Source organism: Pinus tabuliformis, chromosome 8, assembly GCF_031772625.1.
Source record: "Pinus tabuliformis cultivar Carrire ecotype Pingquan chromosome 8, CPIR1, whole genome shotgun sequence".
Taxonomy (NCBI): domain Eukaryota; kingdom Viridiplantae; phylum Streptophyta; class Pinopsida; order Pinales; family Pinaceae; genus Pinus; species Pinus tabuliformis.
The window spans coordinates 1,324,052,332-1,324,124,420 of record NC_142294.1 but is presented as its reverse complement, the minus strand read 5'-3'; the positions used below and the strand labels follow the sequence as shown (position 1 = coordinate 1,324,124,420).

The 72,089-nt window shown below is 35.7% G+C and overlaps 1 protein-coding gene and 1 pseudogene across 1 annotated transcript; both read left to right on the top strand.

Moving 5' to 3' along the window:
- Nucleotides 1-34,694: 34,694 nt before the first annotated feature.
- LOC149240356 (protein IQ-DOMAIN 6-like) lies at nucleotides 34,695-37,918 on the top strand (annotated as a pseudogene).
- Nucleotides 37,919-38,522: 604 nt separating this feature from the next.
- On the top strand, nucleotides 38,523-40,610 carry LOC149240355 (putative E3 ubiquitin-protein ligase RHY1A). Its single transcript, XM_089367283.1, has 3 exons — nucleotides 38,523-38,749; nucleotides 40,231-40,346; nucleotides 40,479-40,610. The coding sequence occupies exons 1-3, from the start codon at nucleotides 38,738-38,740 to the stop codon at nucleotides 40,570-40,572; spliced, it is 222 nt and encodes a 73-aa protein (XP_089223409.1). The 5' UTR covers nucleotides 38,523-38,737; the 3' UTR covers nucleotides 40,573-40,610.
- The last annotated feature ends 31,479 nt before the right edge of the window (nucleotides 40,611-72,089 follow it).

The window sequence follows — 72,089 nt, the reverse complement described above, 5'->3', positions numbered from 1 at the left end:
GCTCTTTGTCCTTCTGCTCGCCCAGCTACAATGAGATCCTGCAAAAACAACAAAGAAGGAAACTACAAGAGGCATGCAATCATAACTGGTTCATGGATTAGTGTAAACCAAATATGCAATCATCACAATATACAATTGAAACAAGAGCACATAGAAGAACCTCAATAGCTTTTATTAATGAAGAAATAAAGGTTCTGAGAGGATTACAACCATTGCATGCTCCAACCCAGCAACACCTCCCAGCAGAAAGAATTGCTCTTCTTCACCTTTCTCAAACAATCACCCAATAACTCAAGAATGAAACCAACAACATATCATTACTTTGCACAAAATTCCAGCCTCCCTGAGCTCATAGGAGAGAGCTCAATATATAGATGAATTGAGAAAGGATGAGTCAGCTTGCAACTGATGTGTAGCTGCCTTGTGTCCTCTCTCTCTTCAGTTAATCTTTAGTTGATCTTCAGTTCTTGAGTCCACTTGGTGAACCTTTCTTCCACTTGGAGAAACAAAGCCTCTGACTCATCACAAGGCGAAATACCTGATCCAAGTGTCATTTTTGGAAGATTCCAAAGCTATGACTCACTCTGCCACATGTCCAAACTCGCCCAACGCAGGTGGGCTTTGTTCTGCCTGCTTTGCAACGCAGGTACACCATGGAGCAGTTGTGTTTCAGCGCAGAAACCCAGTGGAGCACCTGCTTTGATTTCAGAATTGCTTGTTTTTGAGTGTTTTCAGGTGGAGAACTGATCTGAGAGCTGTTGGTTTGCTGACCTTGTTCCTCTAGGGGTAGGAACATCATGTTTAGGGAACTTTGGATCCCTTGGATTATTGACAATTCATGCTTGTTGCTGTAAGGCACAAAATTGTCTATAACAGTAAGGGGTTTGGCTATATATGCGGGACTAAGGTTTAAAGAAGGTTTATAATATCCCGATTGGAAGGATTTAAGAGACGGGCTCTAATAAGGTCAAATATGAAGCATAAGTGGTGATTAAAAGTTTCAATAAGTAGATATTGCCTAGGAGTTAGGCGATGATGGGTTTTTAATAAACTATTCAGCATAGGGATTGATGAATGGGCCTTAAACCATAAGAAATGAAGATTTAACTCCTTAGAGACTTAAAATTCCCAGGGCAAACAAGATGTATGCATAATCCATGCAAACTGTGGGTAAAGCAGGGGTAACCCTGCATCATTTGGTATCAAAGCATAATTGTTATTGAAACAATTGATAGCAGAATAGAATAAGGGAATTCTGTAGAAAAGGACTTAGAACAAAGATGTGTTTTAACATGTATATGCAGGCAAAAGATATCAGATTCTAATTTGACAAATAGTAGGCACACAGAGATAAAGTGCAGCAGAACTTGCAGATGTAAGAAAAAGAGGACAATCCATTTAAAGTACAGGTAAATGGTGGAACAAGATCATGCAGAGATCTTGAAGGTGAGATCACATGTTTTGTTTGATTTGATTTGAATATCGGAGAATGTGTGGGTTGTATATTGATGCACAGGTGACAACATAAGAAGGTGAGAAGGTTGTAGCAATCTAGAGCGAGGAGTGCTCAATTGGTTCCAAAGGAAAGAACTAGAGATATGCTAAAACACTGAGCTCAAAGGGAGAGAAGCTTAGTGAAGCATATGTAGCAAGGAGGAGACTTGTTACTATAGAGGTATTGTTGCAGCTCACAAATGCAGTTCCATAAAGGATGTGGGTAAAATTGCTAAGAGGTAATGAAGGAAGCTGGTAAGACTTTCTAAGCGAAAGAAGAAGTGGTTAGAACCAAGTATTTCATGGTGATTTAAATACAAGAGGACTGTTGTGTTCTTGAGGAGGTGCAGATGAGTTGAAGCCTAAAGGTGCAGAGAAGAGTGCTCAAAGGAGGTTCTAGAGATAGAGAACCAAGGGCTTGCCAAAAGACCGAGTACAGAGGAAAGATTGGTGAGGTAAGTGGCAGCAGGGAGGACTTGCTATTGTAGAGGCTTTCATGCAGCTCATAGTAAATGAGTAAGGAGCTTGCAAAGATAGAGAAGAGGATGGATACTAATAGTCAAATCAGAGGTTCTGAAGAAGACCACAGCAGAAGAAATATGAAGGAAGAGGATGCCAAGGCAAATGGTATGAGGATGAGTCAAGAGGAGCTTGACAAAGAAATTGCAGAAATGAAAGAACAACTCAATGTATTGATCATGATACTTGAGGAAAACTAGAGACAAGGTTGGGTCTTGAGGAAAAAGCCAGTGAGGTGGCATAAATTACAGAGAAGGCTACAAAAGAAGAGAAGTCAACAGGTGAATATGCAATTAGCAGAAGAGCTAATGAAGCTTGAATAGGTACTGGGTGTTCAATTCGGATCTGAAGAACTCATAGGAGCTGAATTGGAAATGGAAGTATCCATTTGTGAACCAGAGCAGGGTGAAGTTCTAGGTGAAGAAGAAGGAATTATTGATGACTTTCTGAATTGTTGGACAAATGCAAACTAGCAGGAAAAGGTAAAACCTTGTATTGTTGAATCTAATAATTTTGATGTGACTACAGGTTTTGTAGAGGATGAGCAATCTCTTGAAGTTGTCAGAAGTATGGAAGAGTATCTTTTTGAAGATAAAAACTATGAAGTAGAGGATGAAGAATGTCTCTTAAATGAGAAAAGCAATGAAGTATTACAACAAAAAGAATTTGATGATGCATTGATATTTGAAACTGTGACAACACAAGAACAATTTCTTATGAAAGAAGGAGATGAAATTCAGTCTGAAGAGATGATATGTAAAGCAACAGTTGACACTGTTGAACCTTGTAAATTTCATATTGATAATTTGTGTATAAATTTAGGAAACATAAGTAATGATGAAGTACTTATGAAGTGTCGCAGAGAAATTGAATTGCTAGAGTATTTGCTGGGAAATTTAGAGTATGACAGTATGATTACAGAGGAAGGAATTCACTATAATGAACCAAGACAAAAAGACATCATAGAAGCAGACGATATGGAGGAGAGACTAGTTAATAGTCTCGTGAATTCTGTTGGGAATTCAAATCAGCATACTAATGTGCTGATAAAGGAGGAAAAATCAGAGCAGCATACTGATGTGTTGCCAAAGGGAGATAAGGTATAGAAGCCTTATGATTTTTATTTTAACAAGTGTTTTATGAATGCAGGTTTATTTGCAGATGCTAGAGGAAATTTGGCACAGATGGACAGCCAAATAAAAATGGAAGAAGAAGATTCTATGGAAGAATTTAATCCATGGAATGGAGAGGTTCAATTGCTGGAGAGGATGCTGGAGAGTCATGATTCAATGTAGACAGAGATAATATTGATAGAGGGTAAGGATGAAAGGGAGGCAGTCAGCATAGGAGTAAAAGTAAGTAAAAGTAACCTACAACAGTTTGAAGAGTTAGTGGATAGTAGCAACAACCTGAAGCAGAAAAAAATAAATAGAAGTAAGTGGAAGAATATGGACTAGACCAAGGATGTGCTGGACACAGAAATTGAAGAAATGTGGCAGCTGATGATAAAACAGTCCATATGGAGGAGATTATCAGTAGCAGGAAGAATGATCAATCAGAATTTGAAACTAATTGAAGAAAAGAAAATGAAGCAGAAGACAGCAGAAGTATAGAATCAACAAAGGAACAAAGCATTTGGGCAACTACAAACTAAATTTTGGGATCCTAGAGGTTTTTCAATCAACTTATGAAGACACATGATCAGGAGATCATGGAAATTTTCTACTTTGGGAGTCTGATGCAGGAGCATTCAGCCCAAGAAAACTCATTGTATTTTAGTAGACATAGGGGTATTGTGTTTTCAAGGAAGTTGGTTTCCTAAGAGTAAATTAAATGTAATTATTAATGCTTTGAGTGATTTTAATGAGAGAAGCTAGAATAGGGAATTAATTGAATATTGTGAGGCATATTTGTAAATGTTCTTGAATATAGGAGAACATGAGAGATTTAGCATAGTCGAAAGATTGAAGGATTTGAGAATTGATTGTAAATCTTAGATTAGGAGTCAGTTCATGAATTTAGGGATTAGAGAGGAGTTTTAGGAACAAGGAAGAGATTTAGGAATTTTGTTAAGGAATTTATGGATCTAAACCAAAATTGGTTTTAGAATCCCTTGGTATAAATGTAAGCCTAAAAGGCAAAGACAGGGTTAGATATTTTAGAGAGGATAGATAGATAGTTAGAGTGATTGTAAGCCTTTGGGCAAAATTAGAATAGAGGCCACTGATATTAGAAGATCAACTAGAGAGACAGAGTCTCAATATGTAATCATTTGTTATATGTTTATATATATACAAGGATTGATTCAACCTGTATAAATGTGTGATTGAGTGTTGAATGATAATTTGAGTTTATCAGAGCTTACATAATATAAATATATGTAGGCAAAGTCGAGGCGGATACGGAGAGGAGGTGAAGAGACAGAGGATCATGTGGATCTTTGAATCCATCTAATGATCAAATAAAGTCCAAGAGGATAGTGATCAAATAAATCATGAAGCTAAGTTAAACATAAGTGAATTGAGCAGCGAAAGGCCGAAACCATTGAAAACCCAAAAACCACAGAAAGCTGAAGAATTGGTGGAAAATCTAAGTGAAGCGGAAGAGCGGAGAATTGAAGTAGTGTTGCACAATAGCCATTGGATCTTTAAGATCAACGGCCAGGATTAAGTCACATTGGCGGAATCCTTTTGTAGATATTAGAATCGGGCCTTGGACAGTTGCGATGAGAGACTGCCGATTGATCTTGGACCGTTGGATCGGGACCAGATCGATGGTCGCGATCTAATCGAAAAATGGAAATCGGATAAGTCAAGGGCAGGCAGACGGTGGTTCTGCAACATGCGAATGCCATATTGTGATGGCCGATTAACCGTTGTGCCGATAGCGATAAAGCGCTGATCGAAAGTATCGACGATCGAGCTTCGGGGCTTCGTAGATCAAAATAATGCGACATGATAAGGGTGGACCCAATGGAGTTATAGGCGTAGTTGTATATGATTGAAATCCGATATTGTGTTAATCGCATATCGGGTGTGGAGGAGGTATGTGTTAATGAAACCATGGAGGAGCGATTGCGATTAGTGATAAAGGTGCATCGATAATTGTGTAGAGGCCGTATAAAAGGCGGAAAAGGTATGTTTGTGCGTAATTCCTTTGTAAATGGGTTTAAAGGGATTAAAGCGCTAATATGAAGGTTTTATGGTTAAGTCTGAATTAACCAAAGGAAAATGTGGGATTTGGCTATATATGCGGGACTAAGGTTTAAAGAAGGGTTATAATATCCTGATAGGAAGGATTTAAGATATGGGCTTTAATAAAGTCAAATATGAAGGATAAGGGGTGATTAAAAGTTCTGATAAGTAGATATTGCCTAGGAGTTAGGTGATGATGGGTTTTTAATAAACTATTCAACATAGGGATTGATGAATGGACCTTAAACTATAAGAAATGAAGATTTAACTCCTTGGAGACTTAAAATTCCTGGGGCAAACAAGATGTATGCATAATCCATGCAAATTGTGGGTAAATCAGGGGTAGCCCTGCTTCACAAGGTCTTATTTAATTTTGTAAAAGATGTGAATCAGCAAGTAAGGGACTCTAATATGAAACTATATGCCCAGAATGATGCATTGGCAAGGAAAAACAAGAACCTTCTGAGGTGGAAAGAAGCTCAAAACAAGCCTGCCAGACAGTTGAATGCCAATGGATTATCACTACAATTTCAAAAGTGTTCGCCACCTATCAGACAAGGGATCGAGGTTTTAATCAAGACTGTTGGTCTCTGACCATAGTCTTATTCAATTGAATGCAATATCCCTTTTGTTGGATGCATGAAGGCATGCATCAGGATCGGTGTGGGAGGATGTTGATCCTCTGTTTTGTTCCTATTAATACCATTTTCAATTCCCATTTTGACCTCTTTTTGACACTATGGAACCTATTTCCTTCCTATTTTGCTACCCTATCATGGTCCCAATCCCCATTTGAGGTAAATGTTTTTATGGTTACATTTGGCTATTTGTTGGTGAATTCAAGTAGATATAGGTAGTTGACTCCTAAAACTAACTAATTATTATGACCAAGTGTAGACTTCTTAGCAAGATGTGCAGGAGGATAATGGAAAGAAGCAGTTGGTGTACCATGGATCCCTACCTCTGTACTCAAAAGTTATATTCGGATTCGATACTCAAACAATGCAATGGATAAGAAGTCATGTGCTTCTAGATGATGAGATGTCACCAGCCTTGCAATGAACACATTTGATCCCAAGATCTTCATTCTCTTTTCTCTGGTTGCGGCATACACCAAGTTTGGGAATTGGTTACAAGTCATTGGACCGATTCGGGCCAGTCGTTCAAGCCTATTTGCTCTGGAGGAGTCGACTTATTAGACTATTATAAAGTACCATTTTTAGTTCAGTGTTTAACTGTAATCAAATTCCTATAAAAGACAGGGGATGTAATATTTCAAATTAGTGCTAAAACAGTGAAGTATTTTGCTGGGAATTCCATAACTCATCTTTAATCATATCAAAATGGTTCTGCTTTGAATTTGGGATTAAGCGTTGATGGATTGCTAAGGATAGTTAGTTGATTGCATTTGAGTTCTTTTCTTTATTGTAAGTTTATCTAGCTCCCAGGTGTGGCCGGGCCCACCCATCTAGGTTTGCTTTGTATATTGTAGGATAGAAACACTGTGTGACTAGTCATGGTTAGTTTTACCTTCATTATGAATTGGTTTGGTTTGGCTTGCTGCATGTGAACTGCATTAATTTGGTTGTTTAAAAGAGTGTAGATGCATTGATGTTCTTTAATTCCTTTGTTTCCATAATTCACAGTTGAACTTTTGTGTGATCCTTGCTTTGATTTCAGAACAGCGTTATGCTTGCTATCACATTGATTTATAATCAACCGAGAAGTGCTACATGATCATCTAATGAGTGAGACAAATTATCTATACATTGCGAGTGCTGAGATTACTTTGATATTTAACTCTTTTCAGTTAATTCGAACTAATTAGAACGAGATTTTCCTGACCATCAAATTGTTCTTCGTTCCCTCAAGAACTGGATCAAATTGACTCTTTATTTGAATTGTTTATAGGAAATACCACATAAAAGAATTCATGTTGTTCGTTTAAACATTGTAATACCTTTAGTCTCGTTTCAAGCTATTTATATTGAAGATTTCTTTCATGAATATTGGATGGTTTACTATCATTTAGCTCTGTTTCATTTGATAAATAGACTCTTGGATTGCGTAGTGGACCGCGTGGATTGAACATAGCATACCAATGAGTGCTTTCGATGATTAGTTTTTAACTGTGAATTCGTTAGTTTAGAATAGGTAAATGATTCCCATGTTTTGTGTGTTGATCGATTTCATTAAGTTTAGTAGATAAAGGATTTCCCCTGTTTCGTGTGAAGATCAATTCTATTAGTTGTCCAGATAAACGATTTCGCTTGCTTTGTGAGTTGATTGATTCCAATTTCCAGGAGTCAGATATCAATTAGATTTTAAATAGCAGTGCATTGGCTTCATGTAAGGTTATTTTCTAGTAAGGGTTGGTGTAATTACAGAATGATTTAGAGTACAGTTTCTTAGGAATTGTTTGGTTGAATTGCTAGGTGCTGAATTGGCTAAGTGCTTGAGTTCCTTTCATCAAATTAAGACTTGTAGATTACTTGATTGCGAGTATAACAATAAATGAGTGAGTGATAGAGTAGAATAGAGTGATTTCTCCATATCAGTACTTAACATCTAAATCTTTAGGGTAAAAACCATTAGGTACATCTCAATTGTTAGATTGAATTGTTGTCAGTGCAGATTGCTTGTTTGAATTGTTATAGACTGCTCGGTTGCTTCAGGAGTGAATTTTTCTTGTGTAGATTTCTTAAGGATTGAATGGTTACTAATACAGGTTTGTTTGTCTACTTAAGGATTGAATCACCATCATTATAGATTGCTTGATGAGTGATGATTAAACTGTTATTAGAAATAGAAGGTCTGGTACTAGCATTTGAGGGTTTGATTGAGTAAAGTTTTGTGTGAGTAGAATTGCATTTTTATCACTTGAGATTCATAGTTCAGTAGCTTATGGAGTTCAGATTTGAATGCTAGAGTTTGTAAATGTTTTGAAATCTCTAGATTAAATTTGATTTTTGGGTCTGCTTTTGACAGCTAAATGTTTGTAAGTGTTAATGTGTTTATTACTCCCTGAATCATTATAAGGAAATGTTAAAACTCTAATTTAACCCTGAACGAAGAAAGCGCAAGGCAACTCGTGTTTACGAACCCCGAGTTGAAAATTAATATTAAGGGATTTAATCTAACAATTTAATATCTCAAGAGGCACATATATTTTCAATATTACATCTGCACCCATCTTATACAAATGTCTCGCAATAACTGAAAAATTGGTTGCGCGCACTACTAATTCCTTCTTTTGCTGGCTTGTATATCCTTTTAGTGCCATCCCCATTTTCAAGAAGTGAATAATATCTGCAAAATGGTCATCCACTACATGCACCGCAGAGAGCTACGCATCTTGCAACCCTTCCTCCGGATTATTAGGCTCCTCTCATGTTTCGATTTGTGACAGATGGTCAGGTCCCACATTTAACCTCCCTGGATTCACAATGACTTCAAATTTATACTCCTGAAGAAATAGTAAATAGATGCATATCTTCTCCAACAACATAGGCTTATTGACCAGGTATTTCAAGGCAGAATGATTTGTGTACATTTTGAAATGCCCTCCTAATAGATAATGCCTGAATTTTTGTAGTGCGTACACCATGGCTAATCCTTTTCGCTTTTTCATTGAATAATTTTTCTTGGCCTTCGATAACTTCCTACTTACGAAGACTATAGGATGGTCCATTTCTGCTTCGTCGGCCTACGTTACCACTGCACCCAATGGAATGCAAGAGGCATCCACATGTACGTGAACCTCCTTTTTCCAATCAGGGAATACCAAGATCAGCACTGTAACAATTTTTTCTTTTAACACATCTAATTTGCGTTGACATTCTTCATCCCAATAGAATTTCGCATCCTTCTTTAACAGTTTTTCCATGGGCACAACAATTTGAGCATAATCTTTGATAAATTTTCTACAGTATCCCGTATGTCCCAAGGTCATGCACAGCTGCTTGACATTCCTCGAGGCCTCCAAATTCACAATTACTCTAATCTTTGCAGGGTCCACCATCAATCCTTTCTTGCACACCATGTGACCCAACAAGATCCCAAAGGGAACACAGAATATGCATTTCTTTAAATTCAGTGCAATTTGGTATCTACGACACATATCCAACATCAGTCGCAGACCACCACATGCCACTTTACTAATCCGAACACCGTCTAGTCATCAAAGTAGAATTCCAAAAACTTATGAATGAAATCCTTGAATGCGACTATGACTACGCAAGAAAATATCGCAGGTGCATTCTTAAGCCCAAATGGCATCACAGTGTATTGAAAAAAAAACCACTCCATCATGAAGATCATTTTTCTCCTATCCTCTGGCGCAATCTTGATCTGATGATACCCGGAAAACCCGTTAGTAAAGGAATAGGTCTCGTGCCCTCCAACATTGTATAATACCTCATCTTTAAATGATGTTGGGAATGGGTCGTGGACACACGCATCATTAATCTTCCACAGATCTATGCAAATCCTTATTTCACCTTTTTGTTTCTTCTCCCGAACCACCATCGGGCTCACCCAATCAGATTATTCAATAAGCTCTATGATGCCTGCCCCCAACATCTTATCCAGCTCTTAGCAAACCTTTTCCTTGTATTTAGGATTAAGGAAATATGACCTCTGTTTAATAGGCTTCACGTCTGGTTTCAGGATGATCTTCATAATGCCCAAATCGCTAACTATTCCCTTCACGTCCGAAAACTTAGTAGGGAAGATATCCTGGTATTCGCGGAGTAACTCAACAAGTTTATTGACAGTAGTGTCATACCAATAATCTCCAATCTTCGTGAACTTCGATTCTGCTTCAGTGCCAATGTTTACTTTCATTGTCTTCAAAGGCATGGAGAAGTCTAGGTTTTCTATTTGTGGGCCTTCGACTTTGTGATGTCCTTCTGCCTCTGGAATATTAATGTTTCTCGGATCTTCATATTCCTCTTTAATGGTCACATTATAGTAGTCCAATGCATGGCGCAGTTGGGTGCTCCAGTCTAGTTGGGTCCATTCCATAGGTTCTATCGGTGTTATGAAAATAACGGCCTTAATTTCCTGTAGTGCTTCATCGATGCTTGCAAAGCTGTCTTCAAAGATGAAGGTCAATAAGAACCATTCCTTCAATACATGCCACTCTAAGCTGCCATGACGAAGCTCTGTTTCCAGATACTTGTTCATGGGAATTGTATCCAAAGTATGAAAAAATACATGTACCCATTCTGGTTGCGGTTTTTCTCCCCATGCTTTAGTCCATTTCGGCAGATGATCACGTGGATCATCCTTTCCATTATATTTCTCAGTCATTCTAGTGTTAGCATGCCCAAATAGCAACCTCATCATTCTTTGGTAATCTCTCCATCTAGCAAAACTATCCTTATGCGTACCCCACCATCGTGTGGGCATAGCATGCAGTACCAACTCTAATGCTTGGCAGTGATCCTCATGGACTTCACACTCAAATTCATCCAAAAATAGATCTATGTCAGTTAAACCATCTTAAAAGGGTAATTCCTTAACTCCGACGAAACACAATGCAGAGACTTTGTCATCATATTGCATTGCAATGTAGACGCTTCATGTAAGCGATTCTGCCAATGCTCTAACTCCTCATCCATATCACAGGTGTAGGAACTCTCCCGGTCCCATGCAGTCCTCCCATCTACCATCGGATTGATCCAGTCCTAATCTCGCATTGTTATTTTGTAGTTTTGATCCAGTGCATCATCACTTTATTCATAATCATGGACTAGTTCAGTATATCGTGCCCCTTCCGTAGGGTCCAACGATACTATAACTCAAAGTGATTTCCTTTCAAATGACATTGTCCTCTTCTTCAAGTTAACGACCCCATTCATATCAATAGCCTAGTCAATTCCCAAGGGCACAAGGTAGGAATTACTCTCATCAACAATTTCTATAACTTCAAATTCTGCTACCATGCTCGCACCTTAAATATCAACTGTTACGCCATATAACCTCCCCATGGGGATGATTTTATGTTGGTTCGCTATTATGAGCTAAATCAATTACCATTGTAGCACAAGTCTCCTCATTCTTTCCCATGTTTATTTCGGTAATACGTCCGCATCGAACCACAGATCCAAAATGACCTGGTCCATCTCATAATCACCTATCTACGGGGTGAGCCTCATCTCACGCCCTATCTGTGGCTTATGTTTTCCAATATTTTGGACTACGTGGTGTCCATCAGGGACTTTTTCTTTACTGGTGCATTTATTTATTAATTCCTGCAGACCTTCCATAGCTTTGATATAGCGCAGCAGTTTTATGCAGGTCTCCAAAAACATAGTGAGTACAGAGGGATCAAGCTCTGCAGGCATGCTGGCTTCTTGCACCTTGTCCTAGCTTCTTGAGGTGTAGGCCTCAGGGAAACTCTTCTTGGCTTGCATAAATGTTTCCTTAGTGTGCTCCAGATCAAAGCTGACTTCTTTCTCTTGGTGCTTTGCAGACCCATCCTTCTTCTTTAGGTTGTTTACCCTTATCAGTGCCAGTCATCATTCCACTTCTTAACACAATGTTAATGCTCTAGTCTTCCTCGCGAGGCTCAGCCCTCATCATCTGTAGATTCTTCATAGGCCACTGAGGTTGTGTTTTCTTCCCTTGCATATTAGCTATTAGCACCAACCATTCTTCTATAGTATGTTCAAACTGTCTGCAGTATTGACATGACGGGTGTGTAGGATTCTGACACTCTCGCGTGTAGTGCCCCGACTGTCCGCAATTGTAAGAAATAATCTATCTGCCACCTCTACCAGGTCCTCCTCCTCAGTAGACCTATCCTCGACCCTGATATACTCTGCGCGCTCCTCCAGCACCTTGATCTGGAGGCTGAGTTTCTGCTTGCATACGGTATGTAGGCGTCCTTTCCATCATCAGCTCATAGCTTCGATAGTGGCGCTCATCGCGGCCCACAAATTTGGAAAACTTATAGAACAACTGTTGAGGTGTCTGCATGAACTTTTTAAGTAAATGGTAGTTATCTGTCACATGTAGTCTAGCAACTTGACAAATAACACACCATAACATGACCCCCACACTCAGTCCTGCTGGGTCTTTTGGCTTCAAGGGAATTGGCCCCCCTCCTATAATATAATTCGGATACACAGGGTAGTGATCCTTATCATGCCCATGTCCCTCGCACTTCAAACACCAAACTTCAATGCACACTTCTAGTTTAGTCTCCTTGTCTTTCTTCAAAATCTATAACTCCAAGTGTAAGCTTGCTAACTGTGAGTGGATTTGTTGTACCCTCGAGGTCGTATCTTGCATAGGTGATGCATGCAACCTCATCACGATTTCCAAGGCTTCTTCCTGCGTTCCTATCTTCTGTTGTGACAGAGAAATTCTCATGTGGGGCAGAAGCATAGCTATAAACCATTCGTGATGCTGACTATCTGTGAGCTGCATGTTAGCTTCTTGAATCTGACACTTCAAACTTTGATCTAATTCCCAAGGAGTCTCATCGACCCTCGTCATGATTTTGTTGAATCCAATTATTGACTGTGAGTCAGAATTAGGCTTGCTAAACTCCTTGTTTAAAGGTTCCTTAGTCTCTGCTAGCGTTTCAAGCGGATTATCGGAACAATACTTAATATACCAGGTTAGCACGCGATCCTGCAGAGCGCTAACTAATTGTGCCTTCTTTATATTGTCATCAATAATCTGTTGTGTTGTCCACACAATGTTCGTAACAAACCAGAATTTCTCTACATATTCACTTCCTATGCCCTTGAAAATTGGCATCCTCATCGCGTTCGCCACGTTGAATGGTGGTGATGGAGGTGGAGGTGTGGGCGAAGGTGTATACGGTGGAGGTGGGGGTGGAGGTTGAATGTACAAATTATTTACTGAGGAATCCCCTGAGTGATTAGCTGAAAAATGCTTCACGACGGAGTCTGTTCCGCCCCTTCGTCGTCACATAAAGGAGGTCCAATCAATGGGCTATATGCTAGTCCTAATCCTTCGCAATTTCTAAAGAATCGTCCACTTCGTGTAGCTCTGAACATCAAGGTAATGGCATCACCCATTTTTCACATAACATCATTTTAATCCAAGTATTCAATGATATTAAATACTTACCTCGTAGTCCTTTGAAAAATCTTCGCTCCGCTTCGTTATAACTGACTGAGGTATCAACTGCAAATTCTCTAACAAATCCTCCTATAATTCAATCGAGCCAGTGATAGATAGTCGGCATGATCTTTTCTCGGAGGCTTATAGCCATTGCACTAATTGTGGAGTCCACACTATAGTATTATCGAGCTTCCACCTTCCTTGATTGTCTGTCAATTTATCTTACCACTCATACAGTTCAATGGAAAAAGTGCAGAACAAGATCTCGTATCTACGTACACAGATACCTGTTCAACCACTCCTCCTTTGACAAGCGTGGGTTCCTGTTTTCTTGCATTGGGAACTCATGAATCTTCCCATCCAACCACTTTTCAATTTCTTTCTTGGTCGGGTTCCAAATATGCAACATCACACATCTCTTTCATGCAGATCCTAGTCCCAGAAACGGGACCATTTTTTGGCTTAGGGGGTCCTGACCCAGGTTTAGAGTTTAGCTGCATCAACCAACAAAACCCTACACTACTGGCCCTTTTCGTAACAACCCGCATAGCGCAGGCTGCAGTCTCACCCGAAGCGATATGGGGGGATGCAAGAACCAAGTTTCTGCATCGAGATACTAGTGTGATGTCTTTTAGCCCCGTAGATATGCCTTCACACAGATCGATAAGCTCTTAGGGCTTGCTGTTGTACTCTATTAACACAACCTTCAGAACTTTGTGAAAGTCTATGAACAGTCCTTGCGGACCTCTAATAGTCAATTCGCCTTCTTACGTGCATCAGAGAGTAGTCCTAAATTAGGGTTTTCTTAGGTTTACTCAAGTTATTAGTAAACATCAAAGAATTCATTAGAGTCTTCGTGAAAATACTTAAACATGCATTGCGTACATTATTAACACTTATTCAAGAGAATCGCATAACATTCAATCAATATTCCATGAAACACATCATTCATTGATAGCATATAAAATTAGCAAAGATAAACAACAATACACAAGAATTCTGGGAGAACTGTCTTTATTGATCTTCAATTCAAGGTTACAGACTCAAAACTAACATGCGCACACAGTTGTAGGGGTCTGCGCACTTAGCTGGGACTCTACCTAGGCCTCTGCTCACTCAAATGCAGAGCCTTTCCTTCCCTATCTAAGCACAGGAAGTAGAACCTTCCTACCCTAGCTCATTTCCTAGACGTGAATCTCTATCTTTCCTTCTTACTCTTCCAAGTCTAAGCCTACTTTTCTCTTCTCTAAGACTCACTATTTTTAGACTTTTCATACTTTTTCCATGGTTCGCAGACCATGGGTGAATCTAAAAACAAACTCAAAACTTTACATAAAACAAGGGGCTAAAACCCTTTGACTCTTATTCATCTACACGCTCCGCATCCACAAATTGTGGAGAATTTACATTATTTACAAAATTGTACCAAAAATTCGGTTATCTTAACCCTAAACTAACCCAGGGGACCCCATCCCAACAGGGCCACTGTAAGTTTGGTAATGCCAAAACTGGTTCTTCACTGATCTTTTTCTTTAACTCATCGAAAACATTATGTTGACCTTTTCCACACTGGAAACTCTTTCCACTTGCTATTATCGCATAGAGCAGTGTCGTTATCATTGAATATGAGGCTATGTATTTCTTGTCGTACTGTGTTGTCCCAATGAAACTCCTAACCTCAGTCAAATTAGTATGCACCAAACATTTCATGATGGCCTACATCTTAGAAGGATCTATCTTCAATTCTCAACCACCAATCACATATTCCAAATACACCAAGGATTGTTGTGCAAACTCGCACTTCTTGAGATTTTCTAGCAGCTAGTGCTTCTTCAATGTCTCCAGCACCTACTTCAAATGTGAAATATTCTCCTCCCGGGTAGCACTATATACCAGTATGTCATCCAAATAGACAATAAAAACTGAATCTATAAAAGGGCACATTACATCATTCATTAATCTCAAAAATGTAGTTGGTGCATTACATAGGCCAAATGGCATAACTAACCACTCATACAAACCTTGCCTGGTTTTGAAGGCAGTCTTCCATGTATCTTCTTCTTTGACTTGAACCTGGTGAAATCCATACTTCAAGTCTAGCTTGGTGAAATACTTTTCTTCTTGCAACTGATCTAAAAGATCGTCTATCCTGAGCATGGGGTATCTGTTTTTTAGCATGATTTTATAAAATGCCCTGTAATATATACACATTCACCAAGTCCCATCGTTCTTTGGCACAATGATGATGGGTGACCCACATGGTGATGTACTCGGTTGAATGACACTCTATTCCAACAGCTCTTGCAATTGTTTCTTAACCACACTTTCTTCTATAACAGACTGCATGTATAGCCCAATATTTGGCATTGGGGAGTTTGGAAATAGCTGGAGCTCATGCTCCACTTATCTCTTAGGGGGTAACCCTTTAGTCTTTCTAAACACGTCCTTGTATGCCTATAACAACTCCTCTAATTGCTTTTTTTGTTTCTTAGTACAACCATATAGGGATGCCTTTCCTCTTATTAACTCCTCCATAGACTGACTTTCTCTTAAAAACAATAAAACATACTTCTTGCTAGAACTAACAAATTTCTTGGCTTGGTTGGCACTTACGAGTGAAATTTTTGACTTGCCTTTGTGCATGTTGATGATGAATGATTTTCCATCTTTGATGAGCCTATAATAGTTAGATCTCCTCTTGAATATTGCATCACGCATGTACAAGTATGAACTCCTAAACACGACTCCACCTACATCACGGGGAACCACATCAAGATCTACTTCATTAATAAAATCAACCCCTATAGGAAATCTAATTTTTCATTTTTTTGTTATCTTAAGCCTTGTATTCGTATGTACCCATCCCAGTGGATATAGGTTTTGATGATCACAAAATTCTAACCCCAACTTCTTGACTAGATCTGCTGCAATGAGATTTGCCTATGATCTTGGATCAAATATAGCATCAATCTTTGTCTTCTTGACCTGTATCTTTACATGGAAGAGTTTGGTCATTTATTTCTCTTCTTGTTGCTGAAGGCTACTCAAATTCACCTCCTTTTGCACTGATGTACAAACGATATTTTCATCCTTGTATGAGTTTCTTTCAACTTGGTCGCTTGAATCAGTGGCCATGAGATTCTTCTTCTTATTATCTTTCTTCTTGTTCTTCAGTTTAGCTCTGGATGCAACTTCTCGCAATTATCCACTATAGGGCCATCAATGTTGCAGTGGTTCCTAGGATATTTTCATTGGTGTGATGTGGCTATCATATTTTTTTCCCCATTTTTTCTTCTTCTTCTTCCTCTCCTTAGAAGCTTCCTATTGCTCCTTATGCTTCTATGCACTTGATTGCACTCTTTTCAAGCCTATGTTCTGCAGGTATTGTGCTTGTATACAAGCCTCATCCACTGATTTGGGCTTGAATCATATCACTTTCTCATGCAGATGGAGGCGTAGACCCCTAAAATACTTGAGGAGTAAATTTTGGTTGTTCAAAGAGATACCTAGCATTATAGCCATCTTTTTAAATTATTCGGTGTACTCTTGCACGCTTTGGCCCAACATGTTCCTGAAATAATGCCATCAGATCCACTGGTCCTCCACATACCCAATGGCATAAAACTATGACTTAATTAGGGTTTTAAAATCATCCCACTTTGTCACTGGAGGTTCTCCCTCCAACCTCAAGGTTTCTGTGTGGCTCTCCCACTAAGTCAGTGCATGGCCTTCCAATTTCCACTACGTGAAGGAGGTCTTCTGCCCTTCCTTGATCTGATGGACACTGAAATAAAATTCCAGTTGTTGCAACCAATGGTTCAACTTTAGAGCATCGATCTTGCCATGGTACAACTTCATATCAACTTCTTCTTCCACTTTAAACAAGGATTGATTCGTGACACTCGAACTGGGTTGATCTTTTTTGGGTTCTTTCTTCCGCTGGTTCTCTGCATCTTCCTGATCTCTTGATCCTGCTTTTGATTTTTCCTTTGCATGCGAACACCCATATTCTCTAAATATCCCGAGCTTATTTCTTAGGTCCACCATGAGGAGCTTTACATTTTGGTTTATATTTGCGACTTGTTGTTTGAGTCGTGAAAACCTCACCTCTGCAAGATCACGAGGTTCCTTTACAGATTTGTCACCCATGGTTAGGGTTTTATGATTTTCGACCCTACCAATCTAGATCCCTACAATTTCCACAAAATAGCCAAAGAAACTCGCTCTGATACCAAATGATCTGTAAACTTCCATGGATATTCCACTGGATAGTTCATCACAACATATATGATAATATTATATTAAAAAATCTGAGATCTACATTATTATAGTTTTAATTAATTTCTAGATCTGTAGATTTTACTATAATTAGTGCATGCATGTAAAAGTGAATAGATCATAAAATTAGAGAACGAAAAAATAATCTCACACACACATAACACACAAGATATTCTCTCTAGAAAACCCTTTCAGGAGAATACCTAGTTCGAAGGTGAGATCACTTCGCTCTCTTTCTCTGTCTAGAAATATGGCTACAGATACAAAGAAGTAATGTATGTGGCCCGTGGGCTACTATAGTGCACAGATCCTATCTATGTGCTCTACCTCCTATCTTTCCTGCCTATATTTTCTGAGCTATGGAACAAAATTCTCTCGAAAGAATGAAATGCCTCTTCCTCCTAGTGGCCCAGTTATAACACAACCCGATAGCCTGCTAATGGTTAACTTTGACTACACCAACTCTTAACTCGAGTTACAAAATAGACTCTTCTAGAGTATTTTACATCATAAACACATGAATATCTCCTTTTCCATGAATAATGCGGGCTGGCACGACATCCTCCCAAACTATAGGTGTAAAAACAGGAAGGCCAACTTTGGAGTGGCATAACTTTTGCATACAGACTCTGATTGACATGCTTCTTGCACCCTTGGAAAGGTCTCTATGTGTATAATAGCATGAAATGGTGTGGAAATTAAGAGGAAAAGTTTTACCCCCAAAAAATGTCATTTTATGCCTCTAAATTCTCCCAGAAGGTTTCAAACATTGTTTCGCCAAACTCGATCCCACCGGTAAAAACAGTCCTGTGAGCATATTCCTCCAACTTTTCCACTCCAAATGCATCAAGATGGATGAAAAAAATATAATGATCCAATTTGGATCAAGATAGGAATATATTTTTTTTGGAGGAGCGAGTGAATGATCTAATGCTCCATTGTTGGGGCTAGTGGTGTCCACTATCTTGGAACTTTTACTTAATTCAAAATCTTGTTGAGCTAGCAGACTTTCATGCATATGTCATGAATATTGTAAGACCATTCTTTTAATGATTGAGATGTATGTTTTTTCATCTATACTAAGGAAATTGAACTACTTGGATGGCTTTCGTACTTGACCTTTTGAAGGTGTGTTGTATTTGCTTTAATAATTGTTGCTTCCTTGTGAACTATTTTGTTGGTTGATTCCTATATATATATATATATATATATATATATGTATATATATGTATATATGTATATATATATATGTATATGTATATATGTATATATGTATATATATATATATGTATATATATATATAATATATATATATATATATATATGTATATATGTATATATATATATGTATATATATATATATATATATATATATATATATATATGCTTGTGTTACTTTTCTATGTTAGTATTATTAATTTTCTTTAAAGGGCCCACTTTTCTCTCCACTTTCAGTAGAAGGACCTTGATACTTTCTGTAGCTAAACATTTCACAAGGCATACTCACTTTTCGATATGGAAATATCTGTTTATTACTCTCTTATGCTGAACTTTGTAGCCAAGTAAAATATACAAGGATACATGGCAGTCAGGTTGATACTCCAAATAGGGCTCCTACTCGAAACGGTGTGAGTTCTAATTGGGAGTTAACATCGACGAGACCCCTTTAGTTGACATATTTCCAACATCGTCAACAAAATGATGCTAGAAGGAGGTTCATATGACAAGTTGTCCTCGTTGAGTCTTTTTTGAACTTATTATCTGAAATGGATCATCCTCAAATGATAATCCCGGGGTGTTTTTCTAACCTATCCCATGGTTAAAATTCAATCCCCAATGAGCCTCCTTATGACTTGTCTCAATTTAATTTTAATGGTGAGGATGGAACATCCATAGCTAAGCACATTTCCGATTTTCTTAAATTTTGTGAATATATGAAGTTGATGATGAATATTTGGCTTTGGTGACTTTTTTCCTCACCCTTGAAGGTTGTGTTAATCGATGGTGCCATAGCGTACCATATGCTTCCATCCATTCTTTTTATCATTTCCTCAAGGAACTTCATCAAGTGTTTGGTAGGTATGATTACTGAGATGTTTATAAAGGAATCAATCATCTTAGAATGGAACCTAATGAATCAATTGATGAATTTTCTAATAGATTCCTTCACTTATGTTATGAGTTTCCCAAAGAAGATATGAATTGGGATTTCTTCAACCAAAATTTTGAGTGTTTGGTTCATATCTCTTTGCTTGGTGAATCTGAACCCCCTAATGTTTCTACTTCGCCAACCCTTGAAAACCATGAGACACCTCTAATTTTAGAGGAACCCGCTATTAATTTTGTTTGTTTTCCTACTCCTTTTTCAGTTTTGATGTGGGTGCCTCCTTGCAATGATAATAATGTTGGGAAATATGAAAATCAAATTCCTAATCCATGTTCTCATCCTCCTTCCACTTTTCATGATTCAAATCCCATGGAGGAAATCCTAGAATGGTTCATGAAGCTTATGGTGAATACTAATTTCTCCATTCCTCAAGATGATACTATTACTCATAATTTAAATATTGAATTTGATTTAGATACCTGTAATCCTCTACTATTTCTTTCTTATGAGCCCTTTTCCCTCGATCTGAATAATCAATCTCTTCCAAATCTAAGCAGTGAACAAATGCAAGGTAGTCACATTTCACAAGTAGAGGAGAAGGAAGGTGAATATTATTTTAACCTTTCCTCTTTTTCAAAATCCTCCATGTGAAGATGGTTTTTCCTCATTCTTGGCTGATATTGAATTTGTTAATCTTGGTATTCAATCAAATTTGATCAGTTTACCTAATCAACACCCAATACACCAACTGATCTTTTAGTTTCCCAAGAAGATTTTGTTTCAAAATATTTAGATCTTAAATATGTTTCGGTCAAGGAATATTTCATTATTAGCAGTTGTTCTTCTTCACCTCCCTATCCCTTGTGCTCTATTATTTACAATGCATCAACTTGCGATGGAGACTCTCCATTCTCTTCAAGTATTTTATCTCATGACTTGAATCTTGAAATGACACAGGAGAGTGAGAATATCCATGATGAAGAAGAAAGTGATGAAATTATAGAGAACCCATTCCATCCCTTATCATCTATTGTTTTGTATGGGGGAAACTCTTTGAATCAATGTGATCACAAGATTTTTTTGATTCATACATCCTCAAACTCGCAATTAGAGGAATATTATGCCATGAGTAATTTGTTTGTTGAAGTTGAAAAATTTGATCAAACCAGTGATACAGATAGTTTCCATCTAGATAATGGTGATATTGTTAACTTAATTGATAGCAGCTATCCACATGAAATTTATGATATGACTTAATTTATAAAGTTTTCTTATTTGTCTTTTCAAAGTTCTAGAACTTGTCAGGAAGTCGAGGCACTTCAACTCTCATTGACGGTTATGTTTGGTTCTCGCGATCTTGGTAAAATTCCTAAAACATGTCAGATTTAGATTTTCTCACATAATTCTCTCATTCCTATTGTTTCATTGGATGCAAACCCGTTCTTCATGGATTTTGGGATTTCTCCTTACAATTATATTATTTGTTGAAATCGGGTTTCTAATCATACTATTGTGGTGAATTCATTCCTATGTAAATATATTATGTCAAATTCATGCTTGGAGTGTATTCCTTTCGTTAATGCAATATTGTAAAGTATATCAATTTAAAGATTACCTTTGGTCGAATAATTGATATTTGTTTGGTGCTATGGTGGATAATCAACTCCTAGTCTCTCTTGTGAATGTGTTGATGACACCAGGAATCCTCTTGAGTGTTAGTAAGTTCTTGAGTTATTCATTGAATCAAGTTCCTCTTCTTCATCTATTGCATGATAACTATTTTCATATATTTGCTATACTAGCATTCCTTTTCAATTCTTTCGATGATTATGATGCTTGTACAACTTGTAACTAGTTACAGGAAAATGGTTTTTTACATTCATCATGCGAGGAAGATGATTTTATTATGTAGAGCATTTGTGAAACTATTCAAATTTATTTATATTTTTTAACCGCTAACTGGGAATATGATGCTTTAATTAGCCCATCTAATCATGATTATGGATCTGATGACTATCGTTCAAATGACCATTTTCTCATCTGTACATCTGATGACAGTTGTTTTACATCCTTTGATCTTTATGGTTTAACATCTCACTATCTATGTACTTGTCAAGTAGTTAAGGCACTTCCGCACTCGCTAATGGTTACATCAGTCCTCAAATACATTTTCCATCATAAGGTTCTCATCCCGACCTTGTGCTTGTAATTGAAAATTCATCTTTTCAAGATTGTTTCAAATTTCACAATCTAATCTACGATTTTTTGGAAGCATCTTACTTAGGAAGCCATTTTTCTAACAACAAGTTTCATTCTTTTTTCATTCTTTATAAGAAATATGGAAGAGATGAGGGTGCATTAACAAGAAGCTTTCAAGGTTTTTCTGCTTATAATTTTCACCAAAAATGTATGATCGTAAGTTGGGAAAAAGTAGTAACTATGGAACATCTTTTTGCTAATAGGCGAGACCTTCAATTTTCTTTGAAAATTATTCAAGATCTTATCTTTTCCATTTCACATTACTTTATATCATCTTTAATCGATCACATATTTGTGTATGCAAGATGGGAGTATCTACAATGGCTACAATGGAAATTTCATTATCTGTGACCCTGACCTTCTAGCTGGTTAGGTTAGGAGTAGATCTAGTTGCATATTAGTTTCCCTTTCATATGCATTTTCCCTCACTTTTTATAGTCTTCTTTTGTGTTCTAACTTTCATCTTGCATCCTCTTTTTGGTTACAACCCATTTGCTTCATCCTTTTGAATTTGGTTTTTTTTGTTGCATGTCTCTTCTTTCGTGTTTTGTTTAATAATATTTTGCATGAAGGGTGTTCCCTTTGGCTCGAAGGACAATGTGTAAAAATAGAACAACGTTTTGTGGCACTGCAACATTTGGCTAACCTTCAGTCCTTCTTCTCAGTCTTGGTTATCCTTTGGTCGATGGCATTCTAACGGAAAATATGATCCTTGCGTGAGGAAAGATCTATGTAGAACCATGATATTCGTTTCTATTTTAGAAGCATCATGCCTATGATCATTTCTTTTTGTTTCATTATTTTCCATGTTGTTCAAATCAAGTAGAGAAGGAGAAGGGGAAAATCTAAATGAGAAAACCAACATCATAGGTATTACATATGCTTCTCTGAAGGAACAACCTCTTCTTCTCTCAATAAGTTGGGATCCCTCTTCTGCCCATGAAATGAATAAGTGTTGATGCATAGTCTTATATAAAATAAATAAATAAAGGGTGAAAGAAGAGAAAGGTTTCCTCTGCAAGGAGGTGAAGCAAGAAATTTCACTGAGGTACTATCTAGGCTCACTAGTCGTGGAGCAATGTTTGTGTTCCTAAAGTGGCTCTGCTAGCACACTATCCAAGCCTATTGGTAGCGAATTAACACCAAAGATGAAAAACTATACTCTGAAAATCTAAAGCTTGCGTGCTACATTACCTTCCTCCTATCTTGAAACATTGTGATATCGTTGGTCATATGTTTTTGTTGAACTGAGAAGGAATGAAGCGGACTATGTTTACATACGGAGTAAGTGGGGAAGCTGGAGTGATCTGAATGGTGAATCAATACTCCCTGAAGAACTAGATCCTACATAAATAATTTACTAACACAAAGAAGTTGGAGTTCCACCAGTGTGTCACAAGTTGTTGTGACTATGATAAACACCCTCCAAAAATTTTCCTATACTTGAATTTTGGAGCCTATTGTGGATCTTGAAATCAGTTGTTCCATAGACACTTCTTGGTCGATTGATATTATGTTAAGACTTTGAGCTCCCTTCTTAGGTTGTAAGTTTCATTTGCTAACACATGCTCAGTCTATAATGAATTCATGAGTGTATTCTTTCACGCAGCCTTCAACTGGCCTATAACAATCCATCAATATGGTGCCCGTGTAATTTTTAACCCATGTCGATAGTCAATTCACATTTTCATTGACAGTCTCTCACTTTTGGATGTGTTTGTACTTCTATTTTGGTGAGTTTTTCAAATTGGCACTGTTGCGCACCTTCGCTTTCACGAGTGTCATTTTTCATGTTTTCAAATATCAATTTTTTTAATTTAACTTTAATTAGTGTCATATGCATGTTATCTTTGCTCTGACATGTGCTGCATTCACTGTCCTTTGCATATCGGAAGTTTCATTTGAACTTTTCTTTTCATATAGAAAATGTCGCATTTTAGCATGGCAAGCGTCACACATAGTATAAAAGTAGTTATGGCTTTCTTCAAGCGGTAATATTTTTCTTAATGAGTTGTTCTTATCATGTAAACATGGATCACACTCATTCCCAAAGTTTTAAGTACTGTCGCACTTGGAGTGAGTTGTTGCAATGTTGTCTCATTAAGGAACATATGTTGTTCATGTGTTATGAGTGTCATGTGTTGTGTGATCAAGTGATCTAAGTGTGTGATCATGCTCAAGTCTTTTTCTTGTTCAAATTCATCTCACCCATTCCACACTTAGTCATATCTAGGAAAACTCCCCGACCGAGCCACTCAGCCTCATCTGCACACAACGTAGTCTTATTCCTCAAGCATAAACATTTCCTCTTGGCACTACACAATGCACAGTCTCAACCTCTCAGAATTGTGCACTGTATAGTCTCACTTTTCAATCCCATGCCTTGGGCTCCAAAACAGCACAATCCTAGCCTCTAGCTAGCCTTTTCTATGCATTGCGTAGTCTCAAGCCTCAATCCTCTAGCTTGATTCCTTGAGTTACTCAACTACATAGTCCCTCTACCCAGGTCTCCAAAACTATGCATTGCACCGTCTCAAGCCTCAATCCCACACCTTGACCTCTAGAACTATGCAATCACTGAGTGAGTCACTCAACTAGTCACCAGTTCCATCCCTAACAAGGGATTTCATGAAACATGTTAGATTAGGGGTTTATCGGATTGATGTCATCTTGTCATGAGTGGATTACAGTTGCAAGTATTATTTCATGCTATGATAACATGTTGATGAAGGATATAGAGAATGGAACCATGATAGAAGACACCTATGGAGATGAAGAAACCAAATGATCATCAAGTAAGAAGACGAAGGAAAAAATATTACAATAGAAGACAAAATATCAATATCACATTGAATACTCCTTATATTCAAGTCATGAGGAGGAGGATGAAGAATAACATTCACCATATTTCAAGAAGACAAAGAAACTAGCAATAAAGGGTGACTTGGCATTGCCATGTCATCACAAATTCCATGTCAGCAGTGTCATGTCATGTCTTGTCATAAGTCATCATTTGCCACACCATATTGTGGATTATGTAGTTTCTGTATGGGAGAAATGTAATGTAAAGTGGATGTCCAAGAGTCATCCATGTAATATGAAACGTCATGTAGGAAGTCAAAAGGTCATAGATAATTTGAATAGTCATGAGGGTAGTCCAACAGTCAGAAGGGAAGTGAATGATCACCCCACTTGTTATATATACACCCTAATTATTCATGCAAAGGAAATGTTCACCTTGGATCCTCCTACCAGGAATTGGAGAGAAAGATCATTGTTTTGGAGGAGTGAATGACTGTTCTAATGCTCTACTATTTGAGAAAGTGGTGTTCATCATCTTGATGTATCTTTGAACTTTTCCTTAATTTAGAAGCTCGTTGAGTGAACACGCTTTCATGAATATGTCATGAATATTGTAAGACTATTCTTTGAATGTTTTTGATTTTTTTTTTCATATGTACTAAGGAAATTGAAATATTTTGGTGTATTTAGTACTTATCTTGATGAAGGTGTGTTGTATTTTCTTTAACAATCATTGCTTCCTTGTGAACTATTTCATTGGTTGATCAAATATTCATTCATATGTATATGCTCGTGTGTATTTTATAGATCAATACTATTACTTGTCTTTAAAGGGCCCACTTTTCTCTTCCCTTTTAGTAGAAGGAACTATTGACAAATGGAAACAAGAAACTCCAATTTAATTTGTCGTTGAATTAAACTATGAACTAAAATCGAATTCTATTCTCATAGCAACTTGTAAATATTTAATTGACTTTAATTAACTTAATTAGATTATGAATTTTGAATTGGAAGTCATGTATATGTTCTCCCTAAATTTTAGGGGTCCATTATTAGTTTAGATTGAGTTGTAATTAGATAACTCAGTCTACTGAGTTATAGTCAGTTAAAATAGTTCTAACTGTTTGTTGAACTAGTAGAGGATTAGTAGTCATTAGTGCACTAGTGCATCCACAGGTGCTACTCCAGATAAGTGAAGATTCACTCATCGGAAACACATGCATGTCAATTCTGAGAAAGACCTAGTTGAGACTAGAGTGCAGGGACAATGTACTATCAGTTGTATTATTTACTGAGTTGTAAATATCATGCCTGCAATCAGAAAGAGGACCTAATTATGATTGCGAAGTTTTGGAAGCATGAATTCCATTTAAATATAGTCTATTCATCCTAGGAATTGTGCAATGAAATAGTGGTTTGGTAGGCTGTGGAAATTGACTAAGTGTTGGCTAATAGTGGGCTTGTGAGGCAGAGAGTTTATCATACTTGTGTGGAATTGTTCTAGTGAGAAAAAGATTTGTATATTCACTCATATTTCTGATTAATGCAATAAAGATAGGCGGGATTTTGAGTAGTGGATTTCCCCAGGAAAACTTATTGTGTTATGTGACATTGATTTGTCTTCTTCTTGTTCATATTGTTTTCATTGCTCTATTGGCTTCATCTAGTTAAAAGTAGAAGTAGATTCTTGTCCTATGCTTTAGTAAATTGCATGAGCTTGTGAATCTACAAGAAATTATACATGGTCTCAGAGCTGAAGACAATATAATATAGGAGATTTCGAAGTTCTGAGTTTTGGGTTACAGGTGAAATTCAAATTTTCAATACATACTTCAGGATTGGCAGATGGGATTCTATGGCTTGCGGCTTAAGTATGCCTTGGAAGGAAACTTGAATTATATAACCTGGAGGGACATAATGGAGGTTGTGCTGTAGGATAATAGCTTGAATGAATTCATTGGTCAAGACATTCCTAAGCCAGCAACATTGGATGAAAATAGTCTGGCCAAATGGAAGAAGTGTATAGCAAAGGCGAGGTGGATAATCCTTGAGGAACTTTGAGACCACATTGTCTCAAGTCTCCATGGAAGGAAACTTTGTATGCTATGTGGAAAGCATTGAAGGAGTTGTATCAAAACAACAATGACCAAAGGAAATTGGCATTGAAGGACAAACTTTGAAAAATCAAAATGGAGAAAGGCGAGACTATTCCAAAATACTTGACCAAGTTCACTCAATGTCGTGATGAGCTTGGAAGTGTTGGAATCATTGTTGTCGAGGATGATATGGTGTGTCTTGCTCTTTTGGGACTCCCAAAGATTTGGAATAGTGATTGGGACTTTGTCAATGGTCGGGATAAGATGCCAGATTGGGAATGATTGTGGTCGGATTTGATGTAGGAGGAGATCAAGAGGAACACTAGGGATGGCTCCTCATCAAAGACTGGTGATGAAGAGAATTGTGCCTTAGCTATTAAGGAAAAGAAGGGGAAAGGGAAAGCCTCCCATTCCAAATCAGATTCTTTCCATGGAGGTAAGAAGAAATATATGACGAAAATTAAGTTCTTTCATTGTCATGAGCTGGGCCATTTTGCTACAAATTGTCCGTTCAAGAAGTCCAAGAAGAAGTCCTCAAGAGGAGCGGTGGGTGAGTCTTTGGCCTCTCAATTCGAATTGGACTTTTCCCTCATTGCATGCATGGCATCAAAAATCATGGAAGTGTATGGTATGTTGGGTGTGTGTTATATTCTTTCCATGACTACCCCACGCATGGGGCAGTCACTGGGGGGCGGTAGCCCCCATACACGGTGTCCGGGGCAGCGCCCTAGGATTTTTTTTTTTTTTGGATCGTATATTAGGTGAGTAAACCTACCTATTGTTTCTCACATGGTTTTGTGTTTGATTGTTTTCTGTCCATGGTATTTTCTAGATCTGGTCAACGGAACTATGGTTATGTTCTAATCCGGGGTTAATGAATTGGGGTTTATGGATGCTTCAGCATGTATATATATGTATTGTAATATTGAAACAAATATAATGAAAAACCAATCTGGTAGTGCCGGTTTTGGGATCCACGGAAAAATTTCTGTGTATATTTGTTTTATGTTTTATGCTTTCGCCATTATTTATTTTCCGTTTTTAGAATTCGTATGCATGTAATTTGTGTACAGGGTTAAAACCGACAGTTGGTATCATAGTTGTTTCAGCTTCAAGGGGACAACTTTGCTGCTGAGGGGTTTTTTTGGGGCCTGTGGTACACCCTTCTCAGTGGGAGATTTGTGGGATTGATTATTGTGGTGAAAGAAGATGGTGAGAAGTGGAAAGACAGAGATCGATAAATTTAATGGTCAGAGTTTTGAGTTGTGGAAAATCAAGATGGAGGATTTGTTGGTGGATAAAGATCAGTGGATTATGGTAGATCTGGGTACTAAACCAACAACAATGTTAGCTGAAGAGTGGGCAAAGTTGGATCGGAAGGCAAAGAGAACAATAAGATTGTGTGTCTCATATTCAATATTTCTAAATGTATCAGGTGAAGCTTCGGTGAAGGCTTTGTGGGACAAGTTAGCGACTCTCTACCAATCTAAGTCTCTAGTGAATAAATTGTTCCTATGGAAAAAACGGTATAACCTCGGGATGAAAGACAAAGACTCAGTGACAAATCATCTAAACGCCTTTAATACTATTTTAAGCCACTTATTATCCGTTGATATTAAAATTTCAGATGAAGATAATAGCATTAGTTTGTTGTGTTCTCTACGAGATTCGTGGGATATTCTGGTTGTTGCAATAGGTAGCAATGCAACTGCCTTGTAGTTTGATGAAATAGTCTCATCCTTACTATCAAAGGAGATGAGACGGAAAAATATGGAGGGCCAGAATGGTGATTCCTTTTCTATACAAGGGTGGTCCCAGAAAAGAAACAAAAATAAGTCCTCAATTGGGAGATCTAAATCTCCAGGAAAACCTCTAAAGGTGTCATGGAAATGAAGAAAGGAAGGGCACTTCAAAAGGGACTGTAAATCTAAAACTCCTACGAAAGGAAAGGGATTTGATGATGCTCCTTCTGCAGACGCGAAAACCACCTCAGATTAAGGTGGGGATGTGTACTTTGCCTCTTCTTCAAGTAAACATGTAGATCATGAGGCATGGTTGATTGACTCAGGTGCATCCTTTCACTTCACTCCCCATAGAGAGTGGTTCTGCGAGTATGAGAAATATGATGGCGGCGATGTCTTCTTAGGGGATGACAGGGAGGCTAGAATCTTTGGTCGTGGAAAATTCAAGTTGAATTTGCAAGGTGGAAGCATTAGAACACTTCCGGGTGTTTTCCATATTCCTGCATTAGCCAGAAATCTGATTTATGTAAGCAAGCTAGATGATGCAAGTGTAAAAGAAGTGTTCGAGACAGATACCTGCAAGATGGTTTGGGGAGCACTGTTATTGATGTGGGGAGTTCAGATTGGAACTCTGTACAAGCTTCATTGTAGCACTGTTATTGATGGGTGCAACAGTTTTTTGGTTACTGAAAGTGGAGTAGAAAATCTAGTGGTCTTTGGAGAAAACACCATGTTATGGCATGAAAGGCTTGGACATATTGGAGAGAAGGGACTTCTAGTACTTCATGGTAATGGTATGGTAGAAGGTATGTCTAATTTCTCTCTGAATTTTGATTTCTATGAAAATTGTGTATATGGGAAGCAGAATCGGGTGAGTTTCCCCTCTGGTAAGAGGGCGAAACGAATATTAGAGCTTGTGCACGATATGTTTGGACCTGTGTCAATTCCATCACTGGGTAAGTCTATGCACTATGTATCATTTATAGATGAATTCTTAAGGAATACATGGATATATTTCCTCAATAAAAAATTTGAAGTCTTTGACAAGTTTAAAGAATTTAAGGCTCTGGTGAAAAAACAGACAGAGAAGAAGATAAAGGTGTTAAGGATAGATAATAGTGGAGAATTTTGCAAGAATTAATTTGAAGAGTTTTGTAAAAAGTGTTGTATAGCACGACAACAGACTACTCCATACACACCTCAGAAAAATGGAGTTGCAGAAAGAATGAACAGGGTGTTGATGGAAAAGGCAAGAAGCATGCTCAGTGGTGTCGGGTTAGGATAGGAATTCTGGGCAGAGGCGATGGAGATTGCATGTTACCTAGTCAATAGATTACCTTCATCAATGTTGGAGGATAAGGCTCCACAAGAGGTATGGACTGGTAATAAACCTTCTCTTTCAAATCTAAGGGTATTTGGATGTAATGCATATGTACATCTTCCAAAGGAGAAAATAACAAAGCTGGATAGTAAATCTGAAAGGTGCATCTTTATTGGGTATAAGGATGGTTTAAAAGGTTATAATATTTGGAACACAGAAACAAGGAAGGTTGTGTGCAACCAAGATGTGATGTTTAGAGAGATGAAAGATGTTATTAAACATGAAGTCCTATCAAAGTAACCTAAGAAGAGAGAGTTTGAGCTAAAGGAGGAAGAATCATAATCTACAGCAGAAGAGGAATCTAAATATGAAGAGCCACAAACTCTAGCTGTGAGAAGATCAATTCGAGAAAGAATTCCATCTACTTTCTATTCAAATTTTTCTTTATCTATTACTGGTGATGATCGCAGAACTGTGAGGGAAGCAGTAGATTTAGAGGATGGAAAACTCTAGAAAGATGCCATGGTTGATGAAATGCCATCTTTGCAAAAAAATGAGGCTTGGGATTTGGTGGAGTTGTCGGCTCAATGGAAACCCATTGGAAACAAATTGGTGTTTAAGAAGAAAGTGAATGCAGAAAGCAAGGTGGAGAAATATAAAGCTCGGTTGGTAGCAAAAGGTTATTCCGAGGTATCGGGAATTGATTTGGGTGATATTTTTTCTCTTGTTTCCAAGGTAGCTTCTATTAGATTACTTTATCTGGTGTTGCTACTTTTGATTTTGAGGTAGAACAGATGGATGTGAAGACAACATTTCTTCATAGGGATGTGGAAGAAGAGATGTACATGAAGAAACCTTAAGGATTTGTGGTGAAGGGTAAGAAAGAACTGGTATGCAAGTTAAAAAAGTCTTTGTATGGGTTAAAACAATCACCGAGGATGTGGTATCAGAAATTTGATACGTTTATATGGGAACTTGGCTTCACCAGAAGAAAAGCATATCACTATGTGTATTTTAAATTAGTTGGTGACCGTCTTATTTATCTCGTCTTGTATGTGAATGATATGTTGCTGGTTGGAAATAACAAAGAAATTATCCAGGATTTGAAGACCCAATTGTCCTCCAAATTCAACATGAAATATCTTGGTGCTGCAAACTATATTTTGGGCATGGAAATTAAATGAGATCAGGAAAAGAGGAAGCTTTGGTTAAACCATGGGAAGTATGTTGAGACAATACTGCAGAGGTTTAAGATGAAGGGTAGTAAATAGTGAAGGTTTGTATTTATGTAGGTATAAGGTTATCTTGAAATCACTTTCCAATGCATCATCTTGGTAATTTTACTACAACATTTTTCTTGAAAAACTTCAAATATCAAATTGTTTGTGAAACTAAGGAGATATATCAAGATACATGTGGTGAATTTTCAAGTACATATTAATTATACTTTCAAATATACCACCTATGGAGGGTAGGGTTGGTAACTAGTTCAAAAATCAATTTTAGATAAGACGTATTGGTATTTTTGTTATAAGCTTTCTTAGAGAAATTTTATACTATGAAATTTATAGGGATTTCAAATAAAATACTAAAGTACCTTCGGTAGAAATTTCATCATCATATTTGAAATTTTGGAGATGCAACATGTTGTATAGGTGTGTTCATGAGAAAATGTAAAAACCAAACAAGTTTGGGAATGGTACGATAAGTTTCTCTTGGAACCTCAATTTTTTTCCATTCTTATAGAATTGTAAATAAGACATAACATCATATCAAATACCAAAATTTCTCACTCATAACTTATGTCCATTTGTTCCTTCATGTTGTGTGGTGGTAAGGGTTTAATATTGTCATCGTTTAGTCATTGAGACTAGATCTCCTGGCCTACTATCTAGCTTACGTGCATGTGCCCAAGCATTCCTTATCGAGGCTTGTGGTTCCATGACTAATCTCAAAGACACCAAAAATATTGTTGAAAAAAAAAATACAATTACACATCCTCTCATCATGCAAGCTAACTAAGCCTACATGTCTCAAGTGTCTTCACCCTAAATATGCCAACAAAAGAGTAAGGTGATATTTGACCTTGGCTAGAGCCTTAGCACTTGCTAAAAACATCCTATGAAGAAGAGAGATGCATGAATGTTAGGCTTGAACTTATCATGACATATGAGACCCCACTCTAATACCACAAAGAATCCTCTATTGTCAACCAACTCCCATAGGCTCCCATCCATTTTACACAAAGTGATTCGATTTGAATTATTGAAATTAGGGAGTCAATTGGGATTATTTTGTTCCACGAGTGGAGGAAAATTCCAACAATAAGGTGTTTTATAAATGCAAGAACCAAGTTTTACAAAGATCGAATGAAGCCATAAGTGCAGGGAACACAAGTGAAGGTGCCATGTTTCACAAGCTAAAGAAAAATGGTTTTTCGTTTCTTCTTGTTTGATCCAAGTCGCCTTAGTTCAGTAGAAAAAAATTTAATGTAAAGAAATGATACATCCAATGTACGCTTCATATTTTTTCTTTAATTAATTTCATTTTCTCAAATCATCATCTGTGGTGATAAACAACTCATACAATGAACTTTTAATCATGTTTTGTAAAAACATTAAATAAATATAGTTTAGACATTGGATTTAGACAAGAAATGAAGTAATTGTTGAGAAATCTATTAGTTGATTTAGAGATGACTAGAATATACCAAATATTTTATTCACAATCTTAAGATTGGAATTTGTAATTAAGAAAATGATTAATATACCTAGTTTCAATAGGAAAATATCTATCAACATAAAAGAACCTGATTTCCTAAGGTATAAATTAAAGTTTATATATCCAAGCAAAATTCAATTGACTTTGGAATTTAATAATATTACATACATATCAAAACTCCATTATTTAAAGATAATTTGATGATATTACTCATTTCTAGTGCAAACATATTACTTTGATATTTATCAATTTAGAAATGAATACATAGCTACTCGAGCTCTTACTGCGAACATTACAGAAAAGATACACCTAAAAACAAAGACAATGCAATTCTGAATGTAATCAAATATATATACTAGAAATTTCCCCAAAAGGTGCAAAGAGAGGCCGATAGGATTAATAAATTGGAAAAGTTGTACTTTGATTTGAAATAATAATTATTTTATTAGATTTAGGTTGTTTAGTGTGTTTGTGCTAAGTTGGTAATACACAATTAAAATAATAATTGAAATATTGAAATGATGAAAGTTGATTGAGATATAATTTACCACTTATTTTACCAATGAAATATTTAAAACCATTGTGAAGAAATTTTGATTTTCTAGAATGGGTAATTTTTACTAAGAGGAAACAACATTTACATATTACCTTTGCCTCATTTTAGGCATTCTATGTCGGTTTATGAAGGGCATTTAATAACTTGTTTTACGTATGTCTGATATGGTGGCATTCAAAATGTATGTTGTATTATTATTCTCATTTGTATTCCCTATTATTGATGATTATCTAATTTATGAAATTATCTATAATTGTTGTAAATCAAGACAATGTATTATTACTCTGCATCAAGTTGAACTAGACCCAAAGGATGAAAAATTAGAAGAATCCTACTTTTGTTGTATATTGATTTCTTCAATAGTAGATTTTGGATGACATTGTTTTCTTAAAGGGATCTTTTCTTAATGGACCACAACCAATTGTCATAGGTTTTTTCATAGTGCATAATATTCTACATATGGATTTGTGGAGTAACTTAGAAACAATGCATTACCCTATCGCCATGGAGTCCTAGGCTCTCCAAACTTGTCTTGCAGGAATTTGGGTCGAAGAATGTCTGGGTCACATCATGGATAGTGAAGGTGGCTTGGGTGTAGATGTCAGGGCAAGTGACAAGCACTCTGTTGATGGCCATAGCCCCATTCACGTTGCTCGTGACCACTAGGTTCTTTTTATGGAGTACGTGCATATGCAGGAGCCGAGTTGCATGGCAAAAAATGTTTTCTAGAGAAACCTATGGGTGGAGGTGTGGTAGTGGAGGAGGTCCATCATGAACCACGATGGAAGGAACAAATTCTTAAGGGCATCGTCGATGAGGGAAAACATGCAGTGTGTGGGCAACAAGATTTCATCTACGAAGATTCCATAGATGTGGCGATGATATTGTAACCACCCACCTCTCACAGATATCTTCTCACATTCATCACCATCTCGTTCATGGTCACCTTCTCCTTTGCAACTGACACTGCTTGGAAATATGACCACTACAAAGGTCAACAATATGCTCGAGAGTCTCATCTTGCAATAGAAGAATTAGCAATGAAATACCCAAGATAATGTAACACCCCTCAATGAAAAGTAATTATTTGCTTTACTTTTACTACAAGTAACTTGGAAGACTATCAACTATGTGGAAGGCATAGTGAGAAATTTTAATGTTTAAATTTATTTTTAAAATTAATAAGTTGGTTAAGGAAACCAGGAAAATTACGAGGAAAAGTCACTAAGTGAAAGTTTCACTTACCAGAAAAGTAGAGATAGATACTCCCATTCCTAGAGAGAAATCATCTTAGTTTGGGGAGAGGAGAAGAGAGTCTAAAAGGGGAGAGAAAAATAGCCCAAACCCTCTAGGAGGACGTTGCCATAGGGAGGCAAGATGCTTCCAGAGGGATGCAAGATGCTGCCAATGCATAGAGTTCCTACGCTGGTTGGTCAGTGAAACTCCATTTGAAGCCTAAGTGCTCAGGATGAATTCCCTAGGTTGTAGCTGGTTGGGACCAAATGGTCTTGGGTGAACTTGTGAAGGTTCTTGATTTTAAAATTGTTTTAGAAGTGGAATATGGAATGGGGGGAGAACCGGTAAAGGTACCATCCTCATGGTCATGAGGTGTGATCTTAATCCTCTATTAATTTTCCTTGGAAGTTTGAACCTAAGCAGATAAGTATTTAATTACATTGTAAGGCATTTCCCTCTAAAGTGAACTCCCCTAAATACCTTTTTGTCCTAATCTTAACCGTCAGATCTATTGTTAGACGATTCAACAATTATTTGCAGTCCAAAGAAAACATTAAAAAATAGTTATTAGTTAAAAAATTAATTAAACACAGCCCAGCCTGTCTGTCTACCTAGCCGGTCCGTCGTGCACACACAGATATCCCATTCGCTGCAAACGAGGGCCGAGGGCGATTGCCTTTGCTGCACGAGCTTTTTCTGGAGGAGGAGGGCCAGGAGGATGAAGAGGGCCGCGCAGGGCGGATTTTTCTGTAGGAGGAGGAGCGCCAGGAGGATGTGGAGGGCCAAGAGGAGGATTGTTGGTAGTTTTTCCCTGAGAAATCTCAAACCAAAAAAGCTCTTGTGACCAGAAGCATTTAGGCTATTAATCAGATACATAAGGTTCAGTGACCTCTATCAGACACCAATATGAGATTTATTGCGAAGTTCTTCTCGGCCTCATCTGCTAGGAGAGTATCTGTTTGACATTCCTACCAGCTTCCACGCTCTTTCTCATGATCTTTTCCTGTTTCTTTCTTAAATTTTTCATGCTTTATATCTTCCTGTACTTCTCTCATGTCTTACTTTGTGGGAGATGCTCTATGCACGGCCTTTGCATACTTATTCATGTAACTTTTTACAGCACTTCCTTTTCATACTCTACTCATGTAACTTTTTGCAGTCATGCTCATCATCTTAGGTTATCAGTGGACCCTGATAACAGATGCATTTCCTTACCTTGGAAATTGCATCTCACCCATATTTTGTGCTACTTCATTGTTTTTCCAGTCATCAGTTATGTAGGAATCTTGTTCTAAGTTCATTCATTTAGCGGAAGCAAGCTTATTGACTTTGATGTAACATGCACAGAAAAAACTCACCAATGTAAAGTCCAGAAAATGGGGCCTGTGGAAAATTTCTGGTGACCATGAATCCGAGGGGAGAAATGAAGGAAGTTTCCAAAAGAGGGTAAATTCAAACAGGGAGATATCTGAAGTTATATCTGCTGCTGCAAAGGCTTATAATGCTGCAGTGGCCACTATTGTGAGGGATCCTCCTAAAGACTTCAAGGTTGTCAAAGAAGAATGGGCTGCCATTCGCATACAGACTGCTTTTCAAGGATTTTTGGTAACCATTCTTCATGCACGAGCCTCTATAGATTGTATGCTTGGTTGTTTTGAGAGATGATTATTTTCAATCTAATGGCTTTGGTTTGGGTTTTACAGGTTAGGAGGGCACTGCAAGCGCTGAAAGGGTTTGTGAGATTACAAGCATTATTTCGAGGTCGTCAGGTAAGGAAACAAGCAACAGTTACCTTGAGGTACATGCAAGCACTTGTTAGAGTTCAGGCCCGTGTAAGAGCTCGCCGTGTTCGGATGTCGACTGAAGGCTTAGTTGTGCAGAAAATGATTGATGAACATTGAACTCGCCAAAACAAACTACGAGAATCTGAGGTATTTTAACAATCTAGCCACTATGGTTTAGTAGCTTACTCTACCCACACAATAGGTCGGAGTGCCGAATCCTGTGAGTGTCGGATTACCATATGTCAACTGTAGTTTAAGATATATACGAAACCACAAGAAAATCCTAATCATCATCGTGTTTACTCTTATCATGAAAATTTCCTACACAAACGCTTCAGGCCCATGTTCTGGTTTGTGCTCAGACACCAAACCAGGACTACTCATGAAGAAAAGTAGTTACCCTTTCTGTAGACTTTTCCTGGCCATATTGCTTTTCACGACCCTTGTGCACTGGACTAGATCATACCTCATATATATACTTCTTTATCATACGTCTGAAATGATCTCGGTTTTTCTTACCAGTTGTTTTCCCTTTGTTTCTAGATATGCTAAATTTCAGTTTCTAACAATCCCATCACTTATACTACAATAGTAATATTTGTGTGATGTGGAATTTCCAGAATAATTGTGATGACCTAAAAGGCTTTTATGTTTTAACTTGCAAAAAACTGGCTCTGTTATCCATTTTGTTTCAGAAGTGCATTGCTTGTTTCAGGAGGGGTGGTGTGATAGTCAAGGAACCCTTTAAGAAGTTCGTGCAAAACTGCAAATGAGACAAGAGGGTGCAATCAAATGTGAGAGAGCAATTGCTTATGCTCTCTCCATCAGGTACATAACTATGTTCAATGCAGAAAAGTCACTTGAAAATTCATTTGTATAAGTCCTTGATTGAACACTCTATTTCTGGGAGATTTTAAATGTTGTGGTAGAATCCTCTGCACAAGACCTTAGATGTAGATGCCAGGTTGACATTTTGAAATTTATATACTAGTAACTTTTATGGGTGTTGAATCTGTTTTTAGCAATGGAGAAGCAATTCAAAAACAAACATGAATTATGCTAGAATTGAGCTAGAAAAAAATAGATAGGGTTGGAGCTGGTTAGAACGCTGGATGGCTACAAAGCCTTGGGAGAATAGACTCATGGAACAAGCCCAAATGGATGCTTGTGAAATTCAGTCTCTCAAAAGCTATGATGATGCTGGAGAGAATATGAGGAAATCTCATGAACCAGGAAAAGTTAAAGTTCGCAAAAACAATATTAGGGTTCATGTTGCTGTAAAACCACCTTCAACGGTTTCCAGTCATCCTATTGGTAGATCATCTTCAAACCCTAACTCTGATATCCAATCTGATGAGAGATCAACAATTACAAGGGGATCATGTACTCCAAAATCTAAAAATACTATGCAGACATCAGATGAGAGTCTGGGAAGGCCTAATTACATGAACTCTACAGAGTCTGCCAAGGCTAAAATACGCTCGTCCAGTGCTCCAAAGATAAGACCCTCATATGATGATCTTCAATTGCGGAATAAATTTTCTTCATATAATGTTGAAGTGAAGAGCACAGCCGGTTCAGATTCTTCTCTGCATGCTTGCACATTGATTCCAACTATGTTGAGATCTGACAAATCATCTACCAAGAGTGGAGAGATTTCTTCCTGTTCTTATGGAGAGTCCCGAAAACCCTTTTATCAATGCTAAGTTTTAGAGTTCTAACCTGTCACTACTAGTGGCTGAAGGTTGAAAACTCTGCTGTGAATGGTTTGAGCTACAGTGACCAGCATTTCATGGGCATTCTTCTGTATGTTTGAACAGAAGTTCAACTTAGCTGCAAAGATTAAGATTTCAGCTTCTAGCTGAACTGTGTTAGATGCTCTTTAGGAGTGGAGAGTAAAATTTTGAGTTCAAAAGCCACAGTGCTCAACTGTTGATTAGCTTCTTGGTTGGTGGCTGTGAGGAGCTAAAATTTTGGTTTGATCTGGTGGTTGGAGACATGGTCAGCTGGATTTCATTTGAGTCTTTGAGGAAGCCACTTACTGGAGAACTGTGTTTAAGGGAAAAAACAAATGTATAGCAGAAGCAAAAGAGCATGATATCAGACACCATTATGAGCTTTATTGTGAATTTCTTCTCGGCCTCATCTGCTAGGAGAGTAGCTGTTTGACATTCCTGCCAGCTTCCACGCTCTTTCTCGTGATCTTTTCCATTCAAATCAGCCGAGAAATGAAAATTGTGATGATTATGACCTTGAAATGGCATTATGTAAGCTGCTTCCCAGGGGTTGAATTGTTGCAAGCAAGTTTCATAGAATAATGGATTCTCATGATTTAACTTTTCCATCCAGTTAGCATTCATTAACTGACGCATTTCTTAAAGTTTGTTTTCTTTTATTGAATACCAACTTATTAAGTAGAACTATGACCAATTTAATCATTGCATGTTTCAGCCCTTTCATTATCATTGGCAGATCCTCCTCCATGCTCGGGGGGCATTGAATATAGTAAACAAGGCACTATTGACATGTCATATGAGGTATGCCTCTAATAACTAGATATTTTCCTGAAAGGAGATATATTAGTCTTCAAATTTTGTTATCATTTGTCTTCCCCTTATTCTTGTTTTGATAATATTTACATATTTCTAAGATTGAAGTCTCCGCACTTTGCAGGAAGAAAAATGTATTATGTTGTACTATGCATGTTATTGTTAATAATTATTGGTGAAAATAAATTTTCATGGCATTAGTGGAGTAATCACTCACCCTCTTAGGGGATTGAAGAGCTTTCCCCCTTGTGGAACAAGTATAAGCATGAAGATATCTTTGTGTGGACCTCCTAAGGTACGGTGAGAATATGGGTTGCCTAATAAGCATGGAATTGCATATGAGGCTTGAGCCATGAGCTTTGCTAGCTCAAAATCAAAATCAAAATTTCTTTCAAATGGCAACAAATTATGTTCCTTAGTAGTGTGTGTCCTAAGTCCCCAGGGGAGCAAGGGCAGCAAATGAACTTCTTTCCAAAGAACTAACAAAAGGTTTGATGCATCAGTGCTTCTACAAGGGATGTCCAAACATTCTTGTCAGCTTTGTCATGTTCAAGAGTTTCTTGACAAAGGTATAGGTAGGTCCATTTTGTGTTAGGCGCGTGCTATCTTCTATTATCTAATTCTGTATCCGTTGGATAGAAGATCCATTTGTCTTATTCGCTTCAATGCGTTTCATACATCTTTCGAATGCGAGAGTGGAAGGCTTCGTTTTGAGTACATAACAAAGGAAGTCCACATGCCTAAGTGGATAGCCACAAGGTTAGAAAAATTCGTGCATGACTTTATAACGTTAAGTGGATTTGGCTTCATTAGGTTTTTAATTCTGAGAACCTTAGCGTTGATTCTTGAATTGAAAAGATGCCAGGTCTGATGTCAGGTTCAATCACAGTGATCCATATTAGGTAATGCTTGTTGAGGGACATAAGTTTATATTCTGTATTTGATATGAAATACTTAAAAATAATCCTTTTAATATTAATAAGGTGTTCTGTCCAGATGTCATGGATTTTGAGCAGATACAAGGTTCACCTCTTTCTATGCCCAACCTTTACTATAAGTGAAGTCTTGTACAGACATGATTAGGGTCTGTTCCTTGGTCTTTTACATACATGCCAGAGTTGCCATTAGACTTGTGTATCTGATTCTGTTTGATAGCTAGTTTGCATAGTTTGGAAATTTGTTAAATAGGGAAATAAATCAGGCCATCAAACCTGGGTGATATATGTTCAAAGCCGAGAATATTTCTACATATATAAGGATATACATTAAATATTGGCACCATCAGCAGATGAACCAACATAATGAAATGATTTATGCTTTCATTGGAATGTGTATTTTTAAGAGACTAGCTGGAGTGAGTGTACACTTGTGGTAGCAAGGTTCAGGGAGTTTAGCAAGCTTTCTGTTTCCAATTTGAGATTAAATTTTAATCTCACTGATATTTGGGTTTGTTGTTGGGATTTTTACAGTCTCTTGTTCAGCTGGAAAATGTAAAATGTGTGGCTCCTGCCACAATAGTGAACTCTATGCCAATATTAACTTTTGATGGAAATAAGTCTGAACAGGGATTGACAGATGAAATGGAGTAAGGGTTTATCTATTATCAGGTTCTCATGTCTTGTATTTAGGATACAATGTCTATCATTATTCTTAACAACCTAAGGAGATGATTTATTTTATGTGATTTTGATAATCTATGTTTTGGGACGTTGTGTAGGAAATGTGCAATATGCCAGTTTGAATATGAATTTGGTGACCAGATCATCTCCTTACCATGCACCCACAGTTTCCATAAGCACTATGGGGCATAGTGGTTGCTAAATCACTCTAATCTGTGCCCCATATGTAAGCATGACGTTATGGACTAGAAACCTGTGGATACTGAATTTGGTCCCTGAACTTCTGCAATTAAAAATGGCAGAGAAAAGAAACACTGTACAGTTCCCTTTTTGTATAGAATTCAGTGGCTGATTTGTAAATATTACTACAATGGTCTTTCTTCGGTAAAAACAAATTTATGGCCACAACTTTGTAAACAGATGTAATATTTAAGTAGAAATATTTTTGTAAACTGTAGAACTCCCATCGTATTTATTCAGAATCACCAAATCTATTCTCATCAGAATATGCCTCCTTCTTGCCAAAAAGAAACTTAAAAATCTCAATATTTAAGAATCCGAGCATTGCCAGAAGATACCTTATTTCTGCGTTTTTTGGGCAGATTTGAAGTACATGGTTTGTTGAACATGTTGTATGCTCAATGCCCCACCTATCTTTTTGGGCAATAAGTTGTATGCTTATGTTTTAGGAGGGGCGGTGTGATAGTCAAGGAACCCTTGAAGAAGTTCATGCAAAACTGCAAATGAGAAAAGAGGGTGCAATCAAACATGAGAGAGCAATTGCTTATGCTCTCTCTCATCAGGTACATAACTATGTTCAATGCAGAAAAGTCACTTGAAAATTCATTTGTATAAGTCCTTGATTGAACACTCTATTTCTGGGATATTTTAAATGCTGTGGTAGAATCCTTTGCACAAGACCTTAGATGTAGATGCCAGGTTGACATTTTGAAATTTATATACTAGTAACTTTTATGGGTGTTGAATCTGTTTTTAGCAATGGAGAAGCAATTCGAAAACAAACATGAATTATGCTAGAATTGAGCTAGACAAAAATAGTTGGGGTTGGAGCCAGTTAGAACGCTAGATGGCTACAAAGCCTTAAGAGAATAGACTCATGGAACAAGCCCAAATGGATGCTTGTGAAATTCAGTCTCTCAAAAGCTATGATGATGCTGGAGAGAATCTGAGGAAATATCATGAACCAAGAAAAGTTAAAGTTCATAGAAACAATATTAGGGTTCGTGTTGCTGCAAAACCACCTTCAGCGGTTTCCAGTCATCCTACTGGTAGATCATCTTCAAACCCTAGCTCTAATATCCAATCTGATGAGAGCTCAACAAACTCAAGGGGATCATGTACTCCAAAATCTGGAAATACTTTGCAGACATCAAATGAGAGTGTGGGAAGGCCTAATTACATGAACTCTACAGAGTCTGCCAAGGCTAAAATACGCTCGTCCAGTGCTCCAAGGATAATACCCTCATATGATGATCTTCAATTGCAGAAGAAATTTTCTTCATATAATGCTGAAGTGAAGATCACAGTCGGTGCAGATTCTTCTCTGCATGCTTGCAAATTGATTCCACCTATGTTGAGATCTGACAAATCATCTACCAAGAGTGGAGAGATTTCTTCCTGTTCTTATGGAGAGTCCCGAAAACCCTTTTATCAATGCTAAGTTTCAGAGTTCTATCTCGTCACTACTAGTGGCTGAAGGTTGAAAACTCTATTGTGAATTGTTTGAGCTACAGTGACCAGCATTTCACGGGCATTCTTTTGTATGTTTGAACAGAAGTTCAACTTAGCTGCAGAGATTAAGTTTTCAACTTCCAGCTGAACTGTGTCAGATGCTCTTTAGGAGTGGAGAGTAAAATTTTGAGTTCAAAAGCCACAATGCTCAACTGTTGATTAGATTCTTGGTTGGTGGCTATGAGGAGCTAAAAGTTTGGTTTGATCTGGTGATTGGAGACATGGTCAGCTGGATTGCATTTGAGTCTTTGAGGAAGCCACTTACTGGAGAACTGTGTTTAAGGGAAAAACAAATCTATAGCAGAAGCAAAAGAGCATGATATCAAACACCAATATGAGTGTTATTGCGAATTTCTTCTAAGCCTCATCTGCTAGGAAAGTAGCTATTTGACATTCATCCCAGCTTCCACGCTTTTTCTCGTGATCTTTTCCTGTTTCTTTCTTAAATTTTTCATGCTTTATATCTTCTTGTACTTCTCTCATGTCTTACTTTATGGGAGATGCTCTATGCACGGCCTTTGCATACTCTGTTCATGTAACTTTTTGCAGCACTGCCTTTGCATACTCTGTTCATGTAACTTTTTACAGCATGGCCTTTGCATACTCTACTCATGTAACTTTTTGCATTCCTGCTCATCATCTTAGGTTATTATTGGACCCTAATAACATATGCATTTCCTTACCTGGGAAATTGCATCTCACCTGTCTTTTGTGCTACTTCATTGTTTTTCCAATCATTAGTTATGTAGGAATCTTGTTCTAAGTTCATTCATTTAGTGGAAGCAAGCTTATTGACTTTGTTGTAACATGCACAGAAAAATCTCATCAATGTAAAGTCCAGAAAATGGGGCCTGTGGAAAATTTCTGGTGACCACGAATCCGAGGGGAGAAATGAAGGAAGTTTCCATAAGAGGGTAAATTCAAACGGGGAGACATCTAAAGTTATATCTGCTGCTGCAGAGGCTTATAATGCTGCAGTGGCCACTATTGTGAGGGCTCCTCCTAAAGACTTCAAGTTTGTCAGAGAAGAATGGGCCGCCATTCGCATACAGACTACTTATCGAGGATTTTTGGTAACCATTCTTCATGCATGAGCCTCTATAGATTGTATGGTTGGTTGTTTTGAGAGATGATTATTTTCAATCCATTGGCTTTGGTTTCGGTTTTACAGGCCAGGAGGGCACTGCGAGCGCTGAAAGGGTTTGTGAGATTACAAGCATTGTTTCAAGGTCGTCAGGTAAGGAAACAATCAGCAGTTACCTTGAGGTGCATGCAAGCACTTGTTAGAGTTCAGGCCCATGTAAGAGCTCGCCATGTTCGAATGTCGACTGAAGGCTTAGCTGTGCAGAAAATGATTGATGAACATTGAATTCGCCAAAACAAACTGCAAGAATCTGAGGTATTTTAACACTCTGGCCACTATGGTTTAGTAGCTTACTCTACCCACACAATAGGTCAGAGTGCCGAATCCTGTGAGTGTCGGATTACCATATGTCAACTGTAGTTTAAGATATATATGAAACCACAAGAAAATCCTAATCATCCTCATGTTTACTCTTATCATGAAAATTTCTTGCACAAACGCTTCAGGCCCTTGTTTTGATCTGTGCTCAGACACCAAACCAGGACTACTCATGAAGAAAAGCAGCTGCCTTTTCTGTAGACTTTTCCTAGCCATATTGCTTTTCACAACCCTTGTGCAGTGGACTAGATCATACCTCATATAGATACTTCTTTATCATAGGTCTAAAATGATCTCGGTTTTTCTTACCAGTTGCTTTCCCTTTGTTTCTAGATATGTGAGCCCATCCATTTGCGGAAATCTCAATGGGAGAACCCTTAAACTATATGGGGGGGCATCCATGACAGAAATCATTTCTTGTCCTTTAATGGCAGGGAGTATACGAGCTCCTCCATTACATAAAGTTTATGGGGGAGCTGGATGTTTCATTTAGTGGCTTAAGTATTGCAATTATTTGTTGGTTTATTTGGAGGAAACCTGAAGAGCAGATTCTACAAGATTTTAAGCTCCCACATCATTGTTATCCTAATAAGTACCACATCATTGTCATCCTAATACGTACTTGTTTGAATCATATAGTCTCTTCAATACGACATTATTTTTAATATAAATGGTTTGCTTGGCTTTTATCCTAATAAGTACCACATCACTGTTATCCTAGAAAGTATTTTTTGACTCATATAATCTTATTTTTAATATAAATGGTTTGCTTGTCTTTTAATGGGAGAGTGTTTGAGATCCCATCCATTTGTGGAAATCTCAATGGGAGAACCCTTAAATTATATAGGGGGGCACCCATGACAGAAATAATTACTTGTCCTTTAATGACAGGGAGTATACGAGCTCATCCATTACATAAAGTTTATGGGGGAGCTGGATGTTTCATTTAGTGGCTTAATTATTGCAGTTATATATATGTATATCTATTTTTGACCTTATGGGATTTTTGGTGTATTGGATAAGTTTCAGTGAATTTGACAATGTGTTATACAATATTACTGCAGGGTATTTCGTATGGTTCTATTCCTTATTGATTTTGGTTGGAAGTTGTAGAGGGTGCGCTAACACAATTTTGACGGTTTAGTGAATTTGGCAATTTGTCAAAAAATATTACTTCAGGGTGTTTCTTATGGTTATGTTCCTTCTTGACTTTGATTGGAAGTTGAAGACAATATGCTAACATGGTTTTCAGGTAATGCTATGCATCTCTTCTACTAGCAGAGAAATGAACCTTTGTTTCTATATGGAAGGGCAGGTTTTTGCCTTGTCTTGGTGTGGTTTTTGGATAATTATATGTTGAAGTTTCTCTTGATTATAGCCATACTCAAGTCATTGTTTGTCTGATTTGGTGAATATATAGTATTTGGGTAAATCTCTGGTAAATGGGCTTCCACTTCATTTGTGGACTTCTAGGTTCTATATTAGACCATGTGAAAGGAGGTAGAGCACCATGTAATTCTTACTTCCCAATTTCAATAATGGACATACAAGTCCCATCATCAAACATTTATCTCAGATTCAGAAAGAGCATGATGATACGTTGCTAATAAAATAATGTAACTGTATTTTTATACTTTGGCAGTCTTTTTGTCAATCTTGGAGGCAATTAAAAGACAATGAATCGTTCTTCTGTGTTTTAAGTTTCTAAACTATGTTCCTGTTTGTTATAACAAGTTACTTGCCAATTGCAGTGATGGAAACAACCACATTGCTAACTGCCAATTGCAGTGATGGAAACAGGTACATTGCTAACTCTTGGTTTGCTCAACCTACTCCAAAAGATCATCCATGGTGCTCCATGCCAAACCATGCCATGACTCCCATATCTCTGGGAGTACAATAGATGGCCAGGTGTCTGATTTCATCCAATTTCACCCCTTTTTTTCTAGCAATATCTTTGATTGACAAACGTACCTCATAAATAATTCAAAAAGTCAATTATATCGCATCATGGTCCATTGCACAAAGCTTTAATGCTACCATTAATTCATCATTTTTGTCATCTTTGGAAGCAGAAAATAGGAATCATACAAATTATAGAGATATTCTTTAGAGTTTTCTGACTAATTGTTCATAAAATCTCTACTTCAGATAATGTATGCAGCTCGAACGCGGGATATTCTAGACAGATACTTCAAGGGAGAAGATTTTCCTTTGCAGAATTATATTGTGAAGAAAAGAAAGCTTGCTAGTCAATACCTATAAACAATTCATGTTGGATGCTAAAGCAGATGATTCATCCTGTTGAAGGCTGCTTTATCTGGAATAACAAGCAAGAGCCAGAGAAGAGCTTGCTTCTCTCAAATAAAACAATGCATCAAATATTGGACTCTCAAATACATTCCTGATACCAATGATGGTTCAAAGCATTATGCAGGAATGAATGATAGAAGATTAGCACGTGTTTGAGAGCCCATCCATTTGCAGAAATCTCAATGGGAGAACACTTAAATTATATGGGGGGGCATCCATGACAGAAATCATTACTTGTCCTTTAATGACTGGGAGTATACGGGCTCATCCATTACATAAAGTTTATGGGGGAGCTGGATGTTTCATTTAGTGGCTTAAGTATTGCAATTATATATATATATATATATATATATATATATATATATATATATATTTTGACCTTATGGGATTTTTGGTGTATTGGATAACTTTCAGTGAATTTGGCAATGTGTTAGACAATATTACTGTAGGGTATTTTGTATGGTTCTATTCCTTCTTGATTTTGATTGGAAGTTGCAGACAGTTTTGACGATTTAGTGAATTTGGCAATTTTTCAAACAATATTACTTCAGGGTGTTTCTTATGGTTCTGTTCCTTCTTGAATTTGATTGGAAGTTGAAGACAATACGCTAACATGGTTTTCAGGTAATGCTATGCATCTCTTCTACTAGCAGAGAAATGAACCTTTGTTTCTGTATGGAAGGGCAGGTTTCTGCCTTGTCTTGCTGTGGTTTTTGGATAATTATATGTTGAAGTTTCTCTTGATTATATCCATACTCAAGCCATTGTTTGTCTGATTTGGTGAATATATAGTATTTGGGAAAATTTCTAGTAAATGGGCTTCCACTTCATTTGTGGACTTCTAGGTTTTATATTAGACCATGTGAAAGGAGGTAGAACACCATGTAATTCTTACTTCCCAATGTCAATAATGGACATACAAGTTCCATCATCAAACATTTATCTCAAATTTAGAAAGAGCATGATGATACGTTGCTAATAAAACAATGTAACTGCGTTTTTATACTTTGGCAGTCTTTTTCTCATTCTTGGAGGCAATTAAAAGACAATGAATCATTCTTCTATGTTTTAAATTTCTAAACTATGTTCCTGTTTGTTATAACAAGTTAGCTTGCCAATTGCAGTGATGGAAACAACTACATTGCTAACTACCAATTGCAGTGATGGAAACAGGTACATTGCTAAATCTTGGTTGCTCAACCTGCTCCAAAAGATCATCCATGGTGCTCCATGCCAAACCATGCTATGACTCCCCATATCTCTGGGAGTAAAATAGATGGCCAGGTGTCTGATTTCATCCAATTTCACCCCTTTGTTTCTAGCAATTTCTTTGATTCACAAACATACCTCATAAATAATTCAAAAAGTCAATTATATTGCATCATGGTCCATTGCATAAAGCTTTAATGATGTCATTAATTCATCATTTTTTTCATATTTGGAAGCAGAAAATAGGAATCATAAAAAGTACAGAGATATTTTTGAGAGTTTTCTGACAAATTGTTCATAAAATCTCTACTTCAGATAATGTATACAGCTGGAACACAGGATATTCTAGATAGATACTTCAAGAGAGAAGATTTTCCTTCGCGGAATGATATTGTGAAGGAAAGAAAGCTCGCCAGTCAATACCTATAAACAATTCATGTTGGATGCTAAAGCAGATGATTCATCCTCTTGAAGGCTGCTTTATCTGGAATAACAAGCAAGAGCCAAGCAAGAGCCAGAGAAGAGCTTGCTTCTCTCAAATAAAACAATGCATCAAATATTGGACTCTCAAATACATTCCTGAGACAAATGATGGTTCAAAGCATTATGCAGGAATGAATGATAGAAGATTAGCATGAAGCCCATTCCATCTTATTGATTTTATAGGTTAGTAGTTTTGAAATAAACAAAATCTAAAATAGAGTGAAGTCAGCGCTTTAGTCCTTTGTGGCTGTTGATGCATGGAGTTGGCTCACAGATATTTCCCTTCACAGAATTATATTGTAAAGCAAGGAAAGTTGTCGAGTCAATACCTATAAACAATTCATGTTCGATACTAAAGCAGATGATTCATCCTGTTGAAGGCTTCTTTATGTGGAATAACAAGAAAGAGCTAGAGCAGAGCTCGCTTCCCTCTAATAAAACAGTGCATCAAATATTGAACTGTCAAATACATTATTGAAACCAATGATGCTGGAAGCATTATGTAGGAATGAATAATAGAAGATTAGCATGAAGCTCATTCAGTATGATTGATTTTATAGGTTAGTAGTTTTGAAATAAACAAAATCTAAAATAGAGTGAAGTCAACGCTTTAGTCCTTTGTGGCTATCGTTGCATGAAGTTGGCTCATAGATTCAGTTAATGCTATGCATATTTTCTACTAGCAGAGAAATGAACCTTTGTTTGTGTATGGAAGGGCAGGTTTCTTCCTTGCCTTGGTGTGGTTTTCAGATAATTTTTGGTCATTGTCTTTTCTTGGTGTTTATTTTTTAGTGTTTATGTTGGAGTGTGATCTGTATAGAGGTTTGGTTTTTTTCTTTAATATTTGAAATACTTCAAATTCTGGATGGCTTAGCTGACTTGCAGCCTCTACGTTATGAAATATTGTATATCATGATGGCTAAGATCAATTGCAGCCTCTAGGTTTCCATGCATGACATGCTTTTCTATCTATTCAGCACAGGAGCACTCTATGTATAATTGTTTTGTTTACAATAAATATAAATAGTTGGCGTTTGAATTTATGTTTCAGTTAGAAGTTTTCTTTTGTTATGGAATTTTCTTGAGGGACCAGCATTGCCATTGCTGTAAATTCAGTTTCACTATTAAGAAAAAAACAATGGAAATGGGCTCGATTTCTTGATATATGATTTTTTTCATCCAAGTACTTTGAAAGAAGAATGGAATTATCAAAATACTGGGAAATCACTATATAGAGAAGGGATGAAAGAAGATTGGAAGTATCAAAATACTGGGAAATCACTGTATAGAGAAGGGAAGAAGATTGGGATTATCAAAATATTGGGAGTCACTGTATAGAGAAGCGAATTGCATTTTTTAATTTGGGACTTTTGGAATTGCATTTTTTTATTTTATTTTATTTTTATATTTATTTTTATTTTAACTTGTATTGGCGTGTCATTGTATTCTTTGTAGGGAATTGCATTTTTTAATTTAGGGAATTGCATTTTTTAATTTGGGACTCTTTTTTTTTAACTTGTACCAAGGGATTTGAACATTAAATCTCTTAATTTACACAATACTTCAAGTTTATTTAAACTGCACAAATAAGTTTTAATAAATGAAAAATAAATATAAAATTATAAATATAAGTTCAATTTTATCTTAATTTTAAATAGTTTTTACTTAAGAATTCAAAAGAAGACATGAAATATTTTCATTTGTTTAGTTGGGCCAACATGAAACATCTGTTTGTGGTTGCACAAAGAGGGATCAAAATGTTGGTGCTAGAATCTAGGCCCCATTACTTACTGTATAGTGTTGTTTCTCAAGGCTTTCCTCTGCCACTTAAGGTCCACTAGGGTAGTCTTACACATGTTTAGTTCTTTTTATGATGGAGAGAAACCCATTTTGAAATCACACAACTTCTCTTTTATGCTATTATTTCTTATGCATTGTATAAAATTTTGACTTCTTTTTCCTATACTATTATTTCTTATGCCATTGCCTTACGGAGTTTCCTTTGTAACATGTGTTGCAAATGCTAGTTATATATCTCCATAACTTGAATTGTTTTACGTAATTGTTATGATATAGACTAGCTCCTATGATGAATTAATGTAATGATTATTTGTAATAAATGGTTTAACTTTGTGTGCAAATAAATTCTAAGAAATTGACATAATGAACATGTAATCATTGGTCATACATAGGATGAAGTATTACTGAAAAGATTTTATGTTAGACAAATCTGAATAATTATAAGGAACACGTTAGTTCCAAATTGAACAGGCGGAATTTTGTCACTGGAAGAGTACATGTTCCTACATATGTTCCATGTCTTTAGAAGGAAGTATCTGATTAATCTTTCATCCTAGGCAGTGGATATCTATAGTCGGGAACTGTTTTGAGACCTTCTTTACAACTTGAGACCTGTGAAAAGTCAATGAATGTTGTCCTAAACTTTCAAATTAATTGTCTATTAATAAAATTATTAAAAGACATATTACAACACGAGTTTGTAACAACCATAAATGCCCAAAAATGTATATATATTCTAAAACAGCTACGGACATTAAAAAAAAACTAAGAACCTATCTTGGCACAAACTATATATGTAACTATTTATACACTGCAAGTTGTACATATAACAATCAGTTACAGAGAGCCAGGCTGCCCAGACAAGTGAACCCTACCAAAAGAGGAAGATATTATGTTGTAGAAGGAAGATATTATAGCTAAAATATAGTGGTATTTCGAACTATATAAAATGAAAAAAAATCATGTTCCAAAATAATATTTGTGTTAATATAGAGTCGGGTGGTAGCCCTATGTGCGTAGAAATTATAAATTTTTTTGTGAAATCTAATTCCACTTTTAAGGAATCCAATTGATAAACAATAATGTAAATAGTTCAAAATGACAAACACAGTGGGTTGGACGAAAAAACCCTAGCAAACTCTAAAGCTCGAATCCCTTGTGCCAGATCTCCAATACAAGAATCAGACATAACAAGAATGGAGTAACCTGTTGTGAGTTAGATAAATGTTGAAATTGAAGGTAAATCCATTTCCACAACTGGAACATTTCACACCTAGAAGGAAAATGCCAATGTATACATATTTTGGCTGGTGTAAGAATGAAGCAGAGTAATTGGGAACAAAGAAGGATTAATCACCTTAGATATTTCTTCTGGTAAAAAACATCAGATACCGCCCTAGAATAAGAAAGAGATCATGTCTTTAGTCGAAAGCTACTGCAAAAGAAGTATTCATTGTTAACCAGCGTAGAGTTTTTTTTTATAGGATGACAATAAAATTTAACCCTTTAATTACCATAAAAATTGAGTGCAAAGGACTCAATTTATGTGATAATGCTAAGGGGAAACCTGTTCAGTCATGGGGTACCCACTTTGTAGCCAAAATTAAAAGAAAAATTATAGATAAAACATATATATATAAAATTAAGGCTGAGGGAAACAAAATATGAAGCCTATAATGAGACTACACTTACCTAACGAAACCTGAGCAGTGGTAGCATTGTTGGACCAGCTATGAAATAACTGGAATAAACCCTGACTTACCTATGATATTTAAGAACGAGGAAGCGAGAGGGTTATCGAGGATGAGAAAATTATGCAGTTTTGTAAACTTATTGGGAGCACTGAAAAAAGGGAAAGATAATACCTGCATCTTTGCCGAATAGAAAGAACCCTACATCGTCAGAAAACGAGTTGCACACAAGGAACTCCACAGAAAAATGGTAGAATGACAAAGTGAACCACAGGAATGTGAGATGGGTAGTTACCCAAGAAACCACTTCTCCTACCTCAACCATCAGATGAGGTGGTGGAAAATCCATGGTCATCCGTAACACAAATGTCTCTCGGAGAAACACCATCAAGCCAAATCTTAGCATGCATATAACCTAAGGTTGTGCTCAAGTGTTTATATTGACCTTAGTCCAGTAGGAACAAATTTAGAATGACAGATGATGTATAAACCATACATATGTTCCACTCCATCCAATATGTAATACTAACCCAGTGGAGCAAGAGTGGCGGTAATGCAACTATCGACTAAGGGTAAATATTTCATACTGACATGACATGTATAGTTAAATTACCCATATAGTATTGCGAAACATACGGTATGCTAATGTCATGTAATTATTTTAGTAAATGTCTTTGTTTTTACTTGGTATTGTTTTGGTGAATACATGTACATGTTACAAATAATTAAAAAGAACACCATCAATAAGTCAAAGGGTTATCAAATAACCTCACCAATAGATCTTTAAAGAAATGCAGCAACATTGTCTATAAACAAGAAAGACTTGACAACGATAATTATCAAGAGATTAGAATGAGATGCTTAGAAGATTTCTTTACAAACCCTAGTTCATTTATGTAACTAAAGCTGAGAGTGTGGTGGAATATATATAGAGGGGGTAGAGTATGTATGTCTTTGTATACTTTAGCAGCCAAATTGTTGGAAGGGATCTCATACACCAATCTAGTATAAATAAACTATGGTATTAAGAATTGTTGGAGGGGATCTCATACACCAATCTGGTATAAATAAACCATGGTATTAAGAATTTCCATGATAAAGTGAGAGTGGATGTAATGATTAGTCACACCTCATAAATACATGAGTGTCTCAATCTCTTGGCGAATAGCTTCATCAATCTGTAAGCTTCTTAGTGGTTTCCTTAGCTTTAGTCAAGCCAATGCTCTATAATATTCATCGAGTAAGCTCGCTTGGGTTCCTTAGCTAGGTATCAACAAAGTGTTCTCCTTTGAATAATATTTTCATAGTCATTCCTCTCAATCATGTGATGCTCTACTTCTTACTTCTCAGCTCCCCTTGAATGAATGAATCCTCTCTACTTTTCATAGACCTCTCTAGTCTCGCCTTCTCATCATGGTTCTAATTGATTGAGGAATTTTCTCCTTGTCATTTCAATAGATAAAACCATCTCTTCCTTCATGGTCTACGTGGACCCCCTTTCCTTGGACAACAAGGAAGCTCTCTCCATTTACATACAAGGAAGCTCTCTCCGTCTCCATTTACATAGACAGATGATTGCAGATTTTCGGAACCCGCTTCTACCGTCCACTAGGGCCTCCGTCTCCCTTTACATAGACAGATGGAATTCATTATGACTTATCAGATAATTGTTTGCGTTCCGAAAATTCTCTGCCGGAAACTGATCTTGTAGATGGACGTTGGCGTATGCTGGTGTCCATTATCATAACCATTTGTGGTCAGCAAATTTTCTCTGCCGGACATTGTGGTGGATAGATGATGTTAGGTAAAGTGTATAGGAAAAAGGTAGACAAAATTTTAAGGTGAATTGATTCAAAGAAAGGCTTATTGGTCTAATTAGTGATATATATTATTATGGTGGTAATTATTATGATGAGGGTTATATAAATTTTTGATAATTATCAAGACCATGTGAAAGAGGTGGAGAAAACAATGATTAGATTGTATAGTATGTTCTTTTAGGATAATTTTAGGATTTCATTTGATTTACTATCAATTTTATTTCTGAAATTTAAATTGTTTTACAAAATTTGAACTTTATAACGTAAAATTAAATATTACAAAAATTATTATTCAAAATTAGATATCACAAAAATTATTATTAAATAAAAATTAAAATTCATATAAATTAATTAATTTATACTAACATTGGTGTATTATTACAACTACAGTTCAAAATTCTTTTAGACACATACATAGAGAAGATTTAATATTTGGAAGAGACTTAATATACATCTATATAGCTTGGGTGATAAGTTCATATTAACATTAATTCTAGTTTACATATCATATAAATGTTCATTTTTCTTTCAATCTCTTTTTTTTTCATTTTTTTTAATTGTCCTCTTAATTTTTTTCACTAAACCATTTAGTAAGTTAATTACTAATCTAGCGTTTTTCAATTTATATCTAAAGCATATAAAAGAAATAAGTTAATTATTAATTTATAAAATAGTGCTTAGTATATGTCTATCACAAATAACTCTAGTGCTTTTCAATTTTTATGAAAAGCATAAAAAATAACCTCTAGATTTATCTTAATTTTGGATCTACAAGGGCTAAGAGTGATCAAACATTTTTCATACTAAAATAAGCTTGCATCTTAAAAGGTTTGATATATCTCAGCCTTTGGTAAATCCAGAATTAAGATAGATGTATGATTATTTAATTATTAATTATAATTTTGTTTTGCTATTTTATTTTTTCAATTAATTTAATTTTTATATAATTGGAGAGAGTTAAAATGTTTAGTTAATAATTATAATTATTATTTTTTGTATTTTAATTTTAATTTTTATATAATTTAACTAAATTGAAATATTTGTATAACATCAATCAACAAAACAACAACACTTACACAAACTGAGCTAGAGAGGGTCTCCAACAATAAACCAATCATTCACTCATAAAATAATGATTAATATTGGTTTATCAAAAACATCATAAAAAAAGTAATACACTTACTTTACATTCCCACACTCTACATTGAGTTGCTTGTACTAAAAACATATCGGTCATGATGCTACTTGTGCCTACAACTTTTAACCCAAAGCATGACATCGGATCATACTGAATAGAGTAATTGTTGTAACATTATTGTGCAGTTTACATTTATATGTCAAAAAAAAATGAAAAAGAAAGAAAAAATTAAAAAGGGATAAAAAATGAAATTGAAAAAAATAATATATATATTGATTAAAAAAAAATCCCTAAGAAAAATCAAAATATGCACTCTAGGATAAATGCCACATTACATAGTTAATTAATGGTTTTTAATTATTTTAAACGCAATTGGATAAATGCCACATTACATAGTTAATTAACGGTTTTTAATTATTTTAAACGCAATTAGACCATGGATAGAAAGTTGTAATAAAGTATTAAATTGAAATGGCATCTTTGTTGTGTTGAGATATCGTAGGCATAACAACTGACTGCCATGATCTTCTTCGCCCGATCAACGGTGGAGAAGGCAGTTCGCCTGCCCTCCCCCTCCCCCCCCCCCACCTCTTCGACAATTAACAGAGCGGTGGAGTCCGAAATGTAGTTTAAGTCAAACCATTATTGCAATGTGTCAAACACGAAGGTAGTTCAGACCCCCCCCCCCCTTGAAATCTGCCAGTGACTGTTGTCAAAAATGCCCATGCCTATTTTGATTGTTTTTGCTCCCGTCACATCCACTCCATTGCTGCCACCTGCCCACTACTTGTTACATAATTTTAAAATTGCTACCCAATCGTAGACATTTCCACCATAAATACCCCACACCCATATCAAGTCTCTTAAACAGTTAATTCCCCTCTTTATATAATAAACCCACAATTTTCCTATTGTCCCTTTTATGCATTTTGTTAAGGAAAGTTGTGTACCAAGATCCAATACAACCTCAACAGAATGACCCAACATACAACACCTACAAGTCGACTAATTTCCTGGTAACCATCATTTCATCTCCTTGTATTCTTTCCAATGGCTTCTTTGAAGCTAAAATCTAGAATGACTCAAGAAAACCCCATGCTCCCACTTGTGATAGACCTAGACCATTTTCCATTAGTGGGCAAAGAGTACAAGATTTCAAAGACACAATGTGAATTTGATTTGTATGAGTTACATAACTGGATGAAACATAAATTCGTTGACCTCAGCTCTGAATAGAGCCTGTGAGATTCTTTCCTACCTCAATTCATATTCCCACACACTCACCCCTTCTCCGAATGTGTGTCATGGTGTCAATTTAGGTATATTCCTAGCCAAAGGGCTATTGTTGCACAAAATAATGACATTATGTTTACAGTTACAACTCAATCCATTTGTCAAGTGTTACAGATTGAATCCTACACTCCACCACATACTTTTTCTATAGAATCCCTCGTGGATCTCTAAAAAAATCTTACCTTCCATCAACGAGCTAATATTTTTGAGGTTTTTCTACCTAAAAATGCTTAATTTCCTAGAACTAATCCACCTTACCTAGCTTCAATGTTTCCAGAGATGACCAAGAAAATAGTTTCAATCATTTCTTCTTTGATAGGTTATCAATTTGACCAATGGGTTGATGACATTATCCTAGGGTTTTTTCAGTATTTTCTAAAGATGAGAAACCTTCAATTATCTTCAATTACAATGAGCTCTTGGCACAAGATATCCATGATCAGTTCATGAAGTTTTCTACAAAAGTGGCCTTCAAACATGCATCAATCCTTGTATATTTGTTTTTTTTCTATCAGTCACACATGTTTTCAATTCCACTACAAAAGTTAGATTAATAGGGAAACCCACAATCTATGATTCATTGGACCTCACTAGTTAGGAAAAATATAAATGCATTCTCTTTCAAAGACTACACAGATCATTTTTATACACAGTTTCCTGTTTACTTAATAGTGATTTAATCCCTAGAATTTCTCCTGAAATTAAAAGGATTCTTCATCTTAGTGAATAAACAAAGACAAGAGATTGGTATCTATACCAAACTATACAGAGATTAGAGAGTATTGTTGTGAGCTTCCTCCATACAAGTTACCAAAGTTTGTACCTATCATAATGTTTGCATTGGAATACATTGGGAAGATGATAAATATGGATGAGGTGCACTTTGTGTCAGCTAAAAGAAAGTCCAATTTAAAATCAAAACTCAAGTTGGACCTTTCATCTTTAATACCAAAACAACAGCAAAGAAGCAATATCTTCTCTTAAAGGAAATGAAATATAAACTGAGTTTTTCCTAGTCTTATGATCCCTTGGGGTTCATTTCCTAGATAAGGGTAGAACGTAAAACTACTCCTTATGTTCATACTCCTAGACCAGAGATTGAGCAGTATATGAATTAGGAGGAGGGGCAGGAGAAGACATTGTAGGAAGTAGAAGAGCATATTTTTACTCCTATAACATTTGAGACTCAAGTTCCCCAAGAAAAACATGCAAAGAGAGTAAGGGAAACCAATCCTCCTTTAGTTACATAAATCGAGCAAACCGTTTTTGAGATTTACAAGAAGAAGAAAATTAATCCTCTTGAGGACTCCTTTCTAGAAGAAATCACATAGACTACACTATTCTTGATACGCCCTCATGCTACTACCTTTCCTTGAATTGAGGAAATTTTTACAAGGTCACCAGCATCTTGAGCTTCTCAACAACCATTGGAAACATCCCAAACATGAGAATTAGCCCATGGTAATATTGAACCAAGCATTATTTCTAGGTACGAGGAAATAGAAAGGAAAACTGAAGAATTGAAGGCTACCACTTATACAGAATTCTAGAAACAAACTTTAGCTTCTCAGCAAAGATTATTTTCTGCCTTTGACATTGAAAAAGGGTTGATGCAAATGGCATTCTTTGAACCTAAAATCCCATTTCCCAAGACTATTGAAGATTATAAGAAATCAATCTTTTCCTTTGACTCAAAGGAGATTCATCCTATTGACCAGATTGATTTACATAAACAAGTTGGGGAAATTATCTATTCAAATTTAACCAGTTCAACCATGGAAAAATCTAAGTTGCAGGTTTCATTGAGTAATATTAAGTCCCGGCTCAAGATGGAAAATATTTATTCTCTAGCAAGGGATGCTAAGATAAAATCTTTGGAGGATATAGTAATTAAATTGGGATATGATCATAGAAATGTTAAATTTGTTGAGGAAATGATTAAGAGGAACAATTTTGGCATTCAGGCATTGAGAAAATAATTAAAACTCCTTACTACTGAAGATCCTTAGACTAAATACATTGGTGAACTAGAGAAGAAAAAAGAGAACATGTTCAAAATTATAATTGAACAAAATACACAGATACAAAAGATGGAGACATAATTAGAAACTTTGTTAAAGGATAAAGAACAACAATCAACGCAAACAACAGTTATTCATTTAGCAGCAATTCCAATTACAGGTATTTCAACTACAGGGGCTTCCGCTTCAGCAATTACTATAGCAGAAGAGATACAGTCCACTAAACATGCAACTGATCTAGCCAAAGTCATGGGAGATCTATCATTGAGGGGGTAGAAAATTGAAAAAATGAAAGCGCAGCTTCACAACCTCCAAGAACAGAAAATTAAGATTAACAATGCATATGTGGCAGAAATCCAAAAGAGTCACAGGTTGACTCAAAGAATAGACACTTTGGAAAATGAATCAGAAATTTCTCAAACACTTGCACAAGCTAAAGAAAATATATGGAAAGACATAAATGAATCCATGACATATTTGTTCCCATCAATTGAAATTATATTTGAACTGGAAGCATTCCTAGAAAAATCAAAGGAATTATTAGCAAAATTTAAGAAATAATTGGGTAACAAACCAGGAGATGCAACATCATTAGTCATGATTTTGAATTCAAAAACAAAATAAGAGCTCGAAGAATATGACATAGATGATAGAACTGAAACAATTCTATAGCTTAGAAAGTTTCACATCAAAAGGAATTTAATGTTGCAACTTGAAAACAAATGCCAAAATTTAGAATCTAGCCTCCAAAATATTCATAGAAAGTTTAATGTGTTGCATTGAAAGGGACTACCAGGTTTAAGTGGAATTGGAGATAAGCTGATTACACTTGAATAATACTGGCAAAGTTTGTATTCAATAGCCACAGACAAAGAAAAAGTTTCCAAGATCAGAGGGACTATTACAGGGAAGGCTTTCATTTAGGGTTTGACTTTTGACTTTTTGATTCAGTATGAAATCAAACATTTTTTTGTAGTCAAACCAGCTTTTCAGAAGTACATTGAAGCTGATGAGGCTTACAAAGAGTTAATCAAATCCACCATTCGATATGAAGAAAGATGGTAGAAAATTTGCTTACTCATTGATTGAATTAGAAAACAGGTTTTACAACAGTAATTTTGAAGCTTCCAGCAACAACAGATGAGTTTAGAGGAAGAGGTCAACAAATAATCAGAAAAACAAAAACAAAAACAGTAGATTTTTAGGCCGAATCATCAGCAACAACCTCGAATTTAGTGCTAGACAACTTAAGCAGATTTATTTTCCTATTTTTTCCTCTATATTTAGAAATATTTGTGTTTTCAAAACATATATTATTTTGTAAATGCATTTAATTTGGAATCCAATCTCAGATGTAATATTTTTCTATAAGTACTTAGAAATAAGACTTAGAAATGGTTTAACCATTGTGATAGACTTTTGAGGAGACTTGTATCCTTCGAAGTTATTTCTTCAATAATAAAAGTGTTCTGGATTCATTTCAAAACACTTTGTGTTCCTATAAGTCTTTCTTTGTTATTATTTTCACTATGTTTTATATGCATATGTTTTGAAGTTTATGGGAGTTCTGGGTAAGATAATATTGAGTTTCGATTTGTCTGAAATCCCCAATGAAGTTATAATCTATTACAGAGATTAGTTGATTAAACTGTTTGTTTGATTTAACTCCTCTACATCAACAAATTGTCATCTTCCCTTAAATTTTATTAACCATATATTGTTTGGTTGTAAAAGTATTTTACACGCATCCACTGTATATGATGGGTAGATAATTTGTTTGATGTTTAACAAATCATATAATTTCTAAAGTTTCATTCTTGCACATCTAAATCAAAGCTAAATTACAGTTTAGAGGTGAGGAATCAACCCTTCTATTTAATCATAAGTAATTAAGAATTTCACCTATTCAAATAGTTTAGAGAGTTGGTTATCCAAAAAACTTTAAAAACCAAACAAATATTTTAGATGCTCTGGCATAATTCCTAACCTAGAATTATCTAGGGAGGTACAACATGAGATTGGCGTTGTTGCCTGGGAATGAAATTATTGAATTATTTTCCCTGTGACAACGATTAAAGCTTACCTTTTAACAGTGAATAAAAGGATAGTAGACTCAAATCATTCACCTAGAAATTCCACAAAAATAAAATGGCTTCATGTAGAAACACTAGATCTCTCTCATATCCACAACTTTATTCTCCACTATCAAATCCTGAGAGACTGGTAAGAATTGCCTCTACAAGACAAAGAATAGAAGCCTCTACTTCTGCTTTTGTAATACATCCATCTAAAATTGTTTCTGAAACTGATCCTTTTAGACCTATTCCAATCCCTCTTGAACTATCATATCTACCACTAAAAGTGTTGGAACTGTTATCTAAAGGAGTTGATTTGCAGTCAGATCTCCTTTTTTATCAGCTAGAATCTTATCATATTCCCGAACCTCTTTCAGAATCTCCTAGATTAAAAAAATAATTAGGTCTAGAATTACCAGAATTAAAACCTAGTGATTTTATTTCTTCAATAATTCACACTTACCCATCTACTTCTATTAGCTTTGAAGACAATTTTTTTATTTACACAAATCCTTTATTTGATAATGAAGGAGATTTTGGTCCTAGAGAACAGAGATTATAATACAAACACCAAGAAAAATAAAAACTTCCATAAATTCTTCCAACTTACCTTCACCCCCTACAACTCCCAAAAGCTCATCCTCATCCCCTTCATCATCTTCATATTCTCAAATCTCATCCTCATCTTCCTCATCTTCATATAATCAAATGGTTGGTATTCAAACCATCATTCAGGCTTGTTATGCAGCCTTAGTTCTTCCCAATCAGCTAAATAATTTCCCAGATGGATATCTGAAGCACTTACCTGGATTTAATGGTGAAATTGGTTTGTCTATTGAAGATCATCTGGCAGCTTTCTTAGACTATATTAATAATATGAATATAGAGCATGAATATTTCTACATGATATTGTTTGTTCAATCTCTTGAAGGAAATGTTAGTATTTGATTTACACAATTACGAGCTAATTCAATCCCTTCATGGAATGAATTAGTTACTATTTTTAAAAACCAATGGGGTGTTTAAAAGGATCCAGTTTATTATCTGACTTAATTTGATAACCTAAAAAGAAATTCTAGTGAACCTGTGGCTGATTTTATAAAACGATTTAACAAAATTTACAATAAAATGCCACCTGATTGTAAGCCACCAATAGTTGCTGCCAAGGTTAGGTTCTCTAAATGATTTGATGATGACTTTGTAGTTATGCTCAGAGAAGGAACGTCTGTAACACTAGCAGACATGTAGACTAATGCTATTGAGGTTGAGGAAAATAGATCAACCTTTACAAAACTCAAAGAAAAGGCTAGAAAAGCTAAACGAGAAATGAAATCTAGGGAAGAAGGAGGTTCTTCTTCTAAAAGAAAAACTGAGGATCACAAAATTGATGAAATCACTTCCTTACATAGAAATATTTCAAATAGGATTTTAAAGATTGAAACATAACCTAGAAGTGTTCAACAAGCATCAAATAGAACTCAGGATCAATACAAAATACCTTTCCAACCCCAGATATTACAAAGACCCAATCCTGATCAAAAAATTCAACAAACGTTGATGATTGGTGATCAAGAACCCGAAGAAACTATACCATTAGTTACTAATGACATAAATTATTTCGATAATCAATCATAGCAGAATGCTATAATTCTAGTTTCCAATGATCAAGCTTTAATTCAAAATCAAGAAACTTCATAGGTTTCTAAATATCAATCCTTCTCAGAGTTTCTAATAGCTGAATTAAATAGAAGGTATGATTTGAGGCCTAGACCAAGCCCTCGTAGGCCAGCCAAGAATGTTACAATCAATGAGCCTCCAGTAAAAACTGTTGAAACCCAAACAACTGTAATTCAACCATTAACTCAACCCAATGAACATAATACTTTTGAAAAAAATGTTCCAACAATTTTCAATGTAGAAAAAGATTTAGAGAGAATCAAAATCCCTTTTCACTATCTGTACTCTCCATAAACCCAAGATACAAAAACCAAGTATCAAAGTGGATATAGTCATCGAGAATAGATGTTGACAGGGACGTGAACAGTTTAAGGGATGAAAAACCATTAGTGGTTTTTCGTCCTAGTCCTGACATGATTGATGAGAACGTTCCTCCATTTTATGTCACTCTCAAAGTTCATGATTTTATTCTATATAGATGTATGTTAGACTTTGGGGCCTCCAATTTGATGCCCAAATTAATCATGGATCAATTGCAATTACAAATTACCAGGCCTTACCATGATTTGTACACCTTTGACTCCAAGAAGGTTCCTTGTCTCGGACTAATTAAAGACCTAGTTGTAACTTTAGCACAAATCCCTATAAAATTTGTAGTACTAGACATTGTAGTCATAGATATCCCTCCCAAATTTGGAATGTTGTTATCAATATCATGTTGTGCCAAATTACGGAGAAATATGTAGATGCACATGTCCTATGCTACTATCCCTGTATATGGGGGTGAACATCTTAGGTTATACAGAGAGGTAAGATTCATTAACAACATTTGTAGGGATGATCAAGCAATAAACCATCTGATTTATGCTATTGATCAAGGTTTTGTATGCTTCACATTGTCATCTAATGATCTTGAAAATCCCTAGCTTAGCATTGAACATATTTTGAACAAACCTAAATGTATAAAAATTGGCGTGTTGAAGTTATACTTTGATGGGGCTTTTTCTAAAGATGGGGTTGGAGCAAGGATTCTATTAATCTCTCCAGATAAAGAAAACCTAACCCAATCCTTTAAGTTAGACTTCAATGTTACTAATAATGTAGCAGAATATGAAGCCCTAATTCTAGGCCTTGAGGTTGTTAAATGTCTGAAAGTTCAAAACTTAAGTGTTTTGAGTGACTCAGAATTAATTGTCAAACAACTAAGAAATTTATGCCAAGTAAAACATCATAGACTTAGATCTTAGTTAAATGAGGTATTGGATTCTGTAGAAAACTATTTACATTCTTTTAACATCACAACAATCCCAAGAGATGCGAACATTTGTGTAGACTCTCTAGTAGTTTCTACAAGCTCCTTTAAAACTCATGATCCAATGCAACTCCAATATCACATTCAGTTAAAATATAGGCCTTCAATCTCTGATAATCTTAAACACTGGAGAGTGTTTGAAGGTGATGAAAAATTGAAGATTTTCCTGTAGGAAAATGATGATTTTTCAGCTTTGAAAATTGAGAAAGAACAAATTATTGATCATAAATAAACTCATGAAAATGAATCCTCACAATTGAATAACAAAACCGTTGATCATAATAACCTCCAATTGTTAAAAAATTTCATTCCCAAGGGTTTATTCCCTCTTGAAAGGATTTTTGATCATAATTATGTTTTAAAAACTTCGTTATTAAACACACCACAAGAGGATGTAGAAGACTGTAACATTGGAACCGATGAAGAAATTAAGAATGTGAAAATTTCGAAATCCTTACCCAAGGATATAAAAGACAAGTATATAAATCTATTAAAGAATTATAAATATGTATTTGTATATTCCTATGATGAGCTCAAAACTTATGATAGAAATCTTATTGAGCATAAGATTCCTTTAAAACCAGAAGCCAAACCATTCCAATAGAAATTAAGAAGAATTAATCCAATTTTGCTTCCGACCATAGAAAAAGAACTAAAGAAATTTTTGGATGCTAAGATTATCATTCCTCTTAGATTTTCTGAGTGGATTGCAAATTTAGTTCCTGTAAGAAAAAAGAATGGTGAAATTAGACTGTGTGTGGATTTTAGGAATCTGAACAAATTATCCTTAAAATACAATTATCCATTGCCTAAAATGGATCAATTATTGCAAAGAGTTTTAGGTTCTAATAGAATTTCCATGCTAGATGGTTTCTCTAGATATTACCAAATTTTGGTAAGTCCAGAAGACAGAGAGAAAACAACATTCACAACTCCCTCATGTACATTCATGTATGCTAGGATGCCATTTATCTTAACCAATTCAAGAGCAACATTTCAAAGAGAAATGTATTTATCTTTTCTTGGTAAAATCAATAAGTTTAGTATTATTTATCTAGATGATCTAACTGTGTTTTCAAACTCTGATGAAAAGCACTTAAAGCACTTTAGAAAGTTTTTTTACATGTGCAAAAAGTTTCGAATCTCGCTCAACCAAAAAAATCTTTGTTTGCCATAAAGGAAGGAAGTTACTTGGCCAAATCATCTCAAAATAAGGAGTGTTAATTGATCCAAAACGAATCTCAGATATTGAGGTAATTGGTCTCCCCATAAAAAAAAGCGAAATTCAAGCTTTTTCTAAGGAGATTTATACCAAACTATGCTAAAATTATTAAAGATATTACTGACGTGTTGAAGAAATATCATGAGATTAAATGGATAGTGCGGGCAAGATATGCATTTACACAAATAAAAGAGGCCATTTCTAAAGCCCTAGTACTAGCCATCCCTAATTATACAAAACCCTTTATCATTTTCTCTTTTTCCTCTAACACCACTTTCGTTGTTGTTTTATAGAAAAAGAATGATAACCAAGATGACCAGCCAATTTCTTGTAATGAGAGATGCAGAGCTAAAATATGACATCATTGAAAAACAATCCTATTCCCCTATTACTACGTAAAAGATTTCAGAACTTATGTCCTTCATTCTCCTATTACTGCCTATGTCCCAAACAATGTTTTCAAAACTGTTTTGACGCATCCTGATATAAATGGTAGGAAAGGGATATAGATAGATAAAATTCTTGAATTTTATCTAGACATCAAATCCACTAAGATGGTAAAAGGAAAGGGTTTAGCCAAGTTATTGGCTGAATCTAATTGTAAAGTTCTGGGAATAAACACCATCATGCAAGTATCAGGAGAGAAGAATCCACAAGAACCTTCTACTAGTTCAGGAGAGAAGAATATACAAGAACCTTATTCTTCTAAAGACTTAGCTCCTTTTCCACTTCATATTGAGGAAAAAATTATGTTATCTAAATGGTATGTTGATATTGTACACTTTCTTCGTGTTTTTGAATGCCCTCCAAATTTCACAAAAATCAATGCAGAACTCTTAGATTAAAGGCTATGAAGTATTGTATTATCAATGCTAACGTTTATTGGAAAGATCCATTAAACATCTTACTTATATGTCTGACTGAGAGTGAAACAAAATGAGTTATAGATCTGTTTCATGAAGGAATATGTAGGGGTCATTATGCTTGGAGAGCAACAAAACACAAGGTTTTCAGAGCAATTTTCTATTAGCCAAATTTGTTTTCACAAGTTGGAGAAAAGGTGAGAAGCTACATTCCATGTCATATTTTTTCTAGTAAACAAAAATTAGCAAAACTCCCCCTTGTTCTAGTTTTGATTCACGCGCCCTTGTTATAGTGGGCACTAGATTTCATTGGAGAGATACATCCAACATCCACCAATCAGCACAGATGGATCTTAACTGCCACATATTATTTTACAAAATGGGTAGAAGCTATTGCAGTAAAAAAATGCTACATATGTTGTTATCATTAAATTTATTGAGGAAAATATTTATCTAGATTTGGATGTCCTCAACAAATAGTCACAAATAATGCACAGGCATTTAGTAATGTTAAAATGATAGAATTTTGCCAGAAATATCATATTTTATTGCATCATTCTACTCCATGTTATCCTCAAGGGAATGGATTGGCAAAGTCATTTGATAAGAGTGGTAAAATTCATCAAAAAGGTACTTGAAAATCATAAGAGAAACTCGGACAATCATCTCAAGTATGTAGTTTGGGCCAACAAAATTTCACCCAAAAGAGAAATAGGTAAATCCCCTTTTCAACTTGTCTATGGAACTGAGGCTATTCTTCCTACATAGTTAGCTTTTCCTATCATGAAGTCTTTACAAGAGTCAAATGAAGAACCTGATGATTTTTCTATAAGAATTAATCAAATTATCAAATTAAATGAAGATAAAGAGAAAGTTCAGTACAAACTTCGTCAATATCAAAACAAGATGAAAAGTTTGTTTGATAGGAAATCTAGAGTAAGAGATTTCAAGGAAGGAGATTTAGTTTTGAAATGGGATGCCCAAAGAGAAGAAAAAGGGAAACATGGAAAGTTTGATAATCTCTGGCTGGGGCCATTCAACATTGCAAGTTTAAAGGAAACAATAGTTTCATTCTACAGAAGATGGAAGGGAGGCATTATTCATTGCCTGTCAATGGATAGTATCTCAAGCACTATATTCAGTACTGAAAAATGTTACAACCATAATTCATTATACATTTTTGATTTTATATACATTCTCATGGAAAGTGTGATTTTCACAGCAAAGACTCCATAACCCAAGGAGAGGGCACATGGACCTGCATGTTCTCTACATCTCACAGGGAAACGCAGTCCCTAGATGCACCCAATGTTGTAACAATATTCTGCATTTTACATTTATATGTCAAAAAAAATGAAAAAGAAAGAAAAAGGAAAAGAAATAAAAAGAAAAAGAAAGAAAAAATAGAAAGGGATAGAAAATGAAATTGAAAAAAAATGAAAATTATTGATTAAAAAAACAAAAAAAAAATCCTTAAGAAAAATCAAAATATGCACGCGAGACTAAATTCTGCATTAGGTAGTTAATTAATTATTTTTAATTAGTTTAATCACAATTATACCATGGTTAGAAAGTTGTAATAAAGATTCAAATTGAAATGACATCCTTGTCATGTAGTGATATCGTGGGCGCAACAACTGATCTCCATGATCTTCTTTGCCCAATCAACGATGGAGAAAGAAATTCACCCCCCCCCCCCCCGCCTCTCCGCATTTAACACAGGGGGGATGGGGGTTCCAAAAAGCAGTTTTAGTTTTCGCTCATGCCATATCCACTTCGTTGTTGTCACATGTCCATTTCCCATTACATAATTTTAAATTCGTTACCCAACCGTAGTCGTTGCCGCCATAAATACCCCGCACCCATATCAAATCTCAGAAACGGTTAATTCCTCTCTTTATATAATAAACCAATAGTTTGCCTTTATCCCTTTTACACATTATGTTAAGGAAAGTTGTGTACTAAGATCCAGTACAACCTCAGCAGAACAACCCAACATTCAACACCTACAAGCCAACCAATTACCTGGTAACCATCATTTCATGTCCTCGTATTATTTCCAATGTCTTTCTCGAATGGAAAATCCAGAATGACTGAGGAAAGCCCCATGCTCCCGCCTATGATAGACCTGGACCGTTTGCCATTAATGGACCAAGAGTACAAGATTTACAAGACAGTGTGAATTTTATTTGTATGAGTTACATAACTAGATGAAACAAAAATTCCTTAACCTCATTGATGAATTGAACTTGTGAGATTCTTTCCTACCTCAATTCATATTCCCAGACAAAGGGTTGTTGTTCCACAAAATAATGACATTATATTTACAGTTACATCTCAATCCATTTTTCAAATGTTACAGACTGAATCCTCAACTCCACCACATCCTTTTTCTATAGTATCCCTCATGGATCTCTAAAAAAATCGTACCTTCCCTAAACGAGCTAAGAGTTTTGAGATTTTTCTACCTGAAAATGTTGAATTTCCTAGAACTAATCCAATTTACCTAGCTTTAATGTTTTCAGAGATGACCAAACAAATCATTTCAATAATTTCCTATTTTCTGGTTATCAATCTGACCAATGGGTTGATGACATAATCCTAGGGTTTTTGTCAGTATTTTCTAAAGATGAGAAACCTTTTATTATCTTCAATTGCAGTGAGTTCTTAGCACATACTATCCATGATCCGTTCATGAATTTTTCTATAGAAGGGGCCTTCACATGCATCAATCCTTGTATATTTGTTTTTGTTCTATCAATGAGACATGTTTTCAATTCCACTACAAAAGTTAGATGAACAAGGAAACCTGCAATCTGTGATTCATTTGACCTCACTGGTTAGGAAAAATACAAATGAATTCTCTTTCAGCGACTACACAAATCAATTTCTATATACAGTTTCCTATTTACTTAATAGTGATATAATCCTTAGAATTTCTTCTGAAATTAAAAGGATTCTTCATCTTAGTGAACAAACAAAGACGAGATTGATATATATACCAAAACTATATAGAGATTAGAGTGTATAGTTGTGAGCTTCCTCCATATAGGTTACCAGAGTTTGTACCTATCAGAATTTTTGCACTGGAATACATCAGACATATGATAAATATGAATGAGCTGCACTTTGTGTCAGCTAAGAGAAAGTCCCAATTTAAAATCAAAACTCAAGTTGGACCTTTCATCTGTAATGCCAGAACAACAACAAAGGAGGAAGATCTTCTCTTTAAGGAAATGAAATATAAACTTTGTTTTTCTTGGTCTTATGATCCCTTGGGGATCATTTCCACACTAAGGGTAGAACATAAAACTACTCCTTATGCTCATACTACTATACTACAAATTGAGTAGCATATGAATTAGGAGGAGTGCCAAGAGAACGCATTGCAGGAAGTAGAAGAGCAGATTTTTACTCCTACAACATCTAAGACTCAAGTTCCACAAGAAAAACATGCAAAGAAAGTAAGGGAAACTATTTCCCCTTCAGTTACATAAATCCATCAAATAGAGTTTGTGATGTATAAGAAGAAGAAAAAAAATCCTCTTGAGGACTCCTCTCCAGAAGAAAGCACAAATACTACACTAGTCTTGGCAGGACCTCATGCTAGTACCTTTCCTCAAATTGAAGAAATTTTTAGAGGTTCACCAGCATCTTCAACTTCTCAAGATCCATTGGAAACATCCCAACCAAGTGAATTGGCCCATGGTCAGACTAAACCAAGCATTTTTTCTAGTTATGAGGAAATCAAAAGGAAACATGAAGCATTGAAGGCTACCACTTATACAGAATTCTGGAAATAAACTTCATCTTCTCAGCACAGATTACTTTCTTCCTTTGACACTAAAAAAGGGATGATGCAAATGGAATTCCTTGAACCTAAAATCCCATTTCCCAAGACTACTGAAGACTATAATAAATCAATATTTTCCTTTGACTCAAAGGAGATCCATCCTATTGACAAGATTGATTTACATAAACAAGCTGCATAAATGATCTATTCAACTTTAACGAGTTCAGCCATGGAAAAATCTAAGTTGCAGGTTTCATTGAGTAATATTCAATCCCAACTAAAGATGGAAAATATTTCTTCTCTAGCAAAGCATACTAAGATAAAATATTTGGAGGATCTAGTAATTAAATTGGGGTATGATCCCAGCAATGTTAAATTTGTTGAGGAAATGATTAAGAGGAGAAATGATAACATTCAGGTATTGAGAAAACAATTAAAACTTCTTACTACTGAAGATCCTTAGACTAAAGACATTGTTGAACTAGAGAAGGAAAAAGAGAACATGTTCAAAATTATAATTGAATAGAATGCATATATATAAAACATTGAGACAGAATTAGAAACTTTGTTAAAGGAGAAAGAACATCAAGAAACTCAAACAAAAATTATTCATTTAGAAGCAATTCCAATTACATGTATTTCAATAGCAGGGGCTTCCACTTCAACAATTGCTATAGTAGAAGAGATACAGTCCATTGATCCAGTAATTGATCTAGCCAAGTTCATGGGAGATTTGTCATTAAGGGGACAAGAAATTGAGAAATTGAAAGCATGTCTTCACAAACTCCAAGAACATAAAATTAATATTGACAATGCATATGTGGTAGAAATCAAAAGAGTCGGAGGTTGACTCAAAGAATAAACACTTTGGAAAACAAATCATCAATTGCTCAAACACATACACAGGCCAAAGAAAATATATGGCAAGACATAGATGATTCCATGACATATTTGTGGCCATCAATTGAAATTTTGTTTGAACAAGAAACATTACTAGAAAAATCAAAGGAATTAATAGCAAAAGTTAAGAAAGAATTGGGTAAAAAACCAGGAGATGCAACAACATTAGTTAGGATTTTGAATTCAAACTAAAAAAGAGCTCGAAGAATGTGATATAGGTGACGGAACTGAAACAATTCTTGAGGTTAGAAAGATTCACATCAAAAGGAATTTAATGTTGCAACTTGAAAACAAATGCCACAATTTAGAAGCCAGCCTCCAAAAGTTTCACAGAAAGTTTAATGTGCTGCATGAAAAGGGACTACCAGGTTTAAGGGGAATTGGAGATAAGATGATTACTATTGAAGAATACCAGTGAAGGTTGTATTCAATAGCCACAGACAAAGAAAAATTTACCAATATCATAGGGACTATTACAGGGAAGGCTTTCATTGAGCGTTTGACTTTTGACTTGTTGATTAAGCATGAAATCAAACATTTGTTTGTAGTCAAACCCACTTTTCAGAAGTACACTGAAGTCGATGAGACTTACATAAAGTTAGTCAAAGCTACCATTCCAGATGAGGAAAGATAGGAGAAAATATGTTTACTCATTGATTGCATTAGAAAATAGGTTTTACTAGAGTAATTTTGAAGCTTTGAGCAACATTAGACAGGTCTAGAGGAAGAAGTGGACACATAATCAGAAAAGCGAAAAAATAAAACATCTTTTTAGGCCTAGTCTTCAACAGTAGCCTCGAATTTAGTGCCAGACAACTTAAGCAATTTTATTTTCCTACTTTTTCCTCTATATTTAGAGATATTTTTGTTTTCAAAACATATATTATTTTATAAATTTATTTAGTTTGGAATCTGATCTCAGATGTAGTATTTTTCTATAAGTACTTAGAAATAAGACATAGAAATCATTGAACCATTGTAATAGACTTTTGAGAAGACTTGTATCCTTTGAAGTTATTATTTAAATAATAAAAAGATTCTAGATTCAGTTCAAAACAAATCGTGTTCCTATAAGTCTTTCTTTTTTATTATTTTCACTATGTTTTATCTACATATGTTTTGAAGTTTATGGGAGTTCTGGGTAAGATAATATTGAGTTTAAATTTGTCTAATATCCCCCATGAAGTTATAATCTATTACCGAGATTAGTTTATTAAACTGTTTGTTTGATTTAACTCCTCTACATCAATAAATTGCCAACTTCCCTTAAATTTTCTTAAACATATATTTTTTGGTTGTAAATCATTTTACATGCATCCATTGTATATGATGGTTAGAAAATCTTTTTTATGTTTAACAAACATATAGTTTCTAAAGTTTCAACCTTGCACATATAAATCAAAGCTAAATTAGTGTTTAGAGGTGAAGAATCAACCCTTCTATTTATTCATAAGTAAATACAAATCGCACCTATTCAGTCACTTCAGAGATTTGGTAATCCAAAAAACTTTAAAAACCAACAAAATATCTTAGATTCTCTAACATAATTCCTAACCTAGAATTATCTACGGAGGTACAACAGTAACAAAACAGATAAAACGATTTGGTAGATATGCAATAGGATGGACAGCCGACATTGGTCATCACCTTTCCATCTTAATGACCCGAGGCGAACATAACCACACCAACTCACCGCTTTAATGGTAAAGGACGGTTTCGTGGCATCGAGTTCTATAAGCTAAATGTGATAGCATGCTAATATTTTTTTGTTATTTTCCCCTTTCCAAGTCTTTCCACTATTCTGGTCTGCATGCTCGAAGACATTGTGGGACAAGGCCATCTGATATTAAATAAGTAGAATCTTTGGTTTATATAATATGTTTTATAATATTTAATATTCAATACAACTTGAGTGGGCCTAATGGTTAAGAGCATGTGTTTCCTCCTATGAGGTCATAGTTTCAAAAACCAGAGGGGGGTAGAGTATGAATGCCTTCATAGACTTAGCAATCAAATCGTTGTGCGAAGGTGGGTTCATTGTCCCACAAACAAGGGGCTCTTATACACCAATTAGGTGTTTGGCTTGGTCATGACCTTAAAATTGGATAATAATAATAATAACAATATTGTATAGTGGTATGTGGTAGGGATATTGGTCATTTTTATAAATATTGGGATTTTATTGAGAATTGTGTGATTAGATTTTAATAAAGGAAAAAAATCATTTTTTTATATTACTTCAATTTAATACAATTAAAAATTTCTTATATTATTTCGTTCTAATATAATGATAAATTAGCAATTACACCGAGAGGTGCAAAGGAACACCAATAGGAGGGAGCGGGAATAATATGGAATGCAAAGGGGTGCTTTAGAGAATATTATTGAAGCTCTTTAAAAAAACCCTAAGTGGTTATAATTTTATTCTTTCCATGTTCATATAGGCAAGTTATTACAACTACCTTCCAACCATTTGGGAACACCATTTTAATCAATGTCTATTGTAGTTTCTCCCTCAAGATGGCATTGAAAGTTTCTTTGATCTTGACAAAAAGCCCCCATAATTCTTTAAATTCAGTGTCATAATTCTTTTCTAGGCATTGAAAGTTGCTTTCAACCTAACAAAAAATTCCCCATAATTCTTTAGCTTCAGTGTCATAATTATTTTCTATGTGTGTGCGCTTGCATGCCCAAGTGTGAGGTGATGGAGAGCTTTAGTAATTCTTTTCATTAAATGTATTTTTTTATTTGTAATATCTATTATGAGTTTGGAAAACAATGGATTGATAATAATAGTTTTATAGTTCCCTGCAATGTTTTGGTTTTCTCTTTTACATATTTAAAGACCCATATGAATATAAAATATCTAAAATGTTGAAATAGTT

Excerpts from the sequence above, each read along its gene's own strand:
- LOC149240355 (XM_089367283.1), top strand. Across the intron at positions 40,347-40,478 it reads GGATTGACAGATGAAATGGA|GAAATGTGCAATATGCCAGT; the intron begins GTAAGGGTTTAT and ends GACGTTGTGTAG.